Source organism: Arachis ipaensis, chromosome B1, assembly GCF_059453495.1.
Source record: "Arachis ipaensis isolate K30076 ecotype BB chromosome B1, ASM5945349v1, whole genome shotgun sequence".
NCBI lineage: Eukaryota > Viridiplantae > Streptophyta > Magnoliopsida > Fabales > Fabaceae > Arachis > Arachis ipaensis.
The window spans coordinates 147,197,870-147,269,958 of NC_142436.1; the positions used below are offsets into that span (position 1 = coordinate 147,197,870).

A 72,089-nucleotide genomic window follows, 5' to 3' on the forward strand; every position below is an offset into this window, starting at 1 on the left:
TATTTGTTAATTTTTTATTATTATTGTTTCTGGTTGATTCTGATTCTGATTGATTATATTGTTTCATTGTTATTGTTGTTGTTGTTCTGTTTCTTTTTTTGCTCCTGCTTCTTCTATTTCTACTTGATTCCATTGTTGATTCATTGGTGATTTATTGTTGTTGTTGTTGTTCTACTGCTGCTTCTGTTTGATTAATTGTTGTTGTTGCTTTTGGTTCTGTTTCTGCTGGTGCTTCTGCATAATTTTGGGGAAGAAGGGGAAGTAGAGGGGAGGGAGGGAGGGGTATTTTCGTTCGAATGACGATTTTAAAACAAACTAAAACCTTGAGGACCATTTTGTAGCAAAAAAAAAGTTGGGAACGAAATCGATTTTCGACCTCTACGTTGGGGACCAAAATCGAACTTAACCCTATATATATATATATATAATGAAGATGTTTGCCTTAGAGATAGTGCAAGTTCGCATACCATTCTCAAAAGTAATATATATTTTACTCATCTTTTACCAAAAGAAGAATATGTTAATATTATTATTGGCTCAGGCAATGTGATAGAAAGCTCGGGAAGAACTATAATTTTATTTTCCAGAGGAACAAAATTCATAATAAATAATACACTATTGTCTACCAAGTCTTTAAGGAACTTGTTGAGTTTTAAGGATATTCGTGGAAATGGATATCATATTGAAACAATGAATGAGAGAAATCATGAGTATTTATGTATCACAAATCATGATTCAAACAAAAATGTTATATTAGAAAAGTTGCTCTCACTTTCTTCTAGATTATATTATACTAAAATTAGTGTAATTGAATCACATGCCATTGTAAACCAGAAGTTTACTAACCCAAATGAATTTATAACTTGGCATGATCGATTGGGTTATCTTGGAACAACAAGATGCAGAGAATTATTGAAAATTTCTATGGACATTCACCAAAGAACCAGAAGATTCTTAAATCCTGTGAATTTTATTGTGCTACATGTTCTCAGGGAAAGTTAATTTTAAGGCCATCACCAGTAAAGATTGGATCTGAGTCTCCTGAATTCCTAGAAAGGATTCAAGGCGATATATGTGGACCTATTCATCCACCATGTGGATCTTTTAAATATTTTATGGTCCTAATAGACGCATCTTCGAGATGGTCACATGTGTACTTATTGTCTTCTCGCAAACGCCATTATTTGCTCAAATTATTCTATTAAAAGCACAATTTCCAGAAAATCCAATCAAAGCAATTCGTCTTGATAATGCTGGTGAATTTACTTCCCAAGCCTTTGGTGCTTATTGTACGGTTAACAGAATAAGCATTAAACATCCAGTAACTCATGTTCACACACAAAATGGGTTAGCAGAATCACTTATTAAACGTCTCTAATTAATTGCTAGACCCTTACTTATGAGAATAAATCTGCCAACCTCTACTTGGAGGCATGTCATTTTACATGCCGTAGCACTTATTCATGTGAAGCCAATAAGTTACCATCAATTCTCTTCTCCGCAATTAGCTTTTGGTCAGCAGCCAAATATTTTCCATTTAAAGATATTTGGGTGTGAAATATATGTTCCAATTGTCCCACCTTCTCGCACCAAAATGGGACCCCAAAGAAAATTGAGAATTTATGTGGGATATGATTCTTTCTCTATAGTGAGGTATCTTCAGATACAAATAGGAGATGTATTTAAAGCTCAATTTGTATATTGTCATTTTGATTAATCAAAATTTATCACATTAGGTGGGAGGGGAGAAAATAAGCTTCTTGAAAAAGAATTTAATTGGAATAATACATCATCCTTGATGCATTTAGATTCTCGATCAAAGCAATGTGAATTAGAAGTTCAAAAGATTATACATTTGCAAAGAATAGTAAATGAATTGCCTGATGCATTTTCTGATACGAAAAGGATTACTAAATCCTATATATCAGCTAAAAATTCTCTAATTTGTATTGATGTCCTAGTCGGACAAATGGCCGTCGAAACAAATTCATGTCAGAAGCGTGGTAGGCTTGTCGGTTTCAAAGACAAAAACTCTCGAAAAAGAAAAGAGGTAAATACTATTTCTGTTGAAAAGAATAAAGACATAGTAAAGACACCTGCAATTGTCCAAAATTCTGATATAATTTTGACGCCAGAAGACGTTCAGCTACCTGAAAATACTAAAAATTGTGAAAATGATGAGATCTCGATAAATTATGTCTTTACAAGAGAAAAATAGAACTGAAATAAAATAATTGTCAATGAAATATTTGCATATAATATGGCATTACACATCATGCATGAAAGTAAGGGTCTTGAGCCAAGAACAGTCGAAGAATGTCGACAAAGGAATGATTGGCCGAAGTGGAGAAGCTATGAAGACTGAGTTAGACTTACTTGCAAAATGTGAAGTCTTTGGACTTGTAGTCCGTACACCAGAAGATGTAAAACCTGTTGGATACAAATGGGTATTTGTGAGAAAACGAAATGAGAAAAATAAAGTTGTATGCTATAAAGTTCGACTTGTGGCATAAGATTGTTCACAAAAGCCCGGTATAGATTATGAAGAAACATATTTTCCTGTAGTAGATGCAATAACATTGCGTTATTTGGTCAATTTATCTGCATACTATAAACTACATATGCATCTAATGGATGTGGTAACAACTTATTTATACAGATCATTAGATCGTGATATCTATATGAAAGTCCCTAAAGGACTAAAGATATCTAAACGATTCCATGAATATTCGCAGAGGTTATACTCAGTAAAATTACAAAGATCTTCATATGGTCTAAAGCAATCTGGACGAATGTGATTTAATCATCTTATTGAGTATTTGACCAAAAATGGATTTAAGAATGATAATATTTGCCCATGTGTTTTCATAAAGAAATCTGCATCTGGATTCATTAAAATTACTGTGTACGTTGATAATTTAAATATCATTGGAACCCTTGAAGAGATTCCAACATTATAAAAACTCTAAAAGAAGAATTTGAGATGAAAGATCTTAAAAAGACTAAATTTTATCTCGGCCTGCAGATCGAGCATACAAAAAGGGATCTTTATTCATCAAACAACATACACAAAAAAGATGTTGAAGAAAGTTTATATGAATAAATCACATCCATTAAGTACCCTAATAATAATTGTAAGATCTTTGGATGTGAAAAATGATCAATACCGTCCTAAAAAAGAAAATGAAGATATCCTTGGTCGTGAAGTATCATATCTCAGTGCCATTGAGTACTAATGTATCTTGCTAATAATACACGACTCGATATATCATTTGCTGTGAATTTACTCGCAAGGTATAGTTCCTCTCTAATTAGAAGACATTGGAATGGAATCAAACAAATATTTCGATATCTTTTTGGAACAGTTGATATGGGATTATTTTATCCATATGGATCCAGGTCACAACTAGTTGGCTATTGGTGCGGTATTTTACAACCACACTTACTAACCGGCAAGTGCACCGGGTCGTACCAAGTAATACCTTACGTGAGTAAGGGTCGATCCCACGAGGATTGATGGATTAAGCAACAATAGCGTTTGATAGGCTTAGTTAGACAAACAAAAATTGGTGTTGAGATGCAGTATAAAAGAGATTAAACAATATAAAAAATATTGAAGAAGGGCAAGTAATTAAGTTGGGAATAATATATAGAGAAGGCAGTTAAGGCTTCAGAGTTATCTATTTTCTGGATTGACTTTTCTTATTAACTATTTTAATTATGCAAGATTTAATTCATGGCAAACTATTTATGACTAGACCCTAATTCCTTAGACCTTCCTAGTCTCCTCTAAAATTCATCAACTGCCAATTCCTTGGTCAATTAATTCCAATTAGAGGGTGATGATCGAATCCTAGTTTATATGCCACAAGAATCCTAATTATTCAAAGATAAAGGGATTATATGTCACGTATCCCGTTAAATACAAACAATTAGAAATTCAGGATAATTTGTTTTCAAGCTATTGTTCAAGTAAAGAGCTTTTCCAAGTTTTACAAGAACTCAAATAGAACATGGGTCATACTTCCGTTCCACCCAAATTCATAAAATAAAGAATGAAAACAATTATTGAAATATAAATCAAAACATGAATTAAAATAGAAAAATAATATTATCAATCCATACAATAGACAGAGCTCCTAACCTTAACAGTGGAGGTTTAGTTGCTCATGGAAAAGAGAAAATAAGGATTCAGGTCCAAATGTACCCCGTTTTAATCTGATGGCATCAGATCCCTTTTTATAACTAATCCTAATAAATTTAAAATCTAATATTTAAAATTAAACTTAAAATAATATCTTTTCATAGTTTAAGATTTGAATTTAAATTCGAATTAATTAACAAGTCTTCAACTGATGGGTGGGGACCACTTGATTTGTCCATTCTGCAGCTTCTAATCTGTGATTTCTGGGCTAAGAACTGGGTTAAAAAGGCCCAGATATCGCCCCCAGCGTTTTTCTATATTTTCTGCACGTGGCGCATGTGACGTGTCTGCGTCGTCCATGCGTTCGCGTCATTTGTGCAGATTCCAGTCCACGCGTTCGCGTCAGGCACGCGATCGCGTCATTGTGATTTCCTCCATTCCGCGCGGTCGCGTGAGCCATGCGTCTGCGTCGGTATTCGCTGGTCATCTCCTTGGCTTCTTCTCTTTCTCTGCAGAAACTCCATCAAATTCCGCCAAATGCTACCTAAAATAAACAATATTGTACAAAACTCAAAATAGCATCCATAGTGGCTAAAATATAATTAATTCTTAATTAAATTCAATAATTTAGATGCAAATTCACTAGGAAAAGATAGACAAGATGCTCACGCATCAGCTATGCAGATGCAGGAGACTTGTCTGATCCACACAAAGAGAGATCTCAAACAGGATACCTGTTCACATATGGTAGAACAACTATATCATGGAGGTCCACGAAACAGACGATTGCAGCAACGTTCTCTAATCATGTTGAAATACTAGTGACACATGAATCTAGTCGCGAGTGTATTTAGTTCAGGAGTTTGATCCAATATATTTTTATCATCATGTAAACAAATTGATCATAGAATAGCTCCAACTGTTTTGTTTGAAGATAATATAGCATGCATTGCTCAACTTAAGGGTGAATACATTAAAGGTGATAGAACAGAACATATTTCTCCCAAAATTCTTCTTCACATATGATCTTCAAAATTAAAGAACGATTGATATCCAACAGATCTGCTCAAACAATAATCTGACATATTTATTTACAAAGTCACTTCCAAAATCCTCTTTTGAAAAATTAGTACATCAAATTGGAATGCACCCATTTTGAGATATTAAATAATGGTGATAAGAGGGGGAGATTTACTCTTTTTTTCTTGGTCAGATTTTTTTTCATTGGGTTTTTCTTGACAATGTTTTTAAATGAGATAGTTTTCATCACAAAGGATATTGTACTCTCTTTTTTCACTAAAGTTTTTTCCCATTGGATTTTTTTAAAGTAAGATTTTAACGAGGCATAATCCTAAATGGTCATCCAAAAGGAGTATTGTGATAAAGATGATGATGTGGATGCCTATTCATTATGGGCGGCTCACATTCTCAAAACTGAATTATATTAAAGAAGTTTGAAAAAGTTAACATTTTACCTCTATAAATAGTGAAGTATAGTTTTACATAAGTACACACACAATCAATAACAACAATTCTCTATCCCTCTTTTATATCTACATTGTCAATATATAAAATACTATTCTCTCTCTTTTATATATATGTTACTACATATATTAGTAAATATATATGAATCACTTCTATTATATTGAAATTATTATATTGGTGAATATTAGTACTAGAGTCTTTTATTTATATTTTTTATTTTATATTTATTTTTTCTTCTTTATTTATTTATTTTACAACACAAACTTCATTTTTTGACTATGATGACTAGAGTATGTTTTTATTTGATAATAATCAAGTTGATAATATCAATTTCATGAATAAATTCCACAAAGTTCCAACGCCTTAATAAATTAAAATTGATTTTGATTTTTTTTTTTTTACACTTTTTAGTATTGTATTGTTATAATTTTTGATGCATAAAAACCAAATATTTATGGGGCAAAATAATTGAATAATAGTATAGGAAATTATAAATGGAACATAATGTGGAGGTGAAAGAGAAGGTGAAGATTTTTATGTGGTAAATAATGCATAGAAGAATCTTCACAGTAAGCCAAAGAGCCAGAACTTTGAGAGTTGATTTAAACGGTAATAACTGCAACTGAGTGGAAGAAACCCAAGGTTGCGAGAACCGAACCGGTCATTAAATCGGTCAAATGACTGGTTCAATGGTTTAAAAGTTTAACCGGAGTTCAACCAGTATAATAAATATAAAATAAAATTATTAAAAATTTTTAATATATAATTTTAAATATTTAAATTCAATAATTTTTAAACTAATAAAATTTAAAATTTTATAATTTTACATAATTATCCATAATTTATAATTAAAAGTTCATAAATAACTTTAAATATCAATCTTTATAACTAATAAAAATCAAAATGCACTTAAATCACAAAGAAATAATGTTCAACCACAAACAGTTATTCCAATTTCATAAAAATTATAAAATAAAAAAATCAATAGAATAAAAAATTAACAATAAAAATTATAATGTTCTACAATAACAATATCAGATTTGTTGAATACAATTGCTTGTGATGTTCTCCTTCTCATCCTCCTACAAATTTTCAAACCACATCAATTGGGAAAATCAATACAAAAACAAAGAATAACAACAAATAAACTAAATATTCATAATCATAAATGATATAAAGCAAGAGTTATTATTATTATTATCCACTTGCATTGAGAATTTCACCAACATTGAAACTAAAAACTTTGACAAATCCAGAAACTTGCTTGAAATTTTCAATGCAAAACAATTTGAAACACTTTTTGCAGCATACTTCAAAGTTCAAAGAAGTGTATAAATTTGAACAAAAAATGTACAAGAAAGAAATGTAATTTGTGCTCCTGAAAGATGTGAAATGATGAAAAACAATTTTACCATACCACCATCAACAATTCAGATTCAACGAAAATTAGCAACCAAAATTAACAACTCAGAATCATAAAACCAGCATAAACAACTCAGAATTAACATAAACAACTCAGAATCAGAAAAAATTCTAGCATTAACAATGTTCATAAACAACACAGAATCAGAAATATCAACGGCCAACAACTCAAAAATCAGAATAAATAAAATTAACAAAATAACCAAAAATAAATTGAGGCAGTATTGCTTACCGGCGGTGAGGGGGGAAAGAAGGTGACGGCGCGGTGAATACTCCACAGCCGAGCAGAGAGACACGTCGCAGTGAGAAAGAGAGAGACAGAGAGAGCTCGGAGCCTCGAATAGAGAGAGAACCCGAAGAGAGATGGACACCAACAAATCGAGCACAGACGACGATGGAGAAGCCCTTCGCGGTGGCGTCGCCAACAGTTCCAAACAAGCACTCGACGTCGAGGAGAAGAGGATCGAGAAGCGAGCAGACCTTCCACGAGCGAAAACGGCACCCAAGTCTGTCTTTGCCGGCGGCGACAACACCTTCTATCGGAAGAGAAGAGCTCGGCAATGGGATGGGGTTGGGTTCCTACCGCCGTTAGGGTTTGGGTTTGCCCAGTGAGAGAGAGAGAGAGAGAAAGGGGCAGGGGTGGGTAAGGGCCTGAGGGTTCTGATTCTGAACGTTTGAATTTTTTTTTTAACGTATATATATATATATATATATCGCTGAACCGAGAAAAAACTGAGCGGTTCGGACGATTCATCGGTTAACTGCCAGTTTGACCGATTTTTAAACCGATTTTTTGCAGAACGGTTCTTCGCAGCAACCAAACCGGACAAATGACCGGTTCCCGATTAATCCGGTCGAACCGGCCGTCCGGTTCGGTTTTCAGAACAATGAAGAAACCTAAGAGATTGTCCAAAGGCACCTTCTATATCACTATATGGATGAGGCTAATCCATCCTCCTTCTATTCCCCTTATCTTTTCAACTCCTTTTAATATGTGTCTGGATTTTAGTTTCCATAACAATATTGAAAAATGCTCACAACATCATAGGTTAGATTGATTTATTGCAACATGGTGGTTTTGGTCTTTTGGAGGTGAAAGAATAAGAAAATTTTTACATTTTTTGAATTTACTAAAGATTCGAACTCTTGTGCGGTATTTTATGAGGCAGCTAAGTCTTTCATTAGATTCAAGCCTTGGCTACATTACAATACCCCATTTAATGAGGATAGATATGTAATTTCATTTTTTTTGAGTTTAGGTATGCATGTTTTCCAAAAACAAATGAAAAATGAATACTTACTATAAAAATAAAAATGAATATGAATAGTACTTGAATAAAGGACAATAATAATAATGAATGAAATTTTAAAAATTATTTATTGTAATTTTTAACGTGTATTTTATATTTTAATATATATGCTATATTTATAATTAATTTAATAATTAATTTTTTATATACATCTAAGTGAATCCTTTTCGTATATCATGTTCAAAATCTAACCTAAAAACCTATTTAATAAGCCTTATTAGGTCTAACTCGGTTCACTACCGTGTTTATATATAAAACAATAAAAAATGTTTAGATTTGTCTAATTTTAAATATCTATCAAAGAAGAAAAACATTATTAAAAGGGAAGAGAGAATTTTCCGTTCATATTAATCTGCATATCATTTAAAATGATAAAATTATCAAATCTTTTAAAAATATAAATCATCAAAGAATGCTATAAATTTACTTAATTAAGAATGATTAGATGTCAAGAATTTTAGTATAGATTTTTTCTATTTTTATTTATCTTATACTGTTTTTTTATCAACATAATCATATAAATTTTTGTATTATGTCATAAAATTTTATTTTTATCTCAAAAACTTATAACGATAAAAAGTGACATAAAAATAATTATATTTAAAATAATATTATTTATACATAAATATTTTTGACATCTATATAAAAATACAATTATTACTATTAACTTGTATATTTAAAGAGTAAAGTATTATTTTTGTTTCCCACGTTTAGGGTAAGTCCTATTTGTGTCCTTAACATTTAAATCTTCCTATTTGTATCCCTAACGTTTATAAAAATGATTCAATGTTATCATACTATCAGTTATACTAATAGATCAGATTGTATTTTTCAATTATTCTCACTTGGATGTATTCATTCTCAATTAGGTCTCACTTGTATATGTTCGATTTTAATATTGTACCCAAAATTTGTGTTTATGTTCAATTATGTCTCTAAAAAAGTGAATTATGTAAATATTGCAGTGATTAGTTTCAACTTTTAATGAGTTATCATCCTGACTAGCACTACAAGATTTTTGTTTATTTGTGACAGTTTTTTTTTCTTATTTGTAGAGGTTTATAACCCCCATCAAATGGTTTGTGGGAGTTTCTAAAACCCCCAAAATTTGAGGTGCCACGAGGTCTTTTGTGGAGGGTTTTAAAAACCTCCACAATCTATTTAGTGGAGGTTTTATATGTGTTTAGTGGAAGTTTTATATTGGACTTTTGTGGTAATTTTAAATTACTTTTGTGGCAATTTAAAACCTCCACAAATTGATTTTTTAATTTAACAAAAATAAACTATTTTGTGAGATTTTCAAACCTCCACAAACCCTATAATTATTTATTTATTTTTAATTTCAAATTATTCATTAATCTCATCTCATTTACATACTCTCAAATTAGAAATTTATTTTTTAATATCAAAATTTAAAAACTAAATCTTTTATAACACAATTCCTCAATATAAGACATAACTCTATATATAAAAAAAATTCTTAATGTCAATAATTTCAAATATAATTGCATATGGTATTATTCTACATAACTATTATTGTTTTTCTTTAAAAAGTAAAATAAAATAACAACTTTAATATTTCAATATCATCTAATTACATAAAAGTCTCAAATATTTGTCCTCGGATGTCCGTTGCTATCACCAATTGATTTCCTAGCATCAAAGGGGGGTAGTAGGCTCGCTTTCAGTATTATTGGCCTATATGTAAATATAAGATATTATTAGTAATTTCAGTAAAGTTAAACATCAAGATGATTCAATATAAGTTTAACAACTCAATTTTAAAGAGCATCTAAACACAAGAAGTAAAAGTGTTACCTCTTCCAACACTTCCAGGTTCTGGATGATTTCAGAAACAAAGAATTCCTGTGTTTTTTGTGTAAGAGTCATTAACTCTGGAAGCGAATTTGAGGCCATGTAATCATCTTCTTTCGATCCATAGGCGATGGTCGAGCCACCACATGCAGTGCTGAAAGCTTGCAGCTTATGATCATCAACTAAACAAAGGAAGGGATCAATCTGGATACATAAAATGAAATCATTAAGGCAAAATAATACTTTTTTATCTTGAGAGAGTTAGAAGATCAGTTTGCTATTACAAGTTTCTTTCAATTATCATAACAGTAAAAAGAAGATCTCACTTGTTTCTTTGTATGTGTTTCCTTGGCACTTTGAACAAGAGATTTGATTTTGTAGGCTTTTGAAGAAAACAAAATCATCGAAAGCGCTAAAGTAAAGAGTGATCTCCATCGAGATGGTGGCAATGACCCTGCAATAAAAACTAGGAACTTATTCATTCTTGGCATAATTTTCAAACCCACTCCTGAGGCATATGTATCCGGTTTCTAACAAAATAGTTATCAAGAATATTAATACCATGAAAAGACCTGCTTAAGAAACACTACATCTCAAAGATAATTTTGCTATCCACTAAGAACTCAAGTTTTCTAAGAAATACCAAATAGCCTATTAGGTGTGACTGAAAACTCACCTTCTTTAAGAGAAATTTTCCACAAAGAAAAACCAAGCTGAAAACTCCGAAGTAGGACTTCCTGAAAAGAATTCTGCAAAGGCAATAAATTTGCAAAGTTAAGTTAAAGGAAAAGAAAGTCTTACTCATTAAAAAGAGAGAATAGAAGCAAATATGACAGTGCCAATAATAATGTAGACAACCTTAAACCTCTTTTATATTACAATCATGTAACTGAGTCCAATTAATACCTTAGCTCTAGAAAAAAGCAACACCAAGCTGTATGTATGAGCAATGGCTTCATAATTTTCAGGCAAATTTGTAGGAGAGATAGACTGAACCCAAATTGATGATAGCAATTGATTTATCTTAAGACTACTTAACCTGAGAGCTGCAATTTCCTGCATTCAGGTGAAAAGAAGATCACCAAGTAACCATGATTGTAAACTATATTACAGCTAACATACTCGAGATACTTAAAGTTTGTTTAAAATGCAGGACTAAATTCAAACACACATACTCATCAATGCAAGACTCACCAAATTCCCATTGTCATCATCTGTACTATTTTCATCCACTGTAGCTAGCTGACTCCCACTCCCACTCCCACTCCCATGATGCACACGATTATTAGTCGACTTCAATCTGTTTAGGAACCCGCCAACGCCATTAGTTGGTTCAGTCTCTCTAGCATTATTTTCCTTGTTATATTGACTTAAATTTTCATTTGAAGAACGTTTCTCTGATTTTAGCTTCTCAAACAAAGCAACTGAAGAAGAAATGACAGAGACTGCTCTAGAGAGTGTTCTTGGAACATCCGATGCCTTATTGGAAGCAAGCATGCCTGCCCGAGGGGAAACTGAGGTTGGCACAAGAACTACCGAAAAGACACGGTGAGCCGTTGCTTGTGTCTCATGATCTTGATGGACCATAGCCAGGAGTAGCTGATGAAACAATGATTCAGGGAATGCCTGAGGATCAAAAAAGATGATTTTAGTATCAAATTTATTCACAGAACTCAAAGTAGCATACCAACATGATATAGATAGACTATGAATATTCACTCCTTACCTTATTTTGATAGGATAAATTTGGTAAGGAGGCAACAATTTGAGCAGTCCGGTATACAATAACGACTGTGGTTCTGGATATTGCTATAATATTTGAGATATTCTCTAACATCACAGCCATAACATCTAGAATAGGGCCTGGTTCTCCAACCTATTCATGTATGGCAGCTTAGTTCCTTTGTGATAAGTCCAATAATGCAAATAAAGTTTAAAAGACCAGATAAAACTACCAAATGTGATAATCACACAAAGCATTTTATCAAGCAGTTATTCTTAAAATGTTAAGGAATAAATTTGATTTGAAGTGTGGATAATGTGAGGTACCTTAATTGTCAACTGTACAAGGCACTTATCCACAGCTTCTCTAAAATTCTTGTTCCATTCAATTACATCACTTACTAGATTTTAGTTTTCTAAGGAACATTGTATGCTCTTCCGCAAATGTCTCATCACATCACTTAGAGCACCAATTATTGATACAGAAGGTTGAACCTTTGCATATTGAGCAAGTGAAGTGGTCACTTCAACAATGTCAAGCTGCATTTTGGGTTCTTTAAGGAAAATTTTATGATCCAAATGCTTAATTAACATTGACAACAAAACATGAGTGTTTTTTTCCTGCAAAAGCAAGAATGAAGAAAAATTAACGCAAAAAGTGCCTTGTTAATCAAGAAAAAGATTGTATGACATTATATATGATCAAATAAGAGAAATAGTATACCAGAATCATCCATTAAAAACAATATATCCTTTAAAACAGAAAAGGCATGAAGAGATTTGTATTCTAACTTGAAGAAGAGACTTTTTAGAATTCTAACTAAAGCCCATGATGTGTAATTGATGGCATGATACATTGAATCACTTTTACAAACGTTAGGGATACAAATAGAACGATTTAAACGTTAGGGATACAAATAGGATTTATCCTAAACGTTGGGGACAAAAATGATACTTTACTCTATATTTAAATTATTTGTTAACAAACAAAATAGAGAAAGCACATATTTATTTGTTAAAGAAGTATTTGTATCAAAATAATATTTATTATAAAGAATGTAGACGTAGCGAAATTGTGTTTGAAACAAGGAGATAAGAATATATTTATTTAACTGAATTGAACATTTAAAATTATATTGTTTTTTGGTGACTATAAAATTATGCTATGTATATCTATTAACGGAATTTCAGTCCATAACAAAAATAATTACACTTATTAAAATAATAGCCATATTAAAGTTTAGAGAGCAACTATGAATAGAGGAGTTAATATTAATGCCAAATGTCATTGCATTTATTGTTTATAAAAAAATAAAACAAAAAAAATGAGAAAAACATTAATACAGAGAGAGCGAGACAAGAAAAGAAATGATAAAAAAAATGAAAGGATAAGTTAAGCTAAGTTAACACATCACAAGTCACAACGCAATATTCCTCTAAACAATGCTAAAGACGACACTGGATTCGATGGTCTCAAAACGTTTGGACCATTAAATGGTTTTAGAATAAAACATATTTTTTAAGTTTTTTTAATAATGACTAAATAGTTTTTTTCTAATTTTAATTACAAATTAACTCTATATATTTTATTTAATCATAAAAATTAATTTTTATTTTATAAATTATTATTTTATCATTAATCTATTATGTTTATTAATAATAAAAAACAAAAAACAATAACGAATTAGATCTTCCATTGATCGTAATAAATTTTTTGGCTATTCCAATCGATTAAAAGATTATATTTGATCCGTGACGTTCGTCCAGGATTGCGAAATCGTGTTTCTTTGAAAATCAATCGATTGGATTATCAAAACAATCGATTGAATTTCAGGTTTCCCATAACTCAATCGATTGGACTACAGGTTGTAATCACAAAACAATTGATTGAAAATTGCAAGGCAACATGGTTTTCGCAAAAATCAATCGATTGGTCATATTACCCAATCGATTGAACGATGACTAAAATGTGAGTTTTTAATAATTCAATCGATTGCTTATACTACCCAATCGATTGAATGCTTCAAAATAACCTGAGGTCTATCGATTGGTTGTGTTACCCAATCGATTGAATTCATCAAAACAATATGAATTTGCCAAATTCAATCGATTGGTTGTGCTACCCAGTCGATTGAAGTGTGTACTACGCCTATTTCAATTTTGTTATTGTTTTTATAAATTATTATCTTATTATTCATCTATCTTATCTTTAAAATTCTATCTTCAATTTTTAAGGTTTTATTTTGATTTAGATACTCTAATATTATCTTTTCTTTAATATTAACATTATAAATTGGTGAATAATCCATCACCAATTATTCAATAATCCCACCATTGAAATTGTGTATCAATCTCTTTGATTATAAAAAATTTCATTGTTTTTCTTTTGGATATCCATCTACTTAATATCCAATTTTTTTTCATTTTTTATCCGTCTATTTAATATCCACTATTTGTTCATCATTAATTGATAATCACAGTTGCAACAATCAGCAAAGGTCGAATCAATTTTTTTTATTGTAGTGTTCAGAAAATAATCCATCATTTTAATTACAAAATCGAGGTCAGCAAATAGAATTTCTAATTTTGCAATTCTTCGTTTCGATACTTTATTCGTGAAATTGATTGTGTAATGAAAAAATATTTTTTTTATCTTTTAATAATTCACAGACATTGAGAAATACTAAAAAGTAAATAGATTTTATTATTTTTTATTATTAATTAGCTAGCAATCAGGGACGGACTTAGAAGGGGCGAGTAGTGGCCTAGACCCCCCAAAATTTTAAGAAACTATACTTATATATAAGATTTGTGCTTAAAAAATAAAAAAATATTATGTAATTTAATAGTTTTATATGTATTATTTTTCACTATGTAATAGATCTATGTCTTAATTGTTTAATTCACTAATATTTTTTACCTAACTAATTTAATATCATACCCTCGAGTCATTGTACCTTTCAAATTAGTTTTTATATAATAATTTCTATATTTATTTTTTAAAAAAATCATTTGTTTTTTTATATTAATATATTTAACATTCATATTTTTATATTAATAATAACTTACGTAGTTATGTTTTGGTAATCACATTATGTACTTTAGATATTATTTTCTTTTAAAAAATATTAATTTTGCTTCTAAATTTATGTTGTTAAAAGAAAAATTTTATAAAGATATCTTATATCTTGTATTCTATAAGAGTACTGTGTCTTTCAAATAATTAATAATTTATAATTTATTTTCAAATTTTTTAAAATTTTTGAAAGAATTAATTTTAATTAATAAGAAATGTGATAATTTTTAGCTAAACACGCTATAAATTATTGAAATTTTTTTACATAAATTAATTATATAAAATAAAATATAATTCACAAGACATAATATTTGTATGGCATTGTTGCTGAAATAATAAATGAAAATGACATTACTTCATCATAAAAATATGAGTTTTTTAAACTAAAATATCTCTATAGTGCATAGAAATAGAGAAAAATTTTAAAAGCCACGAAGCAATAAATTTTTATTTAAGAAGTACATCATTGATTTGGTGGGTTTTGTAAGGATTTAGATGAGGATTAATAATATGTATGTAGTTTGGAGTGGATGTTGGTGAGATTGGAGAAGAAGAAGAGAGAAGCTTTCTAAATTTTAGAAAGAGGAAAGAGGTGCAGAAATGGTGTTATGATGTTTTAAAACAGGGAGAAAGAGTGAATACGCATGGTTTGGGTTTAATAGATAGCGAATTTCAAATTTCAATCGTATGAGAATTTAATCGATTGGGAAGTGATGTAAATGTGTTTTTTTCTGCATTCAATCGATTGGATTACATTACCAATCGATTGAATGCAGAAAAAAACACATTTACATCACTTCCCAATCGATTGAATTCTCATACCTATCGATTGAATTGGAAGTCACGTACAAACTTCAATCGATTGGGTAACACAACCAATCGATTGAATTGTGAGACCTCAAGTTGCTTTGAAGCTTTCAATCGATTGGGTAGCACAACCAATTGATTGAATTTGGCAAATCCATATTGTTTTGATGAATCGATTGGGTAACACAACCAATCGATTGAATTGTGAGACCTCAGATTGTTTTGAAGCATTCAATCGATTGAATTATTGAAAACCCACATTTTAGTCATCGTTCAATCGATTGGGTAATATGACCAATCGATTAATTTTTGCGAAAACCATGCTGCCTTGCTATTTTCAATTGATTGTTTTGTGATAACAACCTGTAGTCCAATCGATTGTGTTATGCGAAACCTGAAATTCAATCAATTGTTTTGATAATCCAATCGACTAATTTTCAAAGAAACACGATTTCACAGCTCTGGACGAACGTCACGAATCAAATATAATCTTTTAATCGATTGGAATAGCCAAAAAGTTTATTACGATCAATGGAACATCTAATTCGTTATTGTTTTTATTTTTTATTGTTAATAAACATAATAGATTAATGATAAAATAATAATTTATAAAATAAAAAATAATTTTATGATTAAATAAAATATATGGGATTAATTTGTAATTAAAATTAGAAAAGGACTATTTAGCAGTTATTAAAAAAACTTAAAAAATATATTTTGTTCTGGAACCATTTAATGGTCCAAACGTTCTGAGACCATCGAATCCTTAGCCGCTAAAGACACCCTTAAGAATTAAGGGCAAAAACAGAATATAAAAAACAATTAAAAAAACTCTAAAAACAACTTTAATTTAGCTTTCTCCAACATGTCTTAAGTTTGATGTGTGCAGTGTATGTGCTTTAATATTGAGACTATGTCATCTGAGTTATAACTCGTTGGCATTATCATTTTTTTTAAAGTTAGGAGTGAGACTTGAACTCGCGATCTCTAAATGAATATAAAAAAATTATGTCATTTGAGTTATATCTCATTGGTTTAGCATCATAAATTTTTATTTAGTTAAAAGTATATATATATATATTATTCAACTATTGGATTCACTGATGGTAACTATATATTAAGTTCATTACTCAAACACTCTAAAATTTATAAAACTCTATAAAAGTACTATATTCTTCATTACTACTTAATCACATTACATACAACACAATTCAAATAACTCCTTAAAATTTGTCTCGCTGCAATATGTCTTAAGTTTTATGTGTGCAGCTTATTTTGGCCTTGTATTATAAGTACACAATACCTTTTACTATCACCTTCTCTCATAATATTTTTTTTCATGTTGATAAAGTCTTGTTTTACAAATTCTGTAAAATAAATGGGAGAATTTCATTCATATTAATCTGCATATCATTTAAAATGATAATAAAATTCTCAAATCTTTTAAAAGTGTAAATCATCAAAAGATTTTGGAAATTTACCTAATTAATGTTGAGATTAAGGATGATTAATTATGATAATTAGAGAACTAGTCTTGGTTTTAAGGGGCCTATATAAGTAGAGAGGGAAAACTCTATTGTGATGATGACTTATTTTATTTTTACTAAAACCAAAATTCAATACTTTCTATTCTTTAGTTTTTCAATTTTCCCTTATTTCTTTCTATTCTTCTGCTGCAAAATTCCTTTCATGGTATCAAGAGCAACAGGTGTTTGATCCATGGCTTCCCCCAATGAAGATTCTGCCAATTCCAATTCCAACAACACTCTTCCCTCCTCTTCTGTTTTCAACAATTTTCCTCCAAATTTCTTCAATCAGAAATCCTTTCACCCGATTAGTGACAAACTTGGTGAGAATAATCACAAGATTTGGCAACAGCAATCTCTCTTTGCAATTCGAGGACAAGACCTTGAAGATCATCTCCATCCAACACGAATTCCTCCTCAATTTGATTCCACGACAAATCAGCAAGCTGGGATTGAATCTCAACAATTCAAACAATGGAGGCAGGACGACTATAATCTCGGCTCATGGATGCTAGCATCTATGTATTCTGATTTCAAAAGTAAAATAGTTGGGTGCATCTTTGCTTATGAAATTTGGGGAAAGATTGAAAAATATTTTGAGAATTCCATCAAGTGTAGGGTTAAACAACTCAAATTGGTCAAGAAACATGGTATGTCTGCTCAAGATTATATCTCAAAAATTAAAAGTCTTGCTGATTCTTTGGCAGCCTTAGGTTACCCTCTTTCGATAGAGAAACATGTAAAGGCTATTCTTGAGGGTTTAAATGAAGACTATCAAAGTCTTTTAATTACAATCAATGCGAAACCTGAAATGTATAGTCTTTATGAAGTGCAAACTCTGGTATTGACTCATGATGACATGATGAATAAGTTCAAAAAGCCAGATAATGTTCTTATACAAGCTAATTTTGCTCAAAGTTCTTTTCCTTCTATGTCAAATATTGTGAGAGGCAATCCGATAAGAGGAAGGGGGAGAGGTGGAGGTCGATCTTTTAGAGGTGGCAGGTCTTTTTATCAACAACCACGACCTCAATGCCAAGTATGTGGCCGATTTGGACACATTGCTTGGAACTATTTTCATAGATTTGATCAACAGATTTCCCACCATCACAAAAACAAGACACTCAAATGAACAACTACAACTCTCTTTCATCAACTGCTTCCACTCCAACCCAATTGAATTCTACTGCAACCACTCCTCCTCCACCTACAAATACCTTTCACAATCCTGCTGCATTCCTTGCTGCACCATCTGCTGTCTCTGACCCAGCTTGGTATTTCGATACAGGTGCATCTCATCATGTAACCTCTTCTCAATCTAGCTTGATTGCATCATCTGAATACACAAGGCCAGAACAAGTGCAGATAGGTAATGGAACAGGTATTTCTATATCTAATGTTGGACACTCCTTTTTGTATTCTTTATCATCTAAAAGATGGTTCTCTCTACAAAAGCTAATTCATGTCCTCATATAATCAAGAATCTAATCTCTGTATCTAAATTTGCTAAGGATAACTTTGTTTATTTTGAATTTCATGCCTTTTATTGTCTTGTTAAATGTCAGTTCACCAAGAAGGTTCTACTACAAGGTTTTAGGCAAGGAGGCTTATATCAGTTTTCTAATATTGTTGTCCCTTATCATTCACAAACAGATTCATGTCCAAAAGCTTTCTCTATCTCTCTTCCTTATTTTGATTTGTGGCATAAGAGATTAGGACATATTGCCACCAAAACTGTACATCTTGTTCTATCACAATGTAACATTCTCTTTGATAATAGTGTTGATAATAAGAAGCCTAGTCTTTGTGAAAATTGTGTTCAAACTAAAATGCATTCTATTCTATATAGTGATTCTTTAACTGTTTACACTTCACCATTGCAATTAGTTTATACGGATGTTTGGGGACCCTCTCCCATTATTTCTCATCTTGGTTATATGTTACATTTATTGATGCATTCTCCAGATATACATGTACTTTTTGACTTTCTCACAAATCTCAAGTTTTTACAGCTTTCATTCAATATAAAAATTTTATAGAAAACCAAACTGATTGCAAATTAAAGGCTTTACAGTTAGATAATGGAGGTGAGTATACTTCCAAAGCTTTCTCTACATATCTTGCACAAGAAGGTATTCAACATCGTTTTTCATGTCTATATATCCCCAACAAAATGGAAGAGCTGAGAGGAAACATCGGCACTTAATAGAAATGAGTTTAACCATGTTATCCACTACTCAAATGCCAAAGATTTTTTGGGATGAAGCTGTTATTACAACTACTTATTTGATAAATAGGTTACCCACTCCAATTTTGTCACAAAAATCACCTTTTGAGGTCTTATTTAAACAGAAACCTGATTATCAATCTCTCAAAATCTTTGGTAGCGCATGTTTTCCTCTTCTTACACCTTTTAATCAGACTAAATTAGACTATAGATCACATAAGTGTGTGTTTCTTGGATATGCCCCTAATTACAAAGGCTGTAAATGTCTATCACCCAATGGACGAATATATATCACTAGGAATGTTAAATTTGATGAATCTCAGGTTTCTTATTCTGACTTATTTCTCTCTAAATCTGTTACTAATGAGCTTGACTTAACTAAGAAGGATGCAGATAGTTCTTTTTATTTTTCAATGTACCCTGTTTCTACTATTGTTCCATATGTCACTTCAGCCACTCATCAAAATCCATGCACCTTAAGGTAGCGTTTGTTTGCAGAGACTAGAACTGATACTGGGGGACAGGGACTCAGTATTGTGTTTGTTGAGGTAGAGACTAGCACTGAAAATTGTGTCTCTGTCTCAATAATTTGAGTATTTCAGTGCTTCAAAAATTTGGAGACACTAGAGACTTGGACAGAGACAGAACTTCAACTAATTCTTTTATCACTAAAATATCCCTAATGTAATTATGTAATGCCAACATTACCCTTTGCAAATCTCAAATTAGGGCTCGAGTATATTGCCAGCCACTCGAGGACATCTTCTCTTTCTTGCTTGAAGGAGGTGCTGATCGGCGTCCAGAGTGAAAGGAGAAGCCACCGTGCCGGACGAAGAACTTGAAGGTAAGCCGTTGGCACTTCCCACGTCCTCTTTCGAGCCTTCCATTTTGGTGATGTGTTGTTGCTTCCTCACAGATTTGGTGGTCCGACGAAGCTACTGGAGGGAAGCTTCGGTGTCGGTGTGGAGGCCATCTGGGAGTTGTTGCGAGCACAGCTTCGTGTATCCAGGTTAGTTAAGCTCGTTTTCTTTGATCTGGGTTGTGGTGTCTTCAATTGGTGTGTTATCCAGTTCGTATGAAGGGGTTCGGTTGTGAATCATTTTGTGGCTTATGCTCTGTTTGTGGTTTACTGGGTTTGGGAAGTGGGAGAAGAAGGTTGAAGTGGATTGAATGATTTATTTACTGTTTAGGGGTCCTGAAAAAGGCATAGTAAGAATTGAACATAGAGGATTATTCATTGAAACAAGCTGTGTAGAAGGTTAACCACCACAAATTGCATGGTCAATTCGAATTTATGCATGTGTTCAGTGTTTATCTAATTCATGAATGCAATTGAAAGACAGTGCACGTTGTATATGACAAATGGAATCCATTTTTTATGTTGTAATTAGGTTTTCATAGTTCGTGACAACTGACAATGTATGAAGTTGTGTCCATGGTTGTGATGTGTTTATTTTTTGTGAATCTGATGCTATGTTTGTAGTTAGGGAAGAAATGAAATGAATGACGGAATCCTAATTGAGAAGCTGTCATTGCTTTGTTGTCAACCATGCTTTTCGTAAAAATCCCAATGCCCAAACTGCATACTCCCTGTAAAGTTTTGTCTTTCATATTCTTGAAGTTAATAAAAATGTATGGTAACCATTTGTTAGGAAGAAAGCACGTGATTAATAAATAAATGGTAAGGAAAATTCTGAAGTTGTGTAATTAGTTATGTATAGAGGAACACTACTTTTATTCTTGCAATTGATAATTTTGTATATCCTCTTGTACTTTTCCCTCTCTATTTCGTTGTTTTAAGCTGATTGACTGGTTTAAGAGACTATCTACCCTAGGTCAGGTTCTGCATCATGAGTTTAGTTTTGTTTCTATTTTTAAATGATAGTAAATAATCGAAATGTATGCCAATTTCTCTAATATTTTGACCTGAAAGGATTTTTAGTAAGTAGGTTAGCTACCGTTCATGTGTAATAGATAATTTTGAGTATGATTGTATGGTAATATTACTCACAGTTGAATGTGCATGCAAATTACGTGATTAATTGTATTGTTGGTAGTTTATAGTTAGTTTAAGAGTGTAAACAATGTTTTACTTTCTATTTTATTTTCCCTGAGACCTTAAAATTTGCGCATAGAAATATTTTATTATTGAGCAGCCATTCCCTGTTTGGGATTTATTAAGAGTTGTTTGGAAAGTTTATGCCTTTTTTTTTTATGAAACGATTTTGCTAGGAAGAAATGGATCGGTCGGAAATTATTAAGCGATGCGTGTCTTTTTATGAAGAGACGAGATCCAACCATGAAGAAAGAATGTTGTTCTTTGTGCTTACGCTGTTTGTTTACTTTAGGGGTAGAACTAGTGGCCGACTATCGTTAGGGGGAAGAATGAATAGTAGAATTAGACGTGAGGCCTTAGAGCGTATTGTTGGTGAGGGTGATAGGAATTGTATCTGGGAGTTGAGAATGAACACAAATGCCTTTGCTAACTTGTGTGAGTTGCTGCAAGTTCAGGGAGGACTTACAGAGGATGGTCATGTAAGCCTGCCGGAGCAAGTTGCGACCTTTTTAATTATCTTAGCGCATCACAAGAAAAACCGTAGTCTACAGGTTAGATTTTGTAGGTCCGGCGAGACAGTTAGCAAGTATTTTAATAAAGTTTTGAAGGCTGTAATACGGATTCAAGGGATGTTGTTCGCGAAGGCTACACCAGTTGCCGAGGACTGTGTTGACCCGACATGGCGAAGGTTTAAGGTAGACCTTATTCGATGTTCTGTGTGATTGATGTTTATCTGATGGATTCTCTATCTGAATATGATAGCTTTCTATGGATGGTAGGGTTGCTTGGGAGCATTAGATGGCACTTACATAGAGGTGACAGTCCCGGAGTCTGAGAAGGCAAGGTACCGCACAAGAAAGGGTAAAATATGCACCAACATGTTAGGAGTGTGTAACCGGGAGATGGGTTTTGTGTACGTACTCAGTGGATGGGAGGGTTCGGCATCTGATTCACGAGTACTTCGCGATGCAATAACTCGTCGTAATAAGCTTTGTTTCATTGATAGTTTGGAATTTATAGTATATTCTCTTCTTTTTATCCTATTTGATTTTCAGTTGCTTGGGGACAAGCAACAATTTAAGTTTGGTGTTGTGATGAGCGGATAATTTATACGCTTTTTGGCATTATTTTTAGTATGTTTTTAGTAGGATCTAGTTACTTTTAGGGATGTTTTCCTTAGTTTTTATGTTAAATTCACATTTCTGGACTTTACTATGAGTTTGTGTGTTTTTCTGTGATTTCAGGTATTTTCTGGCTGAAATTGAGGGACTTGAGCAGAAATCAGATTCAGAGGTTGAAAAAGGACTGCTGATGCTGTTGGATTCTGACCTCCCTGCACTCAAAGTGGATTTTTTGGAGCTACAGAACTCGAAATGGCGCGCTTCCAATTGCGTTGGAAAGTAGACATCCAGGGCTTTCCAGCAATATATAATAGTCCATACTTTGGCCAAGAATTGATGACGTAAACTGGCGTTCAACGCCAGCCTTCTGCCCAAATCTGGCGTCCAGCGCCAGAAAAGGATCCAAAACCAGAGTTGAACGCCCAAACTGGCACAGAAACTGGCGTTCAACTCCACAAATGGCCTCTGCACGTGCTACACTTAAGCTCAGCCCAAACACACACCAAGTGGGCCCCGGAAGTGGATTTATGCATCAATTACTTACTCATGTAAACCCTAGTAGCTAGTTTATTATAAATAGGACCTCTTACTATTGTATTAGGATCCTGGATTGTATTTTGATCCTGTGATCTCGTTTAGGGGGCTGGCCATCTCGGCCATGCCTGGACCTTCCACTTATGTATTTTCAACGGTAGAGTTTCTACACTCCATAGATTAAGGTGTGGAGCTCTGCTGTTCCTCAAAGATTAATGCAAAGTACTACTGTTTTCTATTCAATTCTTCTTATTTCGCTTCTAAGATATCCATTCGCACCCAAGAACGTGATTAAGGTGATGATTATGTGTGACGCTCATCATCCTTCTCCCTTATGAACGCGTGCCTGACAAACACTTCTGTTCTACATGAATTAAGCTAGAATGAATATCTCTTAGATCTCCTAACCAGAATCTTCGTGGCGTAAGCTAGAATGATGGCGGCATTCAAGAGAATCCGGAAAGTCTAAACCTTGTCTGTGGTATTCCGAGTAGGATTCAATGATTGGATGACTGTGACGAGCTCCTAACTCGCGATTGCAGGGCGTTAGTGACAGACGCAAAAGGATAGTAAATCCTATTCCAGCATGATCGAGAACCGACAGATGAATAGCCGTGCCGTGACAGGGTGCGTGAGCATATTATTCACTGAGAGGATAAGATGAAGCCATTGGCAAGGGTGATGCCTCCAGACGATTAGCCGTGCCGTGACAAGGCATTGGATCATTTTCCCGAGAGATGACCGAAAGTAGCCATTGACAGTGGTGATGTATCACATAAAGCCAGCCATGGAAATGAGTAAGACTGACTGGATGAAGATAGCAGGAAAGCAGAGGTTCAGAGGAACGAAAAGCATCTCCATTCGCTTATCTGAAATTCTCACCAATGAATTACATAAGTATCTCTATCCCTATTCTATTATTTATTATTCGAAAACTCCATGATTATTTTATATCCGCCTGACTGAGATTTACAAGGTGACCATAGCTTGCTTCATACCAACAATCTCCGTGGGATTCGACCCTTACTCACGTAAGGTATTACTTGGACGACCCAGTGCACTTGCTGGTTAGTTGTATCGAAGTTGTGACAATTATGAATTAAGATCAGAGCACCAAGCTCTGGAGCCATTACCAGGATTTGTTCGAGCCTGGAGATCACAATTTCGTGCACCAAGTTTTTGGCGCCGTTGCCGGGGATTGTTTGAGTTTTCGGCAAGCTTTTGGTCCGGTAACATCAGTGCCAGATTCCCTTTTGATCCGGCAACTGCACCAAGTTTTTGGCGCCGTTGCCGGGGATTGTTTGAGTTTGGACAACTGACGGCTCATCTTGTTGCTCAGATTAGGTAATTTTCTTTTTGTTTTCTTTTCAAAAAATTTTCAAAAATATTTTCAAAAAAAAAAAAATTTTTTTCATCTGTTTTCGAAAAAAAAAATGTTTTCAAAAATTTTATTCAAAATTTTTAAGAATGAATTCTAGTGTTTCATGAAGCATGTGAAGCCTGGCTGGCTGTAAAGCCATGTCTAAATTCTTTTGGACTGAGGCTTCCAAACCATCAGAGGTAAGTTACATACTTGGTAAATGATGAGCAGCAATTTGTTATCAAGATCAATATACTCTGGTGTTAAATGCTGAAGCTTGGCTGGCCATTAGCCATGTCTAGTGTTTTGGACTGGAGCTTTCTTTGAAAGCTTGGCTGGCTAGTGAGCCATGTCTAATTCCTGGACTGAAGCTTTAGACTAAGAATGCAAGATTCCTGGAATTCATATTAAAAATTTTGGAATCCTTATTTTTCTTTTAATTTTCAAAAAAATTAAAATAAAAATCCAAAAAAATCAGAAAATCATAAAAATCAAAAATATTTTTTGTTCTTGTTTGAGTCTTGAGTCACATTATGAGTTTGGTGTCACTTGCATATGCATCTTGCATCTTTTCGAAAATTTCATGCATTCATAGTGTTCTTCATGATCTTCAAGTTGTTCTTGGTAAGTCTTCTTGTTTGATATTGATGATTTTTTGTTTTGTGTCTTTCCATGTTTATCATATGCATTCTTGAATTCTTAGTGTCTAAGCATTAAAGAATTCTATGTTTGGTGTCTTGCATGTTTTATTTGCATTAAAAATTTTTCAAAATTGTGTCTATGATGTTCATCTTGACATTCATAGTGTTCTTGGTGTTCATCTTGACATTCATAGCATTCTTGCATGCATTCATTGTTTTGATCTAAAAATTTCATGCATTGCATAATTTTCATGTTTTTCATAAAAATTTCAAAAATAAAAAAAATATCTTTCCCTTTTCTCTCATCAAATTCGAAAATTTGAGTTGACTTTTTCAAAAATTTTTAAAAATCAAGTTGTTGCCAATGAGTCAAATCAAATTTTCAATTTGAAAATCTTATCTTTTTCAAAATCTTTTTCAAAAATCAAATCTTTTTCAAAATTCTTAGTTATTTTCGAAAATTCCAAAAATATTTTTCAAAAATCTTTTTCTTATTTTTATACCAAATTTTCGAAAATAACATAATCAATTAATGTTTTGATTCAAAAATTTAAAGTTTGTTACTTGCTTGTTAAGAAAGATTCAAACTTTAAGTTCTAGAATCATATCTTGTGATTTTTTGTGAATCAAGTCATTAATTGAGATTTTAAAAATCAAATCTTTTTCAAAACTAATTTCAAATCATATCTTTTCAAAAATATCTTCTTATCTTATCTTTTTCAAAAATATATTTTCAAAATATCTTTTCTAACTTCCTAACTTCTTATCTTTTCAAAGTTTGTTTCAATTAACTAACTAACTTTTTGTTTGTTTCTTAACTTTTTCAAAACTACCTAACTAACTCTCTCTCTCTAATTTTCGAAAATATCTTCCCTCTTTTTCAAATATTTCTTTTTAATTAACTAATTATTTTTATCTTTTATTTTTGATTTAAAAAATTTTCGAAAATTACCAACAATTTTCAAAAACCATTTTCAAAAATCATTAACTCTTTTTCAAAATAATTTTCGAAAATTATCCCTCCCCCATCTCATTCTATTTATTCATTCATATCCTAACATCTCATTTCACCTCTCTTCCATCCTCACAGTTGTGTTTCTTCCATTATATTACATTCTTTGTCTCCCTCTCTTCTTCCACTTACATAAGGGAACCTCTATACTGTGGTAAAGAGAATCTCTATTATTATTATTATTATTTTTCTGTGCCTTATTCTTTGTCATATGAGCAGGAGCAAGGATAAGAACATTCTTGTGGAAGCAGATCCAGAACCTGAAAGGACTTTGAAGAGAAAATTAAGAGAAGCTAAAATACAACAATCCAGAGATAACCTTTCAGAAATTTTCGAACAGGAAAAGGAGATGGCAGCCGAAAATAATAATAATGTAAGGAAGATGCTTGGTGACTTTACTGCACCTAATTCCAATTTACATGGAAGAAGCATCTCCATTCCTGCCATTGGAGCAAACAACTTTGAGCTGAAACCTCAGTTAGTTTCTCTGATGCAGCAGAACTGCAAGTTTCATGGACTTCCATCTGAAGATCCTTTTCAGTTCTTAACTGAATTCTTGCAGATATGTGATACTGTTAAGACTAATGGAGTAGATCCTGAAGTCTACAGGCTCATGATTTTCCCTTTTGCTGTAAGAGACAGAGCTAGATTATGGTTGGATTCTCAACCTAAAGACAGCCTGAACTCTTGGGATAAGCTGGTCACGGCTTTCTTAGCCAAGTACTTTCCTCCTCAAAAGCTGAGCAAGCTTAGAGCTGATGTTCAAACCTTCAGACAGAAAGAAGGTGAATCTCTCTATGAAGCTTGGGAAAGATACAAACAGTTGACCAAAAAGTGTCCCTCTGACATGCTTTCAGAATGGACCATCCTGGATATATTCTATGATGGTTTATCTAAGCTATCAAAGATGTCACTGGACACTTCTGTAGGTGGATCCATTCACCTAAAGAAAACGCCTGCAGAAGCTCAAGAACTCATTGACATGGTTACTAATAACCAGTTCATGTACACTTCTGAAAGGAATCCTGTGAATAATGGGACGCCTATGAAGAAGGGAGTTCTTGAAGTTGATACTCTGAATGCCATATTGGCTCAGAATAAAATATTGACTCAGCAAGTCAATATGATCTCTCAGAGTCTGCATGGAATGCAAGCTGCATCCAACAGTACTCAAGAGGCATCTTCTGAAGAAGAAGCCTATGATCCTGAGAACCCTGCAATAGCAGAGGTGAACTACTTAGGTGAACCTTATGGAAACACCTATAACTCAACATGGAGAAATCATCCAAATTTCTCATGGAAGGATCAAAAGCCCCAACAAGGCTTTAATAATGGTGGAAGAAACAGGTTTAGCAATAGCAAACCTTTTCCATCATCAACTCAGCAACAGATAGAGAACTCTGAACAAAATGCTTCTAATTTAGCAAATCTAGTCTCTGATCTATCTAAGGCCACTGTAAGTTTCATGAATGAAACAAGGTCTTCCATTAGAAATCTGGAAGCACAAGTGGGCCAGCTGAGTAAAAGGATCACTGAAATCCCTCCTAGTACTCTCCCAAGCAATACAGAAGAGAATCCAAAAGAAGAGTGCAAGGCCATTGACATAAGCGCCATGGCCGAACCTGTGAGGAGAGGAGAGGACGTGAATCCCAAGGAGGAAGACCTCCTGGGACGTCCAGTGGTCAATAAGGAGCTTCCCTCTGAGGAACCAAAGGACTCTGAGGCTCATCTAGAGACCATAGAGATTCCATTGAACCTCCTTATACCCTTCATGAGCTCTAATGAGTATTCCTCTTCTGAAGAGAATGAGGATGTCACTGAAGAGCAAACTGCCAAGTTTCTTGGTGCAATCATGAAGCTGAATGCCAAATTGTTTGGCATTGATGCTTGGGAAGTTGAACCTCCCTTGTTCATCAATGAACTAAGTGATCTGGATCAACTGACATTGCCTCAGAAGAGACAGGATCCTGGAAAGTTCATAATACCCTGTACCATAGGCACCATGATCTTTAAGGCTCTGTGTGACCTTGGTTCAGGAATAAACCTCATGCCCCTCTCTGTAATAGAGAAACTGGGAATCTATGGGGTGCAAGCTGCTAAAATCTCATTAGAGATGGCAGACAGCTCAAGAAAACAGGCTTATGGACAAGTAGAGGACGTGTTAGTAAAGGTTGAAGGCCTTTACATCCCTGCTGATTTCATAGTCCTGGATACTGGAAAGGAAGAGGATGAATCCATCATCCTAGGAAGACCTTTCCTGGCCACAGCAAGAGCTGTGATTGATGTTGATAGAGGTGAAATAGTCCTTCAATGGAATGAGAACTCCCTTGTATTCAAAACTCAAGGATCTCCCTCTGCAACCATGGAGAGGAAGCTTGAAAAGCTTCTCTCAAAGCAGAGTCAACCAGAGCCCCCACAGACAAACTCTAAGTTTGGTGTTGGGAGGCCACAACCAAACTCTAAGTTTGGTGTTGAACTCCCATATCCAAACTCTAAGTTTGGTGTTGGAGAGTCTCAACAAAGCTCTGCACATCTGTGAGGCTCCATGAGAGCCCACTGTCAAGCTATTGACATTAAAGAAGCGCTTGTTGGGAGGCAACTCAATGTCTATCTAATTCTTATTTTTATTGTTTTTCATGTTTTCTTAGGTTCATGATCATGTGGAGTCACAAAATAAACAAAAAATTCAAAAACAGAATAAAAAATAGCAGAAGAAAAATCACACCCTGGAGGAGCATCTGTCTGGCGTTCAAACGCCAGAACAGAGCATAGTTCTGGCGCTGAACGCCCAGAATGGGAGCATCCTGGCGCTGAACGCCCAGAACAAGCATGGTTCTGGCGTTCAACGCCAGAAATGGCAGCAAGGGGGCGTTGAACGCCCAAAATGAGCAACAACCTGGCGCTGAACGCCCAGAGTTGTGTGCAAGGGCATTTTACATGCCTAAATTGGTGCAGGGATGTAAATGCCTTGACACCTCAGGATCTGTGGACCCCACAGGATCATCTCAGGATCTGTGGACCCCACAGGATCCCCACCTACCTCATCATCTCCCTTTCCATTCATGATCATCCCTTCTTTTTTTCCATTTACCACTCACATCCATACACCCACTACCTTCAAAAATTCAACATCTCTGTCCCACCCAATCCCACCCATATGGCCGAATACACACTCCCATCCATCTCCTCCATATCTTATTCTTATTCTTCTATTCTTTCTTCTTTTGCTCGAGGGCGACCAACATTCTAAGTTTGGTGTGGTAAAAAGCATAGCTTTTTTGTTTTTTTTTCCATAACCATTGATGGCACCTAAGGCCAGAGAAACCTCTAGAAAGAGGAAAGGGAAGACAAAAGCTTCCATCAAGGGTCTATAGCTCAGTGGTAGAACATTTGACTGCAAATCAAGAGATCCCTGAGATACCTCAGGGGATACATTTTCTTCCACACAATTATTGGAAGCAACTAAGGGTGGAACATCAAGAGCACTCCATCATCCTTCATGAAATCAGAGAAGATCTAAAAGCAATGAAGGAGGAGCAGCCAAGGCAAGGAAGAGACATAGAAGAGCTCAAGAACATCACTAAGGTGGACTCATTCCTTGTTCTTACTTTCTCTGTTTTTCATTTTCTATGTTATGTGCTTATCTATGTTTGTGTCTTCATTACATGATCATTAGTAGTTAGTAACTCTGTCTTAAAGTTATGAATGTCCTATGAATCCATCACCTCTCTTAAAATAAAAACTGTTTTAAAAGAACAAGAAGTACATGAGTTTTGAATTTATCCTTGAACTTAGTTTAATTATATTGATGTGGTGATAATGCTTCTTGTTTTCTGAATATATGCTTGAACAGTGCATATGTCTTTTGATGTTGTTGTTTAAGAATGTTAAATATGTTGGCTCTTGAAAGAATGATGACTAGGAGACATGTTATTTGATAATCTGAAAAATCATAAAAATGATTCTTGAAGCAAGAAAAAGCAGCAAAGAACAAAGCTTGCAGAAAAAAAAAAAAAGAAAAAAATAGGCGAAAAAAAATTAAAAAAAAATAGAAAGAAAAAGAAAAAGCAAGCAGAAAAAGCCAATAACCCTTAAAACCAAAAGGCAAGGGCAAATAAAAAGGATCCCAAGGCTTTGAGCATCAGTGGATAGGAGGGCCTAAAGGAATAAAATCCTGGTCTAAGCGGCTAAACCAAGCTGTCCCTAACCATGTGCTTGTGGCGTGAAGGTGTCAAGTGAAAACTTGAGACTGAGCGGTTAAAGTCAAGGTCCAAAGCAAACAAAGAGTGTGCTTAAGAACCCTGGACACCTCTAATTGGGGACTTTAGCAAAGCTGAGTCACAATCTGAAAAGGTTCACCCAATTATGTGTCTGTGGCTTTTATATATCCGGTGGTAATACTGGAAAACAAAGTGCTTAGGGCCACGGCCAAGACTCATAAAGAAGCTGTGTTCAAGAATCATCATACTGAACTAGGAGAGTCAATAACAGTATTCGAAATCTGAAGTTCCTATAGATGCCAATCATTCTAAACTTCAATGGATAAAGTGAGATGCCAAAACTATTCAAGAGGCAAAAAGCTATAAGTCCCGCTCATATGATTGAAGCTCTGTTTCATTGATAGTTTGGAATTTATAGTATATTCTCTTCTTTTTATCCTATTTGATTTTCAGTTGCTTGGGAACAAGCAACAATTTAAGTTTGGTGTTGTGATGAGCGGATAATTTATACGCTTTTTGGCATTGTTTTTAGTATGTTTTTAGTAGGATCTAGTTACTTTTAGGGATGTTTTCCTTAGTTTTTATGTTAAATTCACATTTCTAGACTTTACTATGAGTTTGTGTGTTTTTCTGTGATTTCAGGTATTTTCTGGCTGAAATTGAGGAACTTGAGCAGAAATCAGATTCAGAGGTTGAAAAAGGACTGCTGATGCTGTTGGATTCTGACCTCCCTGCACTCAAAGTGGATTTTATGGAGCTACAGAACTCGAAATGGCGCGCTTCCAATTGCGTTGGAAAGTAGACATCCAGGGCTTTCCAGCAATATATAATAGTCCATACTTTGGCCAAGAATTGATGACGTAAACTGGCGTTCAACGCCAGCCTTCTGCCCAAATCTGGCGTCCAGCGCCAGAAAAGGATCCAAAACCAGAGTTGAACGCCCAAACTGGCACAGAAACTGGCGTTCAACTCCACAAATGGCCTCTGCACGTGCTACACTTAAGCTCAGCCCAAACACACACCAAGTGGGCCCCGGAAGTGGATTTATGCATCAATTACTTACTCATGTAAACCCTAGTAGCTAGTTTATTATAAATAGGACCTCTTACTATTGTATTAGGATCCTGGATTGTATTTTGATCCTGTGATCTCGTTTAGGGGGCTGGCCATCTCGGCCATGCCTGGACCTTCCACTTATGTATTTTCAACGGTAGAGTTTCTACACTCCATAGATTAAGGTGTGGAGCTCTGCTGTTCCTCAAAGATTAATGCAAAGTACTACTATTTTCTATTCAATTCTTCTTATTTCGCTTCTAAGATATCCATTCGCACCCAAGAACGTGATGAAGGTGATGATTATGTGTGACGCTCATCATCCTTCTCCCTTATGAACGCGTGCCTGACAAACACTTCTGTTCTACATGAATTAAGCTAGAATGAATATCTCTTAGATCTCCTAACCAGAATCTTCGTGGCGTAAGCTAGAATGATGGCGGCATTCAAGAGAATCCGGAAAGTCTAAACCTTGTCTGTGGTATTCCGAGTAGGATTCAATGATTGGATGACTGTGACGAGCTCCTAACTCGCGATTGCAGGGCGTTAGTGACAGACGCAAAAGGATAGTAAATCCTATTCCAGCATGATCGAGAACCGACAGATGAATAGCCGTGCCGTGACAGGGTGCGTGAGCATATTATTCACTGAGAGGATAAGATGAAGCCATTGGCAAGGGTGATGCCTCCAGACGATTAGCCGTGCCGTGACAGGGCATTGGATCATTTTCCCGAGAGATGACCGAAAGTAGCCATTGACAGTGGTGATGTATCACATAAAGCCAGCCATGGAAAGGAGTAAGACTGACTGGATGAAGATAGCAGGAAAGCAGAGGTTCAGAGGAACGAAAAGCATCTCCATTCGCTTATCTGAAATTCTCACCAATGAATTACATAAGTATCTCTATCCCTATTCTATTATTTATTATTCGAAAACTCCATGATTATTTTATATCCGCCTGACTGAGATTTACAAGGTGACCATAGCTTGCTTCATACCAACAATCTCCGTGGGATTCGACCCTTACTCACGTAAGGTATTACTTGGACGACCCAGTGCACTTGCTGGTTAGTTGTATCGAAGTTGTGACAATTATGAATTAAGATCAGAGCACCAAGCTCTGGAGCCATTACCAGGATTTGTTCGAGCCTGGAGATCACAATTTCGTGCACCAGCGTGCAAGTCGTACGGAGTAGCGTTGTGTGTTTTAGGGATGTTGTAAGGACGGCAAGTGAATTTGTATGAATAGTAGAGTGTTGAGACATTGTAAAAGCACATTCTTTAATTTTCGGCTACTGTGTGTTTGTGCTTTTGTTTGCTGTTTTATTTCTGTTTGTCGTGGCAATGACCAGTGTTGTAATAATTGAACTACTTGTGTATTTTTCCCTGATTTCATTTCTTAGCATAGACCAGTTTTACTAATTTTTGGATATGTCTAACTCTTTGGTAATCCGTTTGTGTGGTTTGATGGCATATTTTATTACCTTTGCAAAATACATGTTATTCTAACTTAACTTATTAATGTAGGGTTTTAATTAGCTTAATCTTGGAAGCAAGAAATGGAGAACAAGCGAATGTGGAGTGATGAAGAGACACTGGCCTTTGTTGGCTTCATGGAGGAGTTTGTCGTTGACAGTCAGAGGGCTGACTGTGGGCAGTTTAAACCGGGAACATTCGAGAAGCTGGCTTTGAAGATGTTGGAGGCTTTCCCTGGTTGTACACTGACCGCGAAGCATTGCAAGAATAAGCACAAGCGGCTCAAGGAGAAGTACCAGTACGCCGCTGATATGCTTGCTTGTAGCGGATTCGGATGGAACAACGAGAAAGAATGTGTAGAGGTTGACAGCAAAGACGTCCTTGATGCCTGGTTGAAGGTGCGTGTGTTTTAGGAATTCCGTTGGGTGGTTGCCATTTTTGTGTTAATTTAGTATAACTGTTTGACCAGGGGGTTATAATTTAATCATTCATGCTTGGTTATAATTTAATCAAAAAAATGCTAATATCCATTTTAAGATTTTCATTTCGTACTTCTTCCATCAAAATATAATCCATTCAATTCAAACCCAATCACCTTCTGCCAAATAGTAATGAATATTACACATATATGAGACTTTATAAAAGTATATTATGTTGTTGGTTCACCCTAATTAGTTTGTTTTCTTTGATCCCGAGATATGGCAATGAAATTAACGAACCAAGCTAATAGGATTAACTATTCAGGTATTGTTGCACTGTGACATATCAGCCACTTGTAACAGAAAAATGTTTGAGTTTTAGTTCTTAAAAAGGTTATCAAAAGACTTGTTGCATGGTGAGTAATTAGCCACTTGTAAAAGGAAAATGTTTCAGTTTTACTTGTTAACAAGGTTTTCAAAAGACTTGCTGAATAGTGAGTAATTATCACGTCCCCATACCTTAACCTCTTCCTTTCATGTTTCCTTTTGGACGCTATTTATGCATTGTGCCACTTTTGTGCGTAACCATTTTTAGCACTTTGATTTTGCATCCGGTTCATAAGCATTTGTAACCATTTGTAATTGTGTTATTTCCTAAACATTACTAATTCCGGAATACATGTTTCGCAGGCACATCCTACCAAGTTCTACACTCCTGGCAAGCCATTTCCTTTGTTTCACCGGCTGGAAGGTATCTTTGGCAGGGATAGAGCCACGGGAGCCGGGGCTGTAAGTGGCTTCGATGCGGAGGAGCAGGTTAACGAGGAGACCGACGACACCGCTGCTGGCTTTGATCAGTCTGAGATGTCTCCACTTCCAGATCAAGAGGGATTTGCAGCAACGCAAGGACAAGCATCACATTCTGAGGCTGGGGCGACCGCCGGAAGCACAAGGCTATGCGGGAGGAAGAGAAAACAAGTTGATGTACTGGAGAGGATGGCCGACCAGATTCAGCAATCATCGGCTGACCAGCGCAAGAATGCCCAGCTGATAGCTGATGCCATTGTTGGTGTGAACGAGAAGTGGAAGGTTGGCGAGAAGCTCACACAGCTTGGATTCGGTGATGACGAGGTCGTCAGGGCGATTCTGAAGTTTGCCGAGAGTCCTAATGTGTATGCACATTTCTGGGGCTTGTCAGATTCACAAATGATTGCGCTTGTGCGTTCCATTATATGAAGTACAAGACTAGTTAAGTTTATTAACAGTGTATTCTGGTATTAACCATGGTTAAGGGTGTTAACTTTTTGAGTCTTAGGTCTTAGGATTTAAGAACATTGTCATGTGTAACACGGTCACAGTTTGGTACCCTTTTGTGTGTTGCTATGTTATCGTTCCTTAACTATGTAATTTCCTTTGTTTTGCTCTTTTTTGGATGAATACCATGGTGGGTGATTATCAAGCTTAACAAGTTCCTCCATTTTCCATGCACATTAATTTGTACTACGATTTAACTTACAACGATTACATCCTAGTGAGTCTAGAAAATCTGTTTTCTTTCTTTTCAATAGAAATAGTGTTATCCATCTCACGCATAAGCAAAATGTTTATACATTTGGCAGCCAAATGCCTTCCTCAGAACTACATTATGATTGTCAAAATACATTTCCACTTATACAAAGAGAGGTGAAATTTCTCTCACAGGCAAAAATGGGCTTGACACAATGTTGGTTCAAAATATGAATTCCTTCCATCTTTTATACCAAGTATGTGCTATATTTATTACAATTCCTGAATTCCCTATTTGACTTCGAAGGCCATACTACAACTTACACAACACTACAATGATCAACACAACACAAAAAAGGGAAACAAGAAGTTGAACGCACATTAGAAACTTCAGATACACAACTTCAGCATTAATTCTTTCCACTCGTTCGCTCGGCTTAAAATCAAAGTTAGGCTGAGAAGATCGATCATCTCCGGAGTCAGAAGGCTTGACATTTGGGCCTGCCCATCTAAACCATCCACATCGCCTTGTTGGACACGCGTAGTACTTTCTTCCCGGGTTGGCCACGCTATTTGAAACTTGTAACGGTGCTCGTAACCCACAATCACAAAACCGGTCTCCCGTTATGTTCCCGCTGCCGTACGTACCACTTGTTGATCTACGACTTGAGGAAGCCATTACTAACCACCCTACACATTTAACAGTAACTGAAACAATTTTAATGTACTTCACACAACATATAACAGAAGCAGACGACTCACATATGAAACAACCAACGATGATTCAAATGAAACACATGCAGAATTGTAACACACATTTTTTGGTTGCAATATCATGTCTCTGTACCAGTTCTTATGATTTTTTTAAAAAACAGCAACAACGTTTCTTAGCGCAGTTTCAGCATCCACACATACTATATCATCAACACTGCTGTATACTTGTATGCCAGGTTCCACTGATTCAGAAATTGTTAACTGAATCACCATTCAGAAACAGCAGGTTACATTATAACAACATTCAATACGGTCAACCACTTACAATCACCATCATGTAACAAGACAGGAACAAATCCTTTGTAGGAGGGTCTATTATTAGTCACCAAAACATTTCCACTTTGCGCAATTACAATGTCTATACAGTTTTTACAAGATAGTTTGCATAAACACTCCCAACCATATACAACAACAAATTAATACACAGGCACACACAAAAAGGCTCTTGCTAACAACTGCACTACGAACAATTGCTACGAAGCAAAAGGGACAAACTCATTGAAACCACAAATTTTGTAATTCTAAAAAACTTAATACATACAAAAATTCAAGGCATGCAGTGTGCCTAGTGCATTATTTAGGTAAATTACTTGCTACTACACTTAGCAGTAAAGTATGGTCACAGAACAGTCCCTACTCTGAATTGCATTAAATTGCAAGACAATTACATGAACCAACAGAACCAAGTACAGGATACATCTTACGAGGATCTTTCAACTACAGCAAAACGGGCTAACAGCTACTTTCGTTGCAAACATGTCACAAAGAATTACAAGCAAAATTCTACAATAACTTGCATTTCAATTGTTAACTGTGTCACCTCTCATTTGGCAAAGTTCAAATAAAAAATTTTGACTACACATCAACACTGTATGATGAGTGATTAAACCAGGAAGATGGTTAAGTGGACAAATAAATCAATAACTCAAATTTAACAGGTTATTTAACTGATAAAAGGTTAATTTTTTCATACTTGCTGGAACATGTACCTGTTTAATTAACCTCACTTCTCCTCTCAGCAGAGATAATATTCGCCAGCAGAAATCCAATTTCACAGTCCAACATACATACACGAAATACCATTGGAAGACATATCTGAGCAAGTTTTCACAGCAACTCCTGAGAAATGCGTTCACTCAATAATTCAATTTCTAAATTCTATCCTATTTTCGGCAAATTGTTGACAGGTCTGAACAGAGAAGCCGAAATTAAATATCAAGTAGTTAACGTTTCTGAGAAACGAGCAAAACATAAAAGACAGGAATGCAAGCAAAAGGTACCTCACAAACGGCGACGACCTTGGGCACAGCTACGGCTCCGTCGCGACGCACACCCTCAACTTTCTATTCGGCAGTGGCGGCTCAAAACAGTTGGCGCTTCCGGGTCCACCCAGCCGAACCCCGCAACACTCCCCACGGGCCGTCGTCGATCGGACGCAACACCGGTGAAAACCTGGGGTCCAAGTGGCGGGGGCTCCGGATCCAGCCTCAGTTGCCCGCAGAGGAGAGCAGGAACGGTGGCTACCAGGAGAAAGGGGGTGAGGGTTGGCCACTATCGAAAACGAAATCGTTTTTGGGGGGAGGTGGAGGGTTAGGGTTCTTTGCTGATATTAAAGGGCATTTTAGTAAGTTTCCAAATTTAGTCTTCAACTTTTACTTCAAACCAAACACGATACTGGGACATAACTCAGTCTTATACACCATCACACCAAACACAATACTATACTTATTTCTGTCTCTCTGTCTCTGTCTCTCTGTCTCAGTCTTGCAAACAAACGCTACCTAAATGAACAAGATACTCTACTTAGTTCACATACAATTAAAGGTGTTCCTTCTGTCATAACTAATGACTATCCAAGCCATCAATTAGAGGATGCTTTTGGTCCTAGTCACAATCCTACTCCAACACAGCCACAAGGCCCAATGCAACCCACTTCTGGCATAGACATTGTTCTTCCACCTATAGAATCCTCTAACACTAAACCCTCTACAACATCACACCATTCACAACCAATTACTCCTCACAATACTCATGCTATGATGACAAGGTCTAAAACAGGTTCGTCTAAGCCAAAAGTGTTTTTTTCTTCCATTCAGTCCGAAACTAGTGATGAACAACCTCTTAAGACAGCTCATATTGCCCTCAGTATTCCTTGTTGGAAAGAGGCGATGATAGAAGAGTTTTAAGCTCTACAAAGAACCAATACTTGGTCTTTAGTGCCTAAGCCAGAAAATGCAAAAATTATAGGTTGCAAATGGGTTTTTAACATTAAAAGACACCCTAATGGATCCATTCACAAGTATAAAGCTAGGTTAGTGGCTCAAGGCTTTCACCAAGAAGAAGGTTTTGACTTTGAACAAATTTTTAGTCCAGTAATTAGACCTACAACAATTAGACTGGTCTTAAGCTTAGCTCTTTCTCGAAATTGGGTGATAAGGCAATTTGATTTCAACAATGCCTTTTTGAATGGGGATTTACATCAAATAATCTACATGTCACAGCCGATTGACTTTGAAGAAAAGTCTGACACACATGTTTGTAGGTTGAATAAATCTTTCTACGGCTTGAAACAAGCTCCTAGAGAGTGGTTCATTAAGTTAAGCACTACTTTTCACTCTTTTGGTTTCAATAATGCCAAGTCTGATAATTCTTTATTTATCAAGAAACATACCAATTCAATTATTTATATTCTTTGCTATGTGGATGATATTATAATTACTGGCAATAATTCACATTGTGTGGCTGACATGATTAAGAAATTGGACACTGTTTTCTCATTAAAAGATTTAGGTGACTTAAGCTATTTTTTGGGGATTGAGATTCACAAAACTGAAAATGAAACTTTGCATCTCTCACAAACCAAATATATTACAGATTTATTGTCGAAATTGGGGATGGCTCAAGCTAGCTCTATGCCAACCCCTATGGTTTCTTCGTTACAATTGTTGTCGGCAGGTTCAGAGAGTTTTGAATATCCAAAGCTTTATCAAACTGTTGTAGGATCTCTACAATATTTATGCATCACAAGACCAGATATCTCTTTTGTTGTGGCAAAAATTAGCTAATTTATGCATTCTCCCCTCTTGGCTCATTGGAAGGCAGCAAAGCGGGTGTTAAGATATTTGAGAGGCACACAACATCATGGTTTAGTCCTGCACAAAAGTGATGATATGAGATTATATAGATTTGCAGACTCAGATTGAGCTGCTGATCTAGAAGATAGAAAGTTGGTGTCAGGATATTGTGTGTATTTTGGGGCTAACTTAATTTCTTAGATGTGCAGGAAACAACCAACTATAAGTCGTTCCTCTGCAGAAGCATAATTTAGGAGTGTAGCAGCTTGTGAAGCTGAGATACAATGGCTCAAGTATTTGTTAGAAGAACTGGATGTCAAGCTTCAAATTGCTCCAACGATATATTGTGACAACTTAAGCACTGTTTTGTTAATAGCAAATCCTGTGTTACATGATAAGACTAAACATTTTCAGCTTGAAGTACAATTAATCAGGGACAAGATAAATCAAAAACAATTACAGGTTATGCATATTCCAGGGACAGACCAGGTTGCTGATCTTCTTACTAAACCTTTGACAACCTCCACATTTTAAAAGATTGAGGTTCAAACTGCGAGTTGTCCCAAAGCTAAGCTCGAGTTTGAGGGAGGTGTTGAGATTAAAGATGATTAATTATGATAATTAGAGAACTAATCTTGGTTTTAAGGGGGCTATATAAGTAGAGAGAAAAAACTCTATTGTGATGATGACTCATTTTATTTTTACTGAAACCAAAATTCAATACTTTCTATTCTTTAGTTTTTCAATTTTTTCTTCTTTCTTTCTATTCTTCTGCTGCAAAATTCCTTTCGATTAAGAATAACTATAGATATCAAAAATTTTAGTATAGGATTTTTCTAATTTTATATATTTTATATTGATTTTTTTTATAAATATAGTCATACAAATTCTTTTATTATGTCATAAAATTTTATTCTTATCCCAAAAGTTTATAATGATAAAAAAATATAGAAATAGTTATATTTAAAAGAAAAATATTATTTATACATTGAATATTTTTTATATCTATATAAAAATATAATTGTTACTAATTAATTGTGTATTTAAATTATTTTTTAATTAACAAAATAAAAGAAACACATATTCGTTTGTTAAAAAAATACTTATATCAAAATAGTATTTTATTATAAAGAATGTAGACGTAGCAAAATTGTGTTGAAATAAGAAGATAAGGGTTTATTATTCATTTGCATTGTAAATTCAAAATTATACTATATTTTTTAGTGACTTCAGAATAAATAGAATTTCAATCCATAAAAAAAAATAATTTTGGTGTTGAAATAATAGTCGTATTAAAATTTAAAGAGCAAGTATGAATAATGAATGAGTTAACATTAACACTAAACGTCATTGCATTTATTGTTTATGAAAAAATAAAACAAGAGAAAAAGGAGAAAACTATTAATATAAAAGAGAGTGAGACAATGGAAGAAATAATGGGAAAATTAAAAGGATAAGTCAAGCTAACACATCACCACAATGCAATTACCTCTCACCTTCGATTATACACACTCACTTCTATCAGGCTGATAGTATCAGGACCATCAAATAAAACAAGAGAAAAAGGTGAAAATCATTAGTACGAGAGAATAAGATAATAGAAAAAATAATGAAAAAACTGAAAGGATAAGTGATAAACTCTAATTTTGTGGTTTATCTTGTACTGAATTTAGTAGATTTTATCAACTTATCTCACATTTATTCAATGAAATAGCATGGTTTTGTAAATTCTCCATAAATTGTGCTTAAGATTGAAAACATGCTTTTTAAATCCTTAATTTGTCAAATTTAATTCACTTTAATTCCATTCGATGCCTTAATATGTTTGTTAAGTGATTTCAGGTTTAGAAATACGCGTACGCCTGACAAACTCTGGTCATACGTACGCGTGGGTCACATGTACGCCTCGCATAGCAGATTTCCAAAACTTCATTTCTTCATAATTTCTCTACTTTTGCATGTTTTTTCTTCATTCCTTCAATCCAATCTTTACCTTTTAAACCTGAAATCATTTAACAAATATATCAAGGCATCGAATAGAATTAAAATGAATCAAATTTGACAAATTAAGGGTCTAAAAAGCATGTTTTCAATCGTAAGCATAATTTAGAGAGAATTTACAAAACCATGCTATTTCATTGAATAAATGTGATATAAGTTAATAAAATCCACTAAATTCAGCACAAGATAAACCACAAAATTGAGGTTATCGACAAGTCAAGCTAAAAAATGATCAAAACGTAATATTTTTCACACTCAATTATACATATTCACCTCTATCAGGCTAATAGTATCAGGATCATCAAATAAAATAAGAGATAAGGAAAAAAAATCATTAATATAAAAGAGAACAAGATCATGGAGAAAATAATAATAAAGAAAAACCAAAAGGATAGTCAAGTTAGCTAATACATCACCACAATGCAACTACTTCTCATCCTCAATTATGCACATTTACGTCTATCATGTTGATAGTATCATGACCATCAAATAAAACAAGAGAAGAAGAAAAAAAACCATTAATATGAGAGAAAACAAGACAATATATAATTATAAAAAAATTTTATTGAGTATTTTTTATGGTCAATAAATATCAAAATAAATAGTATTTTTTACGGTTAATAAGTATCATAAAAAATATATTTTCAAATTTTTTTAACAAATTATTTTTTATTTTCAATAATTATCAAAATAAGATTAATTTTTTTTATAATTACTTATATGTTAAAAATACTATTTTTGACAAAACTTTTATTAACATATTTTCATAGTTAAAATAGTATAAAAAAATTATTTTTTTGATAAATTTAAATTTTTTTTTTACATATATGACCCTAAAAAATAATCTATGTTGTTCTAACGGCTAAAATTAGTTAAATAAAATTATTATTGAAATAATTAAACTCCAATTATAACATCAGTAAGGTAGCGTTTGTTTTGACGTACTAGGACAGAGACTGGGAGACTGAGACACAGTATCATGTTTGTTGGTTCAGAGACTGGTACTAAAATTTCTGTCTCTGTCTCTAAAATTTCAATATTTCAGTACCTCCAAAAAGTAGGACACAATGGACTGAAATTTTTAGAGACGGAGACTAAAATTTTAATAACATTTTATACCTAAAATACCCTTATTTCAATTAATTAATTCCAATTTTACCCTTTGTGCAAATTAAATTAGAGTTTTATTCTTGTTTCAATTTCTGTCTCTCACTTTGCACCAAATAGAATAGTAAAATTTATTTCAGTCTCTGTCTCTTAATCTTTGTCTCTCAATCTCAGTCTTTTAGTCTCTGTCTCTCTACCAAACGTTACCTTGGAGACAAATACTGGGACTCATATTTTGCTCCCACAACTTCTTCGATGCCTCACTCATCTACGTGTTGCTCCTACTATGTTCCAAGTGTTGCTCCTTCTACGCTGACACGCATCAGCACTTAATGCATGAAACCACCCCCCTTTAGCATAGTAGAATCTCCCGTAAAGGAATAAAAAAATTGTTAGATTTATTTAATTTTGGATATCTATCAAAGAGGAAAAAATTATTAAAATGGAAGGGAGAATTTTCTATTTAGATTATGAATTTAATTTTGATGCATTGACAATATAAAATGTTTTATATAGTTGTATAATTACATCTGTTTTTTTGGATAATTATTTATGTAATTAGTGTAAAAAATAGTTATTTTTGCTGATGTGATATTATGTAATTGAATACACGTGTAAAACTACTTTATACTGATAGTGCATCAAAATTAAATTTTTAGATTAATTTGTATATCATTTAAAATGATAAAATTCTCAAATCTTTTAAAATATAAATCATCAAAGAGTGTTATAAATGTACCTAATTAAGAATAACTATATACGTGCGTCAAGAATTTTAGCATAATTTTTTTTCTATTTTTATTTATTTTATACTATTTTTTAATCAACATAATCATATAAATTTTTGTATTATATCATAAAACTTTATTTTTATTCCAAAAACTTTTTATGATAAAATAAACACATAAATAATTATATTTTAAAAAAAATATTATTTATACATACAAATATTTTTATATTTATATAAAATATAGTTATTACTAATAAATTGTGTATTTAAATTATTTTTTAATTAACAAAATAAAAAAAACACATATTTGTTTGTTAAATAAATATTTATATCAAGATAATATTTATTATATTATAAAGGGTATAGACGTAGTAAAATTGTGTTTGAAACAAAGAAATAAAAACATATTATTTAATTGAATTGAACATTTAAAATTATGCTATGATTTTTTGGTGACTTTAAAATTAAGCTTTGTATATCTATTAATAAAATTTCAATTCATAACGAAAATAATTTTAGTGTTGAAATACTACCTATATTAAAATTTAGAGAACAAGTATGAATGGAGTCAATACTAATACCCAATGCCATTACATTTATTGTTTATAAAAAAATAAAATAAAATAAAAAGAAAAAAAATATTAATACGAGAGAGCGAGACAATGAAAAAAATAATAAAAAAAATAATGAAAAAAAATGAAAATTAAAGATAAGTAAGTCAAGCTAAGTTAAAGAAAGACCAACAAAATTTAAAATGATAATTATCATATTAATCTCTTCTCCTTTTTTTAATATTTGTTTCATATTTTGTCCTCGCTTCCATCATCTCTATTATTATTTTTATTTCTCTTTTTCCTTTTCAGCACATTTTTTTAGTTTTTTTATTTGATTTATTGACTTTATCTTTTTGTGTTTAGATACTTTTATCATACTTAAGTGGTTCTGTTTCTATCTCTGTCACTGCTAGAACTCTTACAATGAATTTCACATATTTCACATATTTTATTTGTACCCGTTATATAACATTAAAAAAATTGACATAACTTATTTTCAGTATAAATAAGATACCTATATAATTATTTTATATACTATGTAAACGTAATAAATATTACGAAATAAATTAATAAATATTTCAAATTACGTATTTAAGTAAATAAAATATTTAATTTATTTATTTGAACAAAAATTTGCAAAGTCATGATGAAAAATCCTATGTTTTGATACTATTATTTATACCAGTCATATTATATATTTATTTTAATTTTTTTGGTAATCAGGTGGTTTAAACCCAACAAAAATTAGTTTCATTAGAGAGAATGGATCTACACACTTCAACTTTTCCGCCTCTTTGCATTTTTTTTTTGTGTTTCTTTTTTTTCACGTGTTTTCTGCTCATCGTCGTTCTTTTATTACTGCTGTTGTTACTATATTTTTTTCTTTTTTTCCTCTTCTTCCTAGTGATTTTACAACATGTTTCTTCTTCTTCTTTATTTGAACCTTTTTATTTTTATTTTTGGTAAGAGAGTAAAACAAAATGAATTATGAGAAGGTAAAACAAGAAGTAGAAGATGAATAAGAAAAGAAAAAGATCATGATGATGAAGAAAAAGAAGATGAAAAATTTTGAGTTATGTAGAATTTATTAGAAATATAACACCGAAAATTTTTAAACAAGACATAAAAGTTTCTCAATTTTGACACCAAAATTTCTTAACTGTGATACGAGTTCCTGTTAAGAGGGTGAAATAAGAATTATGAGAATACGAAGGAGGAGGAGAATTTTGAAATGTGAAGAATTTATCGAAAAATAACACCGAAAATTGTTTCTTCTCTTTCTTTTCCTCATGTGTTATTGCAGTTATTTTTTGTTTGATTTTTTTATTTTATTCCTTTTAAGAGAGTGAAATAAAAAGAATTATAAAGAAAATGAAATAAGAAGGAGAAGATGAAGAAGAAAAAGATGAAAAAGAAGAAGAAGCAATAGAAGGTAAGAAAGAAGATGGAGAATAGTTTTGAATTGTGTAGAATTTATCGAAAAATAACACCAAAATTTCTTAATAATAACATAAATTTCTTAATTTTGACACTGGAATTTCGCTACAAAAGTACAAAAATGTCTTCTTTAATACTGCATTTTTTTTCTTCTTTTTATTCTTCTTTCTTTCTTTTTTTTGTTGCTCTTACTTCTTTTAGAATCATTGCTTTTCATATAAGAATTATTTTCGGTGTTGTGTGTTTTGTTGTGGTTACTTTGATATGTGGTTGATATTGTTATGGTTCTTATGTACCGAAATTACTTAATGATTACGACACACAAATTTAGTTTGAAAATAAGTACGCAAACAAGAATAAATCATGAACAAAAGCACATCTAAAATCAATTTTGAATCGGACAACGTTATCAATATAGCTTAAATGATACCAAAACCACTATAATTACATTTGATGACCTAACTACACCAAATTTGAGTGATGAGACTAAATGCACTTCAATTAACTCATAAATGCACTTAAATTACTTAATGATTGTGACACACAAAACTCAGTTAAAAAATAAGCACACAAACGAGATTGAATCATAAATAAAAATACATCCAAATCAATTTTGGGTCTGACAATATCATCAATATAGCAAAAATTTAATAATAACAATAATGACGATACGTATAAAAAGAAGATGATTATAGAAGAGAAAAAAAGAAGGAAAAAAATTCAAATAAAAAAAAAGAAAAAAAAAAGAAGAAGAGAGGTGGTGGTGGTAGTGGTGATAACGATAACGAAAGAAAAGACTAACAAAAAATGAGAAAAAAAAAAGAATAAGAAAAAAAAAGAAGAAAAATGGGTGAAAAGAACGTACACATTTAAATTTAAAATATTAAAAAAAAAGAAAAAATTATATAAATTTAAAATTCTTAATAACAATTTGATTAGATTTGATTAAACATTTTATTTGTTTGTAAATCTTTATTCTATTTATATAAAGAGATTTTTGTAAAGATATTTTTGAAACAGAAATTTAAAATAGGACAATATAGCACAATCTGATAATATTAAATGAAAAAAAAAGGTTAAAACAATGAAAACTACAATTTTTTTTTTTTTGTTTAAGAAGAGAAGGAAATGAGCATCATATAAGAGAGAATATAAGAAAAACCTGCTGTATTGAATATTGATATAGAAATATTTAAATAGAATAAAACATGATCGGTCATTATAGTTTGGTTAAATATGAGGTATAAAAACACCAAGTAAATGATAGATAAATAATTTATGACTTTTGTTATAGAGAAATATTAGGGAGTCAACAGAATTTGTGATGTATAGCCATTAATTAGTCATTATCAATATTTTTAATGGTGTGAAATGATATCTAATGATATAGTATTACCTATTTTTTTTTATAGTTAAATATTGGCCAAATTTCAATAAAAATATTGATCCCTAAATTTTCTCTTCGTTATAATCATTTGTTCCTAAATAATTAATAATATTCTTCTTATGTTTTTTTCTTTTAGAATAAGTAATCGGAGGTCCGATCACTTTGTACGGAATTTTTAAAATTTTTTAATATAAAATTAGAGAATCCATTTTTTTGTTGTAATTTTATTTTAATTTTTAAAAGAGTAAAGTATTATTTTTGTCCCTAACGTTTGGGATAAGTTCTATTTGTGTCCCTAACGTTTAAATCGTCCTATTTGTATCATTAACGTTTATAAAAGTGATTTAATGTTATCCTACTATTAATTATACTAACAAATCAGATTATATTTTCAATTATTCTCACTTGGATGTATTTATTTTCAATTAGGTCTCACTTGGATGTGTTTGATTTTAATATTATACCAACTATTTGTGTTTAGATTCAATTATGTCCCTAGAAAGGTGAATTATGTAAATGTTGTAGGAATTAGTTTCAACATTTGATGAACTATTTTTTAGAGTAGATCATCGATTTTATCCCGAATATTTGTATTCTAACTTTAAGAAGAGATTTTTAAAACTCAAACTAAAGCGCTCATGATGTGTAATTGACGGCAGGATAATATTGAATCACTTTTACAAACATTAGGAATACAAATAGGACGATTTAAACGTTATGGACACAAATAGAATTTACGCCAAACGTTGGGGAAAAAAATGATACTTTATTCTTTTTAAAATTTACAATTCACAAATTGGATCTTTCAATTTATATACTTTAATTTTTTTGTTAACTTTTAAACACAAATAAAAAAGTTTGAGTTTGTATAAAAAAATAGAATCATTTAATATTTGTATTTCTTTAAAAATCAAACGGTGTAATTTTTATTTCCTAAATTAAATCGTCCCACAATTTAAAAAGATACTACAGTGGTCTAGAATTTAAAAAAACATTATTATTATTAATCTAATATAAAAAAAAAAGGTATTCATGGAGTCATGGACACCCTTTAAACTTAAAAAAGAAAGTGTGTGTGATGCGTAGAAGAAAATGATACACAATATGAAAAATGGAGTTCTAGAAGGGCGTGGCGTCTATAGATTTTGATCGACTTGAAATGCAACTGCATTCTGCATCTTCACTATAATTTATTTCATCAAGTATGAGTAAACATTCAATATTAACGGAACAGAACGCCTTCTTTGAATTTCAATGCTTTCGAAATAGCAATGTTTGACAACGAGTCAGCACGTTCATAACTTCACATACACACCATCCTATTCTAATTTCCCATGACCCCATTATATGCCTATAAATAGAAGCCACTCCTCTCTTCATCAACCACACACTACAAACCTAACCTCACTTATTACCAACTACTTCTCATTCCTTTGATTCTTTCCCTTAGCTTCTTAATTCACAATCATGGCCGTCTTCACATTCGAGGATGAAATCACCTCCACCCTGCCCCCTGCCAAGCTTTACAATGCTATGAAGGATGCTGACTCCCTCACCCCTAAGATTATTGATGACGTCAAGAGTGTTGAAATCGTCGAGGGAAACGGTGGTCCTGGAACCATCAAGAAACTCACCATTGTCGAGGGTCAGTAACTACTCAATTCAGTAAACATACTATATATCTGATAATTATGTGTTGTGAATTGTAATAATAATAATGATATATATATGCAGATGGAGAAACCAAGTTTATCTTGCACAAAGTGGAGGCAATAGATGAGGCCAACTATGCATACAACTACAGCGTGGTTGGAGGAGTGGCGCTGCCTCCCACGGCGGAGAAGATAACATTTGAGACAAAGCTGGTTGAAGGACCCAACGGAGGATCCATCGGGAAGCTGAGTGTGAAGTTCCACTCGAAAGGAGATGCAAAGCCAGAGGAGGAAGACATGAAGAAGGGTAAGGCCAAGGGTGAAGCTCTCTTCAAGGCTATTGAGGGTTACGTTTTGGCCAACCCTGCTCAATATTAGAACACTTTGCTCCATCTTCATATGCATTTGTTTTCTTTTGAGCATGTTTGTGTGTGCGCATGCTTCAAGTAATTGGTTTTTTTTCCCATGTAATAAGAAAAATAAGTGTTGTCTTTTTTCATATTAATAAAATTTAATACCAAAAAAAATTTGAAAATTTGAATGATTATTTTACTATCTAAATATTATTTTATTTGTTCTATAGTTTATTTCGTTAATTCTTGTAGGATAATATATATTTTGTTGTTTCTTGACATTTTTAAAATCTTTTAAAATTATCTTTAATTTTGACTCGATTTAGTTTTTTTTAATATTTAAATAAATTTCATTTTTACCGCCCTCCTAATGACAACAAAATGCAATAGACCAATAGTTGAATCAAACAACAAAACCATCATGAATTTTAGTTGGTATCCAATTTCCTTCTTTATCAAACATCTATGTGGTAATTATAATAATAATAGAAAAAGATGATTAGGAATCCTTCAAGTAAAGTGAAATGGGTGTATGGAAATGGCGAGAAAGGTGAGAGCTTTACCTTGGAGTTGGAGAAAAGAGCACCAGTGGTTCAACTCAAAGTGAAGTGGAGTCGCTACTCTCGCCAGTTTACAAAAATAAGAATGAGGCTTTGAATAAGAGGGAGAAAAATTACCTTCGAGTTTAGAGTCGTCCTAGGATTGAATGAGAAGAAGAGTTATAGTGATGGTGACAAAAGAGTAGAAGAGCGGGATAAAGATGATATGATAAAGGTGGGGATTTTTTTTATTTAAATTAAATAAATATATAAATTACGAAAATATATAAACAATGACTTATTTACAAAAATATATTATGACACATATTTTAGATGCTGAGGAGTACATTGAGGAGTACATTCAGAAATGAGTATATTTTGGCATCTGAAACCCCGTGCTGTGATTGGGTGACGCCGAGTCATATCCTGGGTGCACTCGGGATGAGTAATAGGGAAGAGATTGGGTACTGAGTATTCGAGATATGCATAGAAAGAGTATGAGATTTCAGCACTCGAGATATGTAAATGCGTCGTGCTTGTGGTCTTAGCATCCAAAATACACTCACATGCGTATATAATGTCACAGCATCCGAGATTGCTGTGGACAATGTTTTGAAAATCGGATCGGACCGGCCGGTTCAACCGGATTGACTAAAAACCGGTCACCTAACTGGTCCGGTCCACCTGTAAAACCGTCCTGCAAAAAATTGATAAAAAACCAGCCGAATCGGTGGTTAACCGATGAACCGAACAAACCGGCCGGGTTTTATTAGGCACCGGTTCTCCCCCAAGTCATTGAATGGCGTTGTTTGGCGTCGGAAAAAAAAAAGAAAAATATAATTAACAAAACATATAAACCCTGCAGTCCCTCCCCCCTTCTCTCTCTCACACCTACCCAGCCTCTCGCTCTTTCTTTCGCTCGCACAGAAGAAACCCTAGCAGTCTCTCTCTCCCAAACAACCAGCAGCAGCCAACAGCCAGCGCTGCCGTCACCGACGAACTCTTCTCCTCAGCCAGCGTCAAGCCCTGCCGTCACGATCCACTTCTCCTAGATCCCTTCACCTCACATCGCCAGGTATGTTTGGAGTTGCTGTTAGCGTCGCCGCCTCTGTCCTCGCCGTCGTCGGCCACCCTGAAATCGCGTCTCTATCCTCATGTAGGGTTTCAATCCGATTAGTGTGCAACATGACAGTCTCATCAGACTCAAAAATCACTCCTTCATCACCATGTTTGACTATCCCATTGGGATAAACCACAACAAATTAAAAAAGAATTGATTATTTTTCATCAGAACAAAACGGGAAAAAGAGGAAGAAAAGATTGGTTTGTGAATTGTGTGAGGGTTGATATTGGGATGGGCTCTATAAATAGAGTTATTCGCCAACATATCTTGAGTGCAGAGACACCTAATCATAATACACATAATCCAAATTAAACCGTTGACTATATCTCAGATGTTGAGGGTGAAATTAGGGAAGTGTATATATCTTAGGTGCTAAGACCCCATGCTCTTTTTGCACATATCTCAGGTGCTTAGTATTCAATCTCTGCCTTATTACTTATCCCGAGTGTACCTATGATATGACTCAGCATCACCCGATCACAGCACGAAATTTAAGACGCTGAAATATACTCATTTTTAGGTGTGTCCCTCAGTATTTGAAATGTGTGACATAATATATTTTTATAAATATGTGATCGTTTATGTTTCGTAATTTATATATTTATTTAATTTAAATAAAAAAATTCTAAAAGTGAATATCTGCTTAATTATTTTTGTGTGAAAATATTTTTTTTTATATTTAGAGATAAATTGTAAAGTTCTATTTTTAATATGTTATAAAAATATTATTTGTATTTAAAATGTGATTAAATAAATAAATTATTTTTAACAAAATATTTTTATAAAAATATATTTTTAATATTTTTATTTAAATAGGTGTTTACGGTAAAAGAGAAAAGTAAAATAATAGTACAGTTTTTATGAGATCACAAGTAGATTGGGTGTCCGAATTGCCTCCATGGATACAGCTCCATCGATCAGCACTTGGAAGCTGTGACTTTAAATTTTTACCTCAATCTTAATTTCAAACCTCCTAATTTTAGATCTCTTTTAGTAGGGATGGTAAAATTATTTAAGACGCGAGGAAAATTTTTTTTGCGGCCCCGTTTTCACTATTTTCCGAAATGAGGTAATGACCAAATCAGTACCCGAAAGATTCAAACGCTGACATTTTGGTACCTCACTATTGTTATTGACAAAATGGTCCTTAAAAGATTTTAAAATTTGACAAGCGTACCCACGAGTTCACCGGAGCACATTTCCGGCAAACACAGTGCTGACATGGCCACTGCGTTTTGATGACATGGCAAATACCCTTCCCCACCCTAATTCTTCTCCTTCTCCTTCCCCCTCCCCAACACACTCCCCCCTTCCCCTTCCTGAATGCATTCTCCCCCTCCCCAACCCTAATCCTTCCCTCCCCCTCCCTAATCCTAATCCCCCATCTCCAACGCACTTCCCCCTCCTCAATCCAAAATCCCTCTTTCTGAACCCTAATCCCTTTTCTTAACTAATTCTCCAGTAAAACCAAGACAAGCTATTACCTTTACCAGAATTAATTAAAAACCAACATGCTGAAAGCATAGCATAACAGAAGAATACTACAGCATCAGAGTAGTTTTGAAAGAAATGGTGGTTGAAGAGAACAACAGCAACAACAATAATGGTGGGTGGGCACCAATAGGGTCTCCAATGAATGTGAATGTGCAGAGTAGAGATGACTCCCATTTGACCAACTTTGAGAGTTCAGTCAACGCTGTCTCCTTTGGCTTTGTGGCCACTGCCATCCTCATCTCCATGTTCCTTCTCATGGCCATCTTTGAGAGGTTCCTTAGACCCAACAACTCCGATGAATTCTCCCCCTCTGCTCGCTGGACTTCCACTGATCTTGAGCCCCAGATGGCCTTTCCCGGCAAGCTTGGCCACCCTTCACCCAAAAGTGCTTTCTTTCATGCCAAAAAGTGCTTTCTTTCATGCCAAAAGTGCTTTCTTTCTTTGGTGTTTTACTGATTTACTCTTTATTACTCTCACATTTTTCTGAGGAATGCTGATTGTTGCAAAGTGCTATTTTTTACTTCAAAAGTCTTGCCTTTTTTTTTATTCGGGGTAGCTAAATTTGGGTTTTGGATAATTCATGATGAGGATTTTCTGACAAAAGATGAAGATTTAGTTTCCTAATTCTGGTTGGCGATAGCAGTGAAGACGAAGGGGAGATAGAGTTGAGAGTGTGAGATACTGGGTTGGGAAGGGGATTAGAATTCAAAGGGGTAAAGGAAGGGGATTAGGGTTCAGAAAGGGGGATTTTGGATTGAGGAGGGGGAAGTGCGTTGGAGATGGAGGATTAGGATTAGGGAGGGAGAGGGAAAGATTAGGGTTGGGGAGGGGGAGAATGCATTCAGGAAGGGGAAGGGGGGAGTGCGTCGGGGAGGGGGAAGGAGAAGGAGAAGAATTAGGGTGGAGAAGGGTATTTGCCATGTCATCAAAACATAGTGGCCATGTCAGCACTGTGCTTGCCGGAAATGTGCTCCGGTGAACTCGTGGGTACGCTTGTCAAATTTTAAAATCTTTTAAGGACCATTTTGTCAATAACAATAGTGAGGTACCAAAATGTCAGCATTTGAATCTTTTGGGTACTGATTTGGTCATTACCTCTTTCCGAAATTTATAAATTTATTGAATTATCCTTAATAGTTTATTTCTCATATATATTTTTTAGTCACACACATACAGTGCCATCACCCTCACTGCGTTGTGCTTTCTATTTGCGGCGTTCCTTTTTGTAACTCTGCCGTCGTGTTCATTCTCCTCTCTTTTGCCGCATCTCCCACCTCGTCCACTACTTTGACCTTTGACTCATCGTTGCGTCCCTCCAATGCGTCATTTCAAAAAAGTCACCTCGTGTCATTTAGACTTTTTGTATAAAATTTTGCTGTTTTTGTATATGATGGATACTTACAGCTCTAATCATATGAAAATTAATAATTAGTTAGAACTATCAGATAGATGGGGAATGGGGTCCCCGCGGAGAATGGGGCTCCGTAGAGAATGGGGATGGGGAGCAATATTCTCCTACAGCAAAAAAAATTGGGACGTGAACGAGGAGCAAATCTGAGGGCGGAAATAGGGAGCAGGGAGGCATCCCGCATCCCCGCCCTGCCCCGTTGACATCCCTATCTTCAAGAGAATTATTCAAATAAAAATATTAAAAATATCTTTCAATAGTATTAGAATATCAGCATATTTTGTATTTTATAATTATTAATTACAATTAGTCATTATTAATACTTTAATAGTATGAAAATTTTACACACTTTTTTATAATTAAATACTAGTTAGCTAAATTTTAATCAAAATACTTACTCTTAAAATTTTTTTTATAATATATCAAAATCTAATACTATAAAAAAAAATTTACATAAAAATAATTATAAAATTTTCATTAAAGTGCCTACCTCTCTTCAATTCTTTACCTCATCATTCCATTGCACATGTCATTAGCAACTATAATGCCACATTTCTCATTTTATTATTGCTGATATCTCACTATATCGTTACCATCACAACACCATCTTCCACTCACCACATACCCACCCAATTGCAATACTTCCCTCATCACTACTCTCGCACTATAACGGTACTGCATTGTCTTAGCGTTGTTCACTCCCATCCATCAACTATATTGATATAGCAATATTTAAATAGAATATACATGATCGGTCATTATAATTTGGTTAAATCCAAAGTATACCTTGAATAAAATAATCAAATTAATGCTGTAAGTCGTATGATCATGTACTCCTGATAAGTAATCAAGATTAAAAAATAGGGTAAACTCTTCAGTTCTAACTTCTAAGAGAAAACTCGAAAATGGAAAGGAGGTTATTTTTAATTTCTTTTATTATACCTTGTTCTTACGTAATAAGTTTAGCTTGAGGTATAACTCATCTTGTTCTGAAATTGAGTTTTTCTTTGCCTGAAATAAAAGAAGTATACGTCAATTTTAAGAGAAATGTTGACATCAAATACATACAAATACACTCTAACGTTCAACTAAATAAAAATAAGAGATGAGTATAATGTTATTCAGAATGAATGGTATACTTTTTACGTACTTAGAGTTTTATATTTATAGAGTATTACCTCTTTCCGATGGTTGAGATATTTTCCTAATATTTTAGTAACAAATCTCAATCTGTTTCGAAAAAATTCTATTATAGTCGAGATTCTCTCTAACTGAAGTGGATCATACTTTATTTATTTTATTTGGATTGTGATTTATAGGTATAACTAGGGGTGTACATGGCCCGACCCAACTTGAAGACCCGACCCGACCCCAAACAATTTAAGGGCTAATTTAGTGTGATTTCATCAGGTCTAGGGTCGGGTAAGGGTCTCAAAAATAGACCCAGTCATTATTTCGGGTCGGGTCCGGTCATAACTCGGGTCACCCGAACTCGGCCCGGTGGCCCGGTCATCATACACAATTAATATTTTGTGTTATTAGTGATGGATGATGGCTATTCTTATGTGGAATTTAAATATTGTAAACCTTAATATTTTGTCTTATTAGTCATTATAAGATTATAAGTTAATGTTTTATGTTTAAAATGTATAAGACTTTACACTAATGCATAATATTATGTTATTTGTATTGATTTAAATATTTAGTGTTATTACTTATTAGACAATATTAGTATTAATTATGGTTATGCTTTAATTTTAGAGAATGATTGGTCTTGTTATATTTTTTTAAGTGAATTTTACTATGTGAATTGTGAAATAATGGTTGGAGATTAAGTGATTTTTACATGCTAAAGACCCGGTTTTCACCCGGCCCGAAGGTGCGTAGGTTTTATCGGGTCTAGGATCGGATTATGGTCTAAAAATTAAACCCGATCTATATTTCGAGTCGGATCTGGGTTAAGCTAAACCCGGTATAGCCCGGCCTATGTACACCCCTAGGTATAACTAGGCCGCGTTATAACTAATGAATCACAATCCCCAAATTTGACCTGTGATATTTTTCAATACTGTGATATTTTTTAATAAGACAAGTTGAGCTTTTGACCTATAAATCAAATCATGGTAATAATAATAGCCCCAAACTCAACTTGTTGTACTTAAAAAATAATAGCCATATTAGAAAGAAGAGTCTAAATAAAATAAAATAAAATAAAACTAAGAGTTATTATGAATAACGATAATATGATGAGCTTCCAAGTTGACCTGTTTAATTATTTTTAAAAGAATTAGGTTGAGTTTTTATGAAAATTGGGTTATAATTTGGTAGGATATGAAAGAGATACGATGTGTATTTTAACTCGAAAATATGAGGATTAGCCTCTAAGATCAACTTGATAATTTTAAAAATAAAGTTGGTGAAGCTTGTCATTAGAAAAGATGTTGCTTATATTGGTGTATTTTTGGATGAGCTTATAGTTAATTGTTTGTTGGATTGAGTTCGAATTACATGTGTTGACTTGCTTTGACTGATTTTAACTTGTAAATGCCGATTTGTATGAAGCGATTTTGATTTATAGTGTCAACTTGTTTAGATTAATTCCGATTTATAGTTGTTGGTTTGTTAGAAGTAACTTCGATTTATAGTTGACAGTTTGTTAAAAGTGATTCTAACTTATAGACGTCAGTTTAAATTAATTGGTCCTGATTGATAACTATCAGTTTGTTTTTGTATGCCAACTTTAATATTGATTTGTCATACTTCTTCTAGAATAAGAGTTCTATTAGCTTTCAAAAATTGATATAGCAATAATAGAAAAGAAGATTATTTATCATAGACTCATAGAGATTATAAAATGTAGAGAGATAATAATTGGTAAAGCATATATACTTATTCTCGAACTAACTGATGATAACTGAGTTTGCTGTGTACATCTCGTCCGATGATATTTGAGTGTTCAGTTGTGCTTCCAATCTATTGCTATTTTTTTCTGGCTCATTTAGTACATCTCCTATGTTAGTTATTTTCCTCCTCTCCAGTGTCACTTTGGTCGAAATATTTGTTGGTACAGGTCAATTTGTATATCTAATCTGAGGTCGAACTCTGCCAAGAAGCTCAAGATCTTAGAGTTATAAATTATTTGTATGGATCGAACTTTTTGTTTGGTTGCCTTTGGGGGTGTAACTTAAGTATTTTTTCATATTGAATAATTCGTTGATTTCTTCCGAAACAAATTATGGAAAAAGGATTTGAAATTTCGACTTTTTGATGTGTTACAATAAAATAAATTGGTTGCAGATATTTTAAAATTACAATTATTTGTCTTAGACATATAGATCGATTAAATAGGCATTTGATTTGGTGCATTGTTTGATGTGTGATATATAATAGATAAACCGATTTATAAGCCGGTACGAATGTTGTTTTATTGTGAAAGAGAGAAAATAAATGTATGACAAAGTATTAAATCAGATGCATTATTTATAAATATTATGAATTAAAATTTCGTGACATAGATATTGAAATCATCAACTTTTTTATAAGACACATGTTAACTAAACTTTTTTTTTTTTCCTTCTACGATGCGTAGAAAGAAACTAATAAACATAATATGAAAAGTGGGAATTCTAGAAGGGCGTCTATAAATTTTCATCCACTTTAAAATTTAAATGCCACCGCATGCATTCTGTTTCTAGTTGTGCGTCTGTTCAATACTTCACTAGAAATTTATTCATCATGTATGCGTGAACATTCAATATTAATGGAAGAGAACACCTTCTTTGAATTTGAATGCTTCCGAAATCGCCATCTTTGACAACGATTGATATTCTTCAGCCAAGTATATCTATCTAAGTTCGAAAATGGGATAAAATAATGCTGATATTAAATTACTTCCAACGGCAATATATAGTATCTAGAAAGAAAAAAAATTGTGAGAAATTAATATTTTTAGTCATTAATTAATTGACATCGTTTTACATAACAATTCAATTCCGAATCTTTGTTTATATATTATTTTAGGATAATGTTAGATAGACAAAAAAAAAACAACCAAAATTTGTCTTATTTAACATTAATTAATTATCGCAAAAATTAATGAATGCTAAATAAAACAAGTTATGGCTGTTTTTAACTGATTTTCTTTAGTTACCAAACATTTTCGTTATTTTATTGCTGGATAATTGTTAATTAAAAAAATGTTTTTTCGTTTAACAAAAATCAAAAGATGATATAGTTGTTTGCTTCTTTTTTATCGATAAAAATTCACAATTGATATATATAAACACTAACGGATAAAATAGTATTTAGAAGAAAAATGAAAATCAAAGACCACCCAACATAGCGGTCGTAGCAGTTAGTCAGCACCTTCACATACACACAATCCCATCTCCAATACCCATGACTCCATTATATGCCTATAAATAAAAGCCATTCCTCATTTCCTCTGCTCATCAACCACACACTAAAAAGCCAACCTCACTTATTACTAACTACTTCTCATTCCTTTCATTCCTTCCCTTATTAGCTTCTTAATTTACAATCATGGCCGTCTTCACATTCGAGGATGAAATCACCTCCCCCCTGCCCCCCGCCAAGCTTTACAATGCTATGAAGGATGCCGACTCCCTCACCCCTAAGATTATTGATGACGTCAAGAGTGTTGAAATCGTCGAGGGAAACGGTGGTCCTGGAACCATCAAGAAACTCACCATTGTCGAGGGTCAGTAGTAACTATTCAATTCAGTATACATACATACTATATGTGTGATAATTATGTGTTGTGAATTGTAATAATAATAATGATATATGTGCAGATGGAGAAACCAAGTTTATCTTGCACAAGGTGGAGGCAATAGATGAGGCTAACTATGCATACAACTACAGCGTGGTTGGAGGAGTGGCGCTGCCTCCCACGGCGGAGAAGATAACATTTGAGACAAAGCTGGTTGAAGGACCCAACGGAGGATCCATCGGGAAGCTGAGTGTGAAGTTCCACTCGAAAGGAGATGCGAAGCCAGAGGAGGAAGACATGAAGAAGGGAAAGGCCAAGGGTGAAGCTCTCTTCAAGGCTATTGAGGGTTACGTCTTGGCCAACCCTGCTCAATATTAGAACACTTTGCTTCATGTTCATAAGCAGTTGTTTTCTTTTGAGCATGTTTGTGTGTGCGCATGCTTCAAGTAATTGGTTTTTTTCTATGTAATAAGAACAATAAGTGTTGCTTTTCTTTGTTTTTTTGCTATAGCTTTGTCTGGCTTCATAGTTCATATCAATAAAAATTAATATATATCAAAGAAATTTGAATGATTATTATGGTATACAAATATCATTTTAGTTTTTTTCAATAGCTTATTTACTTTCTAAGATAAAATATATTTTTTATTTTTAATATTTTTTAAATTGTTTAAAATGATCTGTAATGTGTAAATATGAATAAATTTTATTGCTAAAAATTTAAAATAAATTTCACTTCTACTTCTCTCCTTAAATGACAACAAAATGCAATAGCTGAATCAAGTTTCTTTCTTTACCAAACAACTATATAGTAATTATAAAGGTAATAAAACATTAGAGAAAAGGACAAATTAGTCCCTGACCTTTTAACCCGAGGACATTTTCGTCCCTGAGCATTGGAAAATACATTTAAATCCCTGACGTTCCTAAAAACCAGACCGATCAGTCCCTTCGTCCGTGAGCCACCGTCAGACCGGACGGAAAATGCTGACTTGGCTCCCCCTATGCTTACCTGGCTCAACGGCGTTCCAGCGTGGCACGTTAGTGGGTTGGAGGATTTGAAAACAGGACACATAAGTCCCTGTAACTCAAAACGACGTCGTTTTGAGTGCTGCCCCTTATATACAGTCTCGTCCCTTTCCTTGTGTACAATCTCTATTACACCCACAACCCTTTGACAGAATTACATAAAATCCTAAAGAAGACCAAAGATCAAAGACAGAAATTGCTCTGTTTCTCCCTCCAAAAAAAACCACCATCCAGGCTGAGAAGGTTCCGACGTGCATTAGGTGTGAATCCAGTCTGATTTGCCGTCTTCGTCACTGAAGGTAAGAATCAGTTCCATTGCTTATTGTGTAGTTCAATAGTAATGAAAGAATGAACTGTTGTACGTGCATGGTGATATCAATGGTAAAAACTGTATGTGCGTTGTAACAGTGAATTTGATTCAATGTTAGGGCAAAGGAAAGTTCATGGTTGTTTTCTGTTCCTTAACTTTTTGTAGGAGATTGATGTATGAGTGTAGAGGTAGTTGATCGTTGATTTCTGTTCTTATTTTTTTCTCCAGATGGTAGATGTGTTTGTGGTGCCAGTTTTCCACCATGGAGGTAGTTTTGTTAGAAACAGTAATGGTTCCCTTGTTTATCAGAATGGAAAGGTAGAGAAATTCCCCGAAATGGACCTGGATTTTGTGAATTTTGGGGATTTGATCACACTTTTTAAAGGCTTGGGGTACCAGTCGTACAGGGCAGTTTATTGGTATGATCCATTGAGTGAAGATGTTGAGTCGGGGCTGCACAGTTTGACAGGGGATGCAGGGATCAATGCCATGCGAGAGAACAAAATGAAGAATACAAAGACGAATGAGTTTTACCTGTACTTTGACCACCCAGTTGATGAGCCTGAGATTGTGGAGGATGGTGGAAACAAAGGCAAGAGTCCTGTGTTAGAAGAGATTCAGAGTTCATCTTCAGATGATGGATATGAGAGCACGGAGGATGAGCCATATAAACCGCCACCACCCGGATATGAAAGTGACAGTGATGATGGTGATAATAGTGCTGAGGGCAGAGCACGCAAGAGGAAGAGAGTAAATAAGGGAAAGGAAAAAATTGTGTCTCCAAGAAAGCCATCTGCAAAGAAGTCATGTGCCAAGAAGCCAGCTGCAAAGAAGACAGGTGTGAATAGGAATAGGAAAAGTTGGTTAAAGAAGGGACAAAGCAGTGGAATGGGGACATCTGAGGTGAATAGAAGGCAGCAGGCCAGTAGTGAGCCCAATAGGCAGGAGCAGGCCAATTCTGGGCCCAATGATCAACAGCCCAACAGAGGTCCAACTGTAAGGTTCTATGTCAGTGCAGTCCCAGAGGATGATGATGATGACCCCATATATGATTACCATTCTGAGGATTTACACACTCCTAACTCCACTGATGATGAGTCCAGCAAGCACACATTTCCTGAATTTGATGATCATTATGCTTTTGGAGAGGGCAGATTTGAGTTAGGGACAAGGTTTGCAACCATAGAGAGATTTAAAGAAGTTGTGAAAGACTCTTTCATTTCTGAGGGTAGAGAGCTTAGGTGGATTAAAAATGATAGGGAGAGAGTTAGGGTGGGATGCATGGATGATGACTGCCCGTGGTTAGTTCATTTATCATACAATAAATCACTGCAATGCTACCAGGTGAAGACTTACAAAAACGATCACACTTGTGCAAGGGACCTAGGAAGTAACGCTGTTGATCAACATTGGATTAGTAAGAAGGTGGAGAAGAGAATGAGTTCACAGCCTCACATGAGAACAAATGAAGCAATTGACTTTCTGAGAGAGGAGTTCTCACTCACTGCACATCCCAAAATGGTCTATAGAGCAGTTAAGGAAGCAAGGGAGAAGATAATGGGCAATGAGAGGGAGCAGTACAATAATGTGAGGGATTACTTGTTTGAAATTCTAAGAAGCAACCCTGGCTCCAGGGCAGAGGTGTGTGTAACTCCAATTCCTCAAGCCCCTCCACTGTTTGATAAGCTGTATATAGGGTTAGAGGCATGCAAGCAGGGGTTCAAGAGTGGATGTAGGCCTCTAATCCACCTTGATGGTTGCTTCCTGAAAACATACTATGGTGGACAACTCCTAACTGCAGTGGCACAGGATGTGAATAATCAATTTTATGTTGTTGCTTACGGAGTTGCAAGGTCTGAAACCAAAGAGTCTTGGAAATGGTTTCTTACCCTACTTCAGGAAGAGCTGGGGGATGTGCAGACTCATGGTTGGAATTTCATGTCCGACCAACAGAAGGTAACACTAACAACTATTTATAACAATTATTTCAATATGAATTCTATTGCAGTTAGACATTTATTCACTGAGGTGCCTAGTTTAATAATGCAGTTGTTCAGAATTTGTTCAATTATGTTTAATTGTGAAAACCTTTGTGTACTGTGTTAGGGATTACTGCCTGCTTTGAAGGAAGTGATGCCAAATGCACATCACCGAAACTGTGTGATGCACATTTGGAAAAACTTCATAAACCGATTTAAGGATTTGTACATTCGGGAGGTGGTTTGGGATTGTGCTAGGTGCACCACCATACCCGAGTTCAAAGAACAAATGGAGAAGCTCAAAGGTATTAATCAGGGGGCATGGGAATATCTTTCCAAGTTTGAGCCAGCAACTTGGGTGAAGGCGTATTTTTCCCACGGGCCAAAAGTGGACAACCTCACAAATAACATGTGTGAGGTGTTCAACTCGAAGATAGTCAACTACAGAAGCAAGCCTATCCTCACAATGTGTGAGGAAATTAGGTGCTATCTAATGCGGAGAATGGTTAAGCATAAAGAGCTACTTAGTGATTATACAGGAAAGCTTGCACCAGTTCAGCAGAAGAGGATGGAGCGTCTAATAAGGCCTAGCAATAAATGGTGTGCCGACTGGACAGGTGATGATGCACGCAAGCGTTTCGAAGTAACTCGTAAAGCTACAAAGGTGGATGTTGATCTCATGAGGCAGACCTGCTCCTGCAACAAATGGCAGCTCACTGGTTAGTTCTAATAAATGGCATTCAATGTTTTAATTTGTTGGCTGAATATGTTAACTTGCTGGCTGAATTTACTTTCATATATGGTTTTCAATATGTTAATTTGTTGGCTGAATATGTTAACTTGCTGGCTGAATTTACTTTCATATAGGGTTTTCAATATGTTAATTTGTTGGCTGAATATGTTAACTTGCTGGCTGAATTTACTTTCATATATGGTTTTCAATATGTTAATTTGTTGGCTGAATATGTTAACTTGCTGGCTGAATTTATTTTCATATATGGTTTTCAATATGTTAAGTTGTTGGCTGAATGATGGAGTTATATATGGTTTTCATGCTGTTAAGTTGTTGGCTGAATGATGGAGTTATATATGGTTTTCATGCTGTTAAGTTGTTGGCTGAATGAATGGTTAAGTCAAGTCTGGTTCATGCTGTTATCTTCTGTGTTAGGCATGCCATGTATCCATGCCATAGCAGCCATAAGGAAGAGGCATGATCATCCAGAGGATTATGTGCATCCATGGTTATGCATGGAGTCAATACACAAGACATATGCTCATTGTATTCAGCCAGTGCCAAGTGAGGAGTTCTGGACAAGGACTGAATATTCTAGGCCGGATCCTCCTATCATAAAGAGACCAATTGGCAGGCCAAAAGTACATAATAGACAGAAGGATCCAGCTGAGCCAATGATGCAACAGGGAGAGAAGTTGAAGAGGTCATTCAAAGTCACTTGTAGTAAGTGTGGTTCAACGGGACATAACTACAAGACATGCAAGGGCGCTCCATCTGATCCCAATTGGAAACCAAAGACAAAGAAGCCCAAAAAAGGTTCCACATCTCAGTCAATGGCAGTCATCCCACTGTCACAATCAGCTCCAAATGATAGTGTAAGTAATTTGCTTTAGGAGTTATATGGTTTGATTTCTTAACTATGATAGGAGTTTATGTGCTTACTTGAATATTTATTTACTAGTTCTGTTTTATATGTTTAGGAGTAATCTACTTGATTTATTGTCTATTTTGGTCAGGATGCTCCACCTAGTCAGGATACTCCATCTGTTCAGGATCATAACATAACTAATCAGCAATCCACACCTGATGTAAGTTACAATCTGTTCAATGTGCATGATTGATTATTGGGTGACAACCTTGTATAATTTGTATGACTAATTACAATGCTTGTCAACCCAGCTCTCAACACAGGTTTCAAGTGGTGTCATCCCAGGTCCTTCCAACCCTGTGGCAGCAACACCAGCAGCACCCCAAGTCAGGCCCGCACCAGTGACCAGAAGGACACCGTTTCGACCTCCACTCCAAGTTCCATCTACAGCGGCCCAAAAAACTCAAGCAGCTCCAGCGAAGATGAGGCCCAAGCAGAAGATATTCAGGCCACCAGCTCCACTATGCCCCACTCCACAACCCCCTCAAAGTCAGCCAAACTCCACTGGCCCACAACTACCTCAAGTCGTACCAGGAACAAGTGCATCACCTACCCAGGAGACATTAGCGGCAGCAAGCCCGGCCACAACCAGATTGTTCAAATTCATCCCTAATCCACCTACCATTGTGCCTAAGAAGTGAAGATCTGTGTAGCTTTTAGTTATGTTGATTTTGCAGCTTGGCTTATGCCTTGTATTTTGTGTTAGAGGCTTACTTTTGACATGTTAAGCTTCATCAAACTATTCAGTTTAGGAGACTTTTTTATTTTGGGAATATTTAGTAAACAGTGGCTATGAAAAACTTGAAATCTTGTTTAGCAATATAACATCATCTTTCTAAATTATGTATGCAACTACTGCCTCTAATTCCTCAATGTTTCCAAGTTTATTTAGATATTCAAAATATAAGTTTAACATACTAATATTATAACTAGAGTTCCATTTAGATTACAGGACCCATGACTTGCTAAAATGGCATGTTTCAATACACAACATAAACCTACAAAATGCCATTCTCTATCATGATTGCTATAGTTCATCTCTCAAGCACTAGCTACATAAAAGGCAACAACAACAGCAAATATAATTACAGAAAACCACAACGCTAATGGGTTTTTCTTCTTCTCCAAAGCAATAATTTTCTCCTCCAAAACAGCCATTCTTGCATCCAGTTCATCTTCGTTTTCTTCTTCCTCTTCTACAACTTCAACATGTTTCTCAACCAAATCTCTGCTGTCACAGATGCAACAATTGCTTCCTATTCTGGCAAGATGCTCATCGACCCAAACAAAAAATTTGCAATGAGGTTCCTTTCCCTGTCAAAATCACCAACATCATCTACTGCCCGCATCCATCTCAGATCAAACCAAAGCAAGAATTTTTAAACTAACCTTGTAAAATGGACAACCCAAGAAGATTCTGTTAGGGTTGCTTCTGGTCCTCGACTTATACATTATTGCATAAACTCCACAAAAACACCTAGGGGCGACGGCGTGATGGTCAGCATGAACACCACCTGCAACTGAGTTTGAAACAGAATTTTCTTCTCTTACTCCACTAACGCTTCTTCTTGAGGTTGATGATGCCCCCTTCGTAGCCATTACTGAACTCTGAACAAGTCTTCTTCTCACCAGCCACCACCATGAAGGAACGACCCAGACGAATTTTAGTATTAGGGCAGCACTCAAAACGACGTCGTTTTGAGTTACAGGGACTTATGTGTCCTGTTTTCAAATCCTCCAACCCACTAACGTGCCACGCTGGAACGCCGTTGAGCCAGGTAAGCATAGGGGGAGCCAAGTCAGCATTTTCTGTCCGGTCTGACGGTGGCTCACAGACGAAGGGACTGATCGGTCTGGTTTTTAGGAACGTCAGGGATTTAAATGTATTTTCCAATGCTCAGGGACGAAAATGTCCTCGGGTTAAAAGGTCAGGGACTAATTTGTCCTTTTCTCAAAACATTATTATGAATTCTTAAGTAAAGTGAAATGGGGATATGAAAATGATGAGAAAGGTGGAAGCTTTACCTTGGAGTTGGAGGAGAAGAGCACTAAACGATCAACTCTAAGGCAGCATTTGATTTTGAGAATAAGATAGACAAGATACTGAAAATAGAACATAATAAACAAAAATATAAAAATTAATATTTTTGTATTTTATTTGATGATAAACTATAATAAATTATTAAAGTTTAATTTATTTTTATTTCTTTCATTCAAAAAATTTGAAACAAAATATAATAATAAAAAATATAATTATAAAAAATTAACAAAAATAATAAAAGAAAAAATAAAAAATAAGTTGTATTTTTTGTTAATATTTTTATATTTTTTTGTCAAGATAAACACAAAATAACTAATTTAGTATTTTTAGACACAATGTCTCTATTTTATCTCATCTGTTAAATATAATTTTATGTCTCAATGTTTCTATTTTCAGTATCTCGTGTCTGTAAACAAACTTAACTTAAATAAAGTAGAGTTGATACTTGCTCGTTTTCAGAATCAAGAATGAGGCTTCGAATTAGGGCAAAAGATTTGATGGATCTCTCGCAAGGAGTTCCATCTGATGCATAGAACTATTTAAAGTATTTATAATACGGTGTAGTTTTTTTTTTCCAAAAACAAAGAATTTTATTCATTAGGAATAGAAATGTAAAAAAAAGCCCAACTATTAGGCTAGTACAAATAGAATTGGGGTTTTCCCAAGCATACTCAAAAAAGTAAGAAATACTTAATTTAAAATGGGAAATAGCACTTCAATGTGGGATTGCAGTAAGTTCTTGAAGAAACTTTAATGCAGATGCAGCGATGGAATCCGATGATGGAGATTCTTTCTCAAATACATGGCGGTTACGAGCATTCCAGACGCACCAGCACATAATAGCCGCAAGATGGAGGAGGTGAGCACCATTAACCCTTAACTGGAAAAACAATTTGAGGTGGTTCCAAACTTGATGAAAGTGTTCCTTTTCTACAGCATCAAGGACCTCCTATAAATTACATTTTTTTCATGTTTCTTTTGAAATTGGGCATCGAAAAAACAATGATTTATGGACTCTTCTTCTCTGTTGCAGCACCAGCACATAGGATGGATAGAGGTTATACGATGGTGGAGGGCTTGCATTACCGGGATTGAGCCATGAAGGGATCTCCATAAGAAAAATTGAATTTTTGGGGGAAGACCCATCTTCCATAGGTCACGCCATAATTCTTTGTTTCTCATTATTTCAGGGCACATGTCTATGGGTAAATGGTGGAAAAGGTAAGCTATTTGGTATCCTAAAGACACTTGATATTTTCTATTCTTATTAAAAGACAAAATGATCTCATCATCTCCATCACCAATATTGGTTGCAAGAATTCTTCGTCTCATTGCTTCTGAAAAATTATGTTCAATTAAATTTTGGTTCTATATTTTGTCAGGTAGCATCAAATCACGGACTCGAAATAGAGGCTGAGTTTGTACAGAATTAGCTTTAGGAGGAAGAACATAGTATGGATATGGAGTAGAAGCCCAAGGATCTCCAAAAATTTTGATGTTATCATTGGTTCCAACTTCCAACGGAGACCCTTCTCTATCACTTTTCGACCCTCAAGAACACTCTGCCACCCTTAAGAAGGTAATATTCCGATCTCAGCTTGCATTACATTACTGTATCTAAAATATTTTCCTCTGAGAATTCTGGATAGTAAAGATTGAGGTTGTTTGACTATTCTCCAGCACTGTTTTGCCAATAGAGCTAGGTTATGAGCTCCTAAATCTTTAAACCCCAAACCACCTTCTTTTTTAGCTCTCGTCATAGTATCCCAGCTAACCCAAGTCATTTTTCGTTCTGAACCCTTTTGACCCACCAAAATTGAGCTAAAATACTGTGAATCTCTTTAATAAGAGTATCTGGGAGCTTGAAGCAATATAACGAATAAATAGGCACTGCTTCTCCCACTGCCTTGATAAGTACATGTCTTCCAGCCGATGACAAAAGGCGTCTTTTTCACCCTTGCACTTTCTTCCTAACTTTCTCCTTAATTAGCCCAAAAGTAGCCTTCTTAGAGCATTGGACAATAGAAGGTAGCCCATAATACTTGTCATGAACTCCTATGTGTCTAATATGCAGCTGGTTAGCAAGAGAGATTCGGATATCAGCAGGAGTGTTATTACTGAAAAAGATAGTTGATTTATCTAAATTAACTTTGTGACCGCTAAATTTCTCATAAGTCTCTAGAAGTTCCAAAATATGATCACAAGATCGAGGGTTAGCCTTGCAAAAAAGTATAGAGTCGTCAGCGAATAAAAGATGATTAACAGTAGGACTTCTTCGATTGATCTGAATACCTTGAATGAGACTGTTTTGCTCTGTCTTGTGTAGCAAAAAGGATAATCCTTCTGCACAAAATAGGAATAGATATGGAGATAGAGGGTCACCTTGTCGGATGCCTCTATTTGGCTTAAAAAAGCCAAAGGGTTGATCTTCCACAACAACAGAGTAAGAAACTGTAGTCACCACCTCACGAACCCAATCAATCCATCTAGAATGAAAGCCCAACTTATCCATCATAAACCATAAGAAATGCCATTTAACTCTATCGTATGCCTTGCTCATATCCAATTTAATAGCCATCTCAATCTCCAAGCCTTTCTTCTTGTTTTTTAAGTAATGCATACATTCATGGGCTACAAGGATATTATCAGAAATTAGCCTTCTCCTTAAAAAAGTACTTTGATTAGGGCTGATTAATTTGTTCATAATACCTTGTAGCCTATGAACCAACACTTTAGAAATAATCTTGTAAACAACGGAAGAAAGACTTATAGGTCTCACCTGAGTCATATTAGTGGCATTTGGGACTTTTGGAATCAAGCAAATATGGGTATGGTTGAAACTCTTAAGAATTCTTCCACTAATAAAAAAACTCCTGACTGCCCGAGTGACATCTTCTCCCACAATATTCTAGTAAAATTGAAAAAATTTGGCTGTAAATCCATCTTCTCCTGGTGCACTTTGTGGGTGAACGCTAAAGGTTGCTCGCTTAATTTCCTCCCTCAACACCGGCCTTAATAAGCTTCTATTCATAGAGTTCGTCACTTTAGGCACAAAATCTTCAAACATCGGATTCGGATCAGTAGTTTCTGAAGCAGAGAAAATCTTCTTAAAATACTCTTCAGCCACTAAAGCAATCCCATCATGAGTTGTAGCTACTCCACCATCAGTCCTCTCTAGTCTCCAGATTTTATTATTCCAGTTTCTAGATTGGACACTTCGATGGAAGAATTTAGAATTTTTTTCACCTACTTGTAGCCACTTAATACGAGATTTTTCTCTCCAGTAACTTTCTTCTTTATCGTAAGCCGACTCGACTTTCCTCTCTAGCTCATCAATCACTTCCCCGCCATTAACTCCTGCTTCCCGCAGCACTTCAATTTCTCTCAAAAGATCTTCAATTTCTTTTCTTGAGTTCGACTTGCATTGCTACTGCCACTGCACTAGTTTATGCCAACAGATATTTAGTTTTTGTGCCAAAATAAACATAGCCAAGCCCTCTACTTTCGTCCTCCAAGCCCTTGTAATAATATCTTTAACATCCACTTGACTACACCATCTCTCTTAAAATTTAAACCTCCTTTTAGACTTCTCCATAATTGGATTAGTGTCTAAAAGGAGGGGGGGCATGGTCAGAGCCGTTCTCAGAGAGTCTATGAATTGTTGTCGAAGGATAAAAATTTAGCCACTTTTCTTTTACCAGCCCCCTGTCAATGCGTTCTTTGATAAGCTCTTGACCCCTTCTTCTATTTGTCCATGTAAATGGTCTCCCAACCATACCCAAATCAACAAGTGCATTTCCATCAATAAAGTCAGTAAACGCAGCAATAGAAGAAGGAGATTTGTCGCTACCTCCCTCCTTTTCTTGTTGGTTTACAATAGCATTAAAATCACCTATCACCACTACCTCCTCTTGCATCTGGTTGATTATAGAAGAAAGCTCATTGAACTGTAACAACCTAGTTTGTTCTAGGCTACTCAAGTGCACACCAACCAACACCCATATCTTATTAATTGCTAAATCTGTAACTTTTGCTGCAATGAAATAGACCTCTTTTCGAATCACTTCCACTTCCGTTCCTTCCCTCCAAGCTAGTGCCAAACCTTCAGCGGTACCATTCGGATTCACCAAACTCTATTCATTAAAGCCACAACCTCCTATCTTCCTCTCAACCTGTCGAAATTGGTTCTTAGTTTCACAAATGAATGTAATTTCGGGGGAGTGGAATCGGCAGATCCCTTTCAAGTTATGGATTGTCAGGGGTCTCCCCAAACCCCGACAATTCCAGCTCAGGACCTTCATATCTCTTTGGGTGCCAATTGAAGGTTGGCACCCTCCACCATCATTCCAATGGTCTCTTCCTACTAGGACAGAATTTCTTCGCATCTCCTCCCATATCTTCCTCAGAGGCTCTCTTTTTTGAACCTGATTCTGGTTGATTTTTTTCCAAATTCTGTCTAGCCAGTTTTTTAGTTGAAGGAAATTTACCTGGCCCTCTTATCTTCACTTCTACATCTTGATTTTTCAACCGCATGACATCTTCAACAGCAGCCTCTTCTTTTTGAGTTTCCAAACCAGAATTTGTAATAGAAAGGTTTGTTACTTATGCATTCACATTGTTCTCTGTCTTTTCATTTTCCATATTTGGCACTGAGTTATCTATCTTTTTCGAATTCTTCTCTCCCATGTTCAATTTCGAAAAGCTGTCTAAAAAGCAAGCTGGGAGTGATTTTTTTTCTTGGAGTTGAGTAGTGTTCAGAGGTCTTATTTGTTGTTTCTTCTGAGCTTCTCTCCTTTAGCGTCACTCTAATCCCAACCTGGTCTGCCTTCACCCATTCACCTATAACATTTTGTTTTGTAATCTCCTGTAGTGAGTCTTCTATAAAAAAAATTACACGTTTTAACTTCATATCCAACATGTGCACAATAAGTGCATACAGTACCTATTCTCTCATACCGCACTCCGATTTCAATAGTTTTATTATTCGGGCCAATGATATTGAAACTATCTTTCACCAAATTATCTCCCGAAATCATCACCTTTGCCTTCACAATTCTGGATTCCTTCCCCTTCATGTCAAAGAAACCCACATCCATCACTTTACCAATGTTTTCCCCAATCCTTCTACCAACCTCAAAGGTTTTCTAGCTTTTTGGCTGACCCCAAAATTGGGCCCAAACTGAAAAGCCAAAAATTTGAGTTTCCTCTTCATTCTCCTCTTCTGTTCATCTTTGAACATGGAGGATAAAATCTTTAAAGAGTCAAGGGGATCTTCTTTCTATTCTTTTACATCTAATTCTTTATCAAAGAAGAACTGAAAATGGTTACCTCCTTTTTCTACAGTTCTGAATCCGTCAGGGTGGCACCATATTGCTTTGAGAGCACTGTCTACAGTACCTTTGGAAAAGAGCTTATCAGCAAACAGCTTGTCGAGTAAACTATTATTGCAGGCATGTATTTCTACCTTTTTCTTTGAACTTTCTCCCATGTCTTCTGTTGTCATCTGCCATGAGGATCAGCTTGCCAGGATAGTCATATTCATATGGTGATGCTGATCTTGAGGGTTCACGCATAGTCATATTCATACATCAAAATTGATTGTTGAACATATTGATGTTTAGGTGAAGAAGGTTAGACCACATGTTCTCCTTGGTTTGTCTGGGGTTGGTGGCAATTTCAATGAGGAGGTAATTATCTTGTACAATTCCACTTATATCATGTCCTATCCATGAGTGAACTATATTAAAAATATTTTTTTATTGATACGTTAGAATGCTTGGTGTTCTGTATGTGTTATTCAGCAATTTCTTGTTTTAATAATTGTGATTAAACTCAGGTGCTTAAGGCAATGAAAGAATCTGTTTCAACAAAACCTGCCATCTTTGCCATGTCTAGCCCTACCATGAATGGTTTGTCTGCACAAGGCTTAATAAACTCTCACAATTTCTTAATGTAATGACTGTTTTTAATTTTGACATTGTCGTTGGTGTGACCTGGACAGCTGAGTGCACTGCTATTGATGCTTTTAAGCATGCCGGAGGAGATATCGTATTTGGAAGTGGAAGCCCTTTCGAAAATATAGATCTTAGTAATTAGCTCTCATTGGTTTTGAGTTGAGGCTTCTTGTCTACTTTACATTTTTCCTTAGCTGTGAAGAAACGTCTGATTAAAATTTTATGCAGGTAATGAAAAAGTAGGTCATGTAAATCATGCCAACAACATGTATCTGTTCCTAAGGTAGGACATGCTTTCAGCTTTCTTGTGTCTTATAAATTTTCATGATCATTCTTATGATTGAAAATATTGATTTAGTCTCTTATTTTAAACTTTCTATTTTAGAATCGGTTTAGGATCACTTTTGTCAGGTGCTCGGCTAATAACAAATGGAATGTTGCAGGCTGCTGCTGAATGGTATGCACATGTTAATGTGGACTACTTTTATTAGCATTCATGGAAGTTTGGCGAAATCTCTTTATTTGATATTTATAGTGTTGCATTCTAGAATTCACGAAGCTGCTAAAACCTAAAGCGATTAAGCATATTGTCCTTGTTTTACATGCTCAAACATTTATCTGTTTGCATTTCTTTGATGGATCAAATCAAATACTACCATATTTCTATGCTGTAGACCATATCCGTGTTTATCCCGTGATAATTTGTGGCATCTTCTTGCGGACATGCTGACATGACATTCAATCTTTTAAAATAAAATACTAACAATACTGTCTTTCTCACAGCCTTGCTTTATACATGTTAGAGGAAGATATCGCAAAAAGAATCTTGTATCCATCCATTGATAGGTAATATTTTCTTGTCACTTGGTATATTTGATTTTCCGTTTTTGCTTCTTATAGCTGATATTATTGGCTTTCTCTGATCAATACTTGTGGTTGCTGTAGCATTCGAAATATAACAGTAGATGTTGGCGCTGCTATTCTTCGAGTAGCAGTTGAAGAGAACTTGGCAGAAGGGCATGGTGATGTAGGGCCCTTGGAACTTGGCAGAAGGCATGGTAATATATTTTTTGAAAACCCTGTGCAAGTGCTCTCTATTTTTTGCTGAGAAATGTTTTTGGTATTCATTTTGTTTTGTATGGAGTAGGGGTGGCAATGGGGCGGGTAGGGGCGGGTTTTTACCCTACCCGACCCGGCCCCGCCGTCCCGTAACTCAGGTACTACCCGCCCCGTTACAACCCGCGGGTAGTAAATTACAGTACCCGAACCCGCCCCTGCGGGTTCTCGCCCCACCCCGACCCGCCTCTATAAAATTTAAATATTTTAATTTTTACATATTCATATCTAAATTAAGACAAAAATTTAAAATTTATAAATAAATTAAAATAAAAACATAAAATTCATACAATGTCATTAGCTCAAATAATTTGAAATTAAAAAAAAAGAAGTGTTTGATCCTGGAGTTGAGACATTATCAGTTGCTTGTGGAGTTTCTGAAGTTGGATTAGCATTACTTTGAACTTCAATTTCATTATCATTAGGAGCAACACTGTTATCCAATGTGTCTTCTCTAGCATTACTAGCCATGAAGTAATTTGAAAACACCTATATCAATAAAATTAAAATTACTTAGGGTATAAAATTAACATAAATCATATCATAAATGCATAAAGATCAGAATGCATAAATGAAAGAGTAGAGAATTGGAAGTTTAAGCCACTAAGATAAGTAAACACAAATTGAAGTACACTAAAAATCATAATAAGCCACATAAACCACCTGACATAGTCATTGAACTATGCAGCAGGCAACCACAAA

General features: G+C 34.5%; 6 protein-coding genes across 6 annotated transcripts; 5 read left to right on the plus strand and 1 right to left on the minus strand.

Moving 5' to 3' along the window:
* Nucleotides 1–10,020: 10,020 nt before the first annotated feature.
* Nucleotides 10,021–12,662, minus strand: LOC107615048 (protein SEMI-ROLLED LEAF 2-like). Its single transcript, XM_088503213.1, has 9 exons — nt 12,625–12,662; nt 12,226–12,520; nt 11,903–12,052; nt 11,371–11,802; nt 11,083–11,232; nt 10,853–10,925; nt 10,503–10,630; nt 10,180–10,380; nt 10,021–10,059 (listed from the first exon to the last, which is right to left on the minus strand). Exons 3-9 carry the CDS (start codon nt 12,020–12,022, stop codon nt 10,021–10,023), a joined length of 1,143 nt encoding a protein of 380 aa, XP_088359339.1. The 5' UTR covers nt 12,023–12,052; nt 12,226–12,520; nt 12,625–12,662.
* A 20,440-nt stretch (nt 12,663–33,102) lies between these two features.
* Nucleotides 33,103–34,662, plus strand: LOC148578801 (uncharacterized). The gene is made up of 2 exons (XM_088500668.1): nt 33,103–33,411; nt 34,117–34,662. Exons 1-2 carry the CDS (start codon nt 33,106–33,108, stop codon nt 34,660–34,662), a joined length of 852 nt encoding a protein of 283 aa, XP_088356794.1. The 5' UTR covers nt 33,103–33,105.
* Nucleotides 34,663–47,378: 12,716 nt separating this feature from the next.
* On the plus strand, nt 47,379–48,109 carry LOC107639463 (pathogenesis-related protein 2-like). The gene is made up of 2 exons (XM_016342969.3): nt 47,379–47,641; nt 47,731–48,109. Exons 1-2 carry the CDS (start codon nt 47,464–47,466, stop codon nt 48,024–48,026), a joined length of 474 nt encoding a protein of 157 aa, XP_016198455.1. The 5' UTR covers nt 47,379–47,463; the 3' UTR covers nt 48,027–48,109.
* An 8,887-nt stretch (nt 48,110–56,996) lies between these two features.
* Nucleotides 56,997–57,873, plus strand: LOC107639470 (pathogenesis-related protein 2). The gene is made up of 2 exons (XM_016342981.3): nt 56,997–57,285; nt 57,380–57,873. Exons 1-2 carry the CDS (start codon nt 57,108–57,110, stop codon nt 57,673–57,675), a joined length of 474 nt encoding a protein of 157 aa, XP_016198467.1. The 5' UTR covers nt 56,997–57,107; the 3' UTR covers nt 57,676–57,873.
* Nucleotides 57,874–60,799: 2,926 nt separating this feature from the next.
* On the plus strand, nt 60,800–62,917 carry LOC148578802 (uncharacterized). The gene is made up of 4 exons (XM_088503214.1): nt 60,800–61,334; nt 61,784–62,223; nt 62,365–62,436; nt 62,528–62,917. Exons 1-4 carry the CDS (start codon nt 60,800–60,802, stop codon nt 62,915–62,917), a joined length of 1,437 nt encoding a protein of 478 aa, XP_088359340.1.
* Nucleotides 62,918–69,803: 6,886 nt separating this feature from the next.
* On the plus strand, nt 69,804–71,483 carry LOC107615056 (NAD-dependent malic enzyme 2, mitochondrial-like). Its single transcript, XM_088503215.1, has 9 exons — nt 69,804–69,848; nt 69,939–70,004; nt 70,154–70,226; nt 70,319–70,405; nt 70,500–70,554; nt 70,657–70,728; nt 71,055–71,117; nt 71,217–71,329; nt 71,419–71,483. Exons 1-9 carry the CDS (start codon nt 69,804–69,806, stop codon nt 71,481–71,483), a joined length of 639 nt encoding a protein of 212 aa, XP_088359341.1.
* Nucleotides 71,484–72,089: the final 606 nt, after the last annotated feature.

Bases quoted from the DNA above. Each gene is read 5' to 3' on its own strand.
- LOC107639463 (XM_016342969.3), top strand. From the start codon at position 47,464: ATGGCCGTCTTCACATTCGAGGATGAAATCACCTCCACCCTGCCCCCT. The intron at 47,642-47,730 runs GTCAGTAACTAC...ATATATATGCAG, and splicing joins GAAACTCACCATTGTCGAGG to ATGGAGAAACCAAGTTTATC.
- LOC148578802 (XM_088503214.1), top strand. From the start codon at position 60,800: ATGCACATTTGGAAAAACTTCATAAACCGATTTAAGGATTTGTACATT. The intron at 61,335-61,783 runs GTTAGTTCTAAT...CTTCTGTGTTAG, and splicing joins CAACAAATGGCAGCTCACTG to GCATGCCATGTATCCATGCC. The intron at 62,437-62,527 runs GTAAGTTACAAT...TTGTCAACCCAG, and splicing joins ATCAGCAATCCACACCTGAT to CTCTCAACACAGGTTTCAAG.
- LOC107615056 (XM_088503215.1), top strand. From the start codon at position 69,804: ATGTCTTCTGTTGTCATCTGCCATGAGGATCAGCTTGCCAGGATA. The intron at 70,555-70,656 runs GTAGGACATGCT...TTTCTATTTTAG, and splicing joins AACATGTATCTGTTCCTAAG to AATCGGTTTAGGATCACTTT. The intron at 71,118-71,216 runs GTAATATTTTCT...TGGTTGCTGTAG, and splicing joins TTGTATCCATCCATTGATAG to CATTCGAAATATAACAGTAG.
- LOC107615048 (XM_088503213.1), bottom strand. From the start codon at position 12,022: ATGGCTGTGATGTTAGAGAATATCTCAAATATTATAGCAATATCCAGA. The intron at 11,803-11,902 runs GTAAGGAGTGAA...TTTGATCCTCAG, and splicing joins ATTTATCCTATCAAAATAAG to GCATTCCCTGAATCATTGTT. The intron at 10,381-10,502 runs GTGAGATCTTCT...TTATGTATCCAG, and splicing joins AAACACATACAAAGAAACAA to ATTGATCCCTTCCTTTGTTT.
- LOC107639470 (XM_016342981.3), top strand. From the start codon at position 57,108: ATGGCCGTCTTCACATTCGAGGATGAAATCACCTCCCCCCTGCCCCCC. The intron at 57,286-57,379 runs GTCAGTAGTAAC...ATATATGTGCAG, and splicing joins GAAACTCACCATTGTCGAGG to ATGGAGAAACCAAGTTTATC.
- LOC148578801 (XM_088500668.1), top strand. From the start codon at position 33,106: ATGTGGAGTGATGAAGAGACACTGGCCTTTGTTGGCTTCATGGAGGAG. The intron at 33,412-34,116 runs GTGTTTTAGGAA...CATGTTTCGCAG, and splicing joins ATGCCTGGTTGAAGGTGCGT to GCACATCCTACCAAGTTCTA.